General features: G+C 40.1%; 2 protein-coding genes across 6 annotated transcripts; one reads left to right on the forward strand and one right to left on the reverse strand.

The window, feature by feature from the left end:
- The first annotated feature begins 25,735 nt into the window (after positions 1 to 25,735).
- On the forward strand, positions 25,736 to 46,694 carry LOC148877988 (uncharacterized). 4 transcript variants are annotated; one of them, XM_088947531.1, is made up of 6 exons: positions 25,736 to 26,071; positions 27,352 to 28,244; positions 28,356 to 30,354; positions 32,447 to 32,548; positions 32,638 to 32,815; positions 46,178 to 46,694. In XM_088947531.1, exons 2-6 carry the CDS (start codon positions 27,455 to 27,457, stop codon positions 46,382 to 46,384), a joined length of 3,276 nt encoding a protein of 1,091 aa, XP_088803657.1. In that variant the 5' UTR covers positions 25,736 to 26,071; positions 27,352 to 27,454; the 3' UTR covers positions 46,385 to 46,694. The 4 variants fall into 4 exon arrangements, with proteins under 4 accessions (XP_088803657.1, XP_088803647.1, XP_088803651.1 ...); XM_088947538.1 differs by lacking the exon at positions 25,736 to 26,071 and adding an exon at positions 26,107 to 26,359; XM_088947521.1 differs by having other exon boundaries at positions 27,352 to 30,354.
- A 5,768-nt stretch (positions 46,695 to 52,462) lies between these two features.
- Positions 52,463 to 55,328, reverse strand: LOC148877989 (G-type lectin S-receptor-like serine/threonine-protein kinase At2g19130). 2 transcript variants are annotated; one of them, XM_088951859.1, is made up of 2 exons: positions 55,000 to 55,137; positions 52,463 to 54,886 (listed from the first exon to the last, which is right to left on the reverse strand). In XM_088951859.1, exon 2 carries the CDS (start codon positions 54,725 to 54,727, stop codon positions 52,694 to 52,696), a length of 2,034 nt encoding a protein of 677 aa, XP_088807985.1. In that variant the 5' UTR covers positions 54,728 to 54,886; positions 55,000 to 55,137; the 3' UTR covers positions 52,463 to 52,693. The 2 variants fall into 2 exon arrangements, with proteins under 2 accessions (XP_088807985.1, XP_088807977.1); XM_088951851.1 differs by having other exon boundaries at positions 52,463 to 55,328.
- Between the last annotated feature and the right edge of the window lie 16,761 nt (positions 55,329 to 72,089).

Consider the following 72,089-nt stretch of genomic DNA (forward strand, 5'->3'; position numbering starts at 1 on the left):
CCAGAGTTTTGCAGAGAAGTTTATGATGAGCCGAGTAAATATTTTTGCTAAAAAGAATGTTAGATTTGGCAAAATTTATTTTTTGACCAAAGAGATCCTTGAAGCCTTAAGGCCAAATGCAAGACTTTAAATCCATTTAGATTTGCCTTGTAGAAGATTAGACAATCATTAGCGAAGAGAAAATGGGTGAGAGGACTAGTATCCTTTGCAATTTTACTCCTTAAATATGTGAAGGGCTTTTACTTTATCCAAAACTGACATCAGCAACTACATTCTAATAATAGAAAGATACGAGGAGAGAGGGTCCCCTTGCTTATGCCCTTTTTTTACATTAAAATGATTGTAGGGTGTGTCATTAAGTTTAATAGAGTAGAATGTTGTTGTAATACACTAGTGGATGAGAGTAAACCACTATTATGGAAAGCCCTTGTACTTCAAAGCAAAAGTATAAAGGACCAGTTCATTCTATCAAAAGCTTTTGCCATATCAATTTTTAAAGTAACTCATCTTTCTTTACCTTTTTTATTTTTTTTTTCAGTTTGTAAATGACCTCTTTTGCAATAATAACATTATCAGTTATATGCCCACCTTTAACATAGGCTACTTGATTCGGAGAAATTAATTTTGGAAGGAGAGGCCTCAGTCTATTTGCAAGGACTTTAGTTATAATTTTGTATAAAACATTTGAGAGGCTTATGGGTCTATAATGCTCTACAAGCTCGGTCCTTCCTTTTTTGGGTATGAAGACTAAAGTTAGAATGCTTTAATTCTTTTAGGATATACTGGTTGTGGTAGAAATTTTGCACTATCAAGGTAATTTCTACCTCTAGCACATGCTAATATTTTTTATAAAAGAAATTGTAAAATAGTCTGGCCTTAGGGCTTTATGAGGATTCATTTCAAAGAGAGCTTGTTTAATTTTATGTTCTAAGGGAGAAAATGAGAGCTAACTACTCTTTTGTTTAAAGAGTTGGCTAAAGAAGGTCTTCAAGTATAGTGAGATCAAGGTCCTCATCCTCTCTAGTGATATTTAAAATCATCTTTTTGAAACTTTCTAGTATAGTATTTCATTTGTTTCATTCACCCAACTACCTCCCTTTTCCAACCATTCTATGCTACACCATCTCCTTTTGAATTTGACTGATAATGGAAAATTTTGATATTCTTGTAACCTCTTTAACCCATAGCTCCCTAAATTTCAAGCGCCAAAGTTGTTCTTCATATAAAGTCCACATATTGTATTCCTTCTTGAGTTCCTTCAATTTGTAATTGAGTTCTTCTATGCCTTCCAACCTCTACAGTGAAGCAATATTTTCCTCTAATTTTTTTAACTTCATATTGATATTTCCAAAAGTAGATTTGTTCCATTGTGATGATCCACCTCTAATATCCTTTAGTTTGTAGACAATTTTGGAAGATATAGATCCTCTCTTGTCTCTGTCCCAACCTTATCTAATAAGACCTTCACAATCTTAGTGGCTTGACCACATTGGGAGAAAGTGAAAAGATTTCTTTCTTTATTCCATTGATGGATTTGCATCTAGAAGAGTTTTGCATAAGGGAAGAGTTTTAACCATTCAACTCTAGCAAGAGCTTTATCTAGCCATTCTTTGACACCATTAGAATCAAGTTAATTGTTGGTTAAGGTGAAGAAAGGGCCAGGAATTCCTAGATCCACTAGTGAGAAAGAATTAATAACAAATCATAAAGGTCACGAAATGTAAACATATTTTTGTGAGCCAACATAGTCAAAAGAGTTAGTAATATCATTGAAATCACCAATTATAACCTAAGCCTTGGACTAGAGATAGTGTTTGTCTAAGAGGTATTGTTCCCAATAAACAATTTTGTCTCCTCTACTTGGGTAACTATGGAGAAAAATAATAGTCTAATTGTGGTTCTCTAGGTAGGACTCTACTGAAAGTTCTGTGTCTCTAGATAGTGAGTAGCATTAACTCTTAACCCATCTTTCCAACAGCATAACAGTCCCCCCCCCCCTTAAGCAAAAGGCTTCAACGATTGAGAAGTTAAAGTAACCCATTTTCTTAGCAAGTTGTAAAGATTGTTCAAAATTTAGTTTGGCTTTAGAGCTAAATAAAATATCTAGGTTTAAGGATTTTGAGTGTTTAATCAAAGATCATTGTGTTTCCCAACCCTTCCCCTGCTAATGTTCCAAGTAATATTCTCATTTGTAAAAAAAGTATGTGACAACAACCCAAATAAAAGAAAAACAAATTATTTAAGAATGTGACAACTATAGAAAACAACAATGTGTAGAAATAATAGAATACCTTAACAAGGAGAGTGGCAAGAGTTGTTAGTTGTTGTTGCTGGTCTAGGAGTGGCTCCCAGTTGTTTCACCAAATTGAATCCTCTAGTTGAGTGAACAAGTCAAGGTTTGCCAAGTTATAAGGGTCTGTCGAAATGGAGTGCTTAAATGATATTAGCTAATTGACAGAAGCATTAATGGGGGTGCTGACAATTTTCTCAGCATCTAAGTTCGCAACTTCAAACCTTATTGAGGATATCCAATCTCTAATGAGCCCAACTTTGGTTTTTTTGAGTTTCTTGGATATTTGGGCTTCACCGATTTATTTGATAATCTCTGCTTCTCTAAGTTAGCTAATTAACATGGTTTTTCCTTTCAAAAGATCCTTTAAAGAGACCTCACATTTAAAAGGTCTACCCCATCTCTCTTAACTCTTCTAATTGGATTTATCATGCCCAACCCCCGGACATAGTGGTACAAGCTTCAAGCTGCTCACCTGGAATCTCCATTGTACACCTTTTAGCATTGGAATTTGAGCCAAAGGCTAAAGATTTTCTCCATTTTTCCTTGAATCTCCACTCGATGAGTTGACCTATTCCTAACTCTCCAATAGCAATCTCGTACATTTTGAGGACGAGTCACCTTGAGACCCTACTTCAGTCTTTAGTTTTAACAAGTGAAGCTTTTCTTTACCTTTGGATATTACTTAAAGAATAGTGGATTTAGTGGTTTGTTTATGCTTTACTAGTTTACTTTCATCCTCTTCATTAGAGCTTTAGCCATGTTTCACCAACTACAAATGATTGCATGGAGTAACATTCTTCTTGAAAACTGGATAACGTAGTGGTTGCTCATATTTGTATTCTACCCAGAGCCAATCACTTTTAAACATGTTGCAATGGTGATTAGAAATGAAACACCTAGGTATATAGTGCATTTGGACCCACAAATTTTGATACCAAGGTTTTAACTTTTTCACTAACCTTTGCATCCCTCCATTTTTCAACTTAACATCTAGTTGGTTTGAATAAATCAAGGACCACCATTAAGCAATTTCTCCATATTGTCAACACTGGAGAAAATAAACTCCCATCCCCCACTATCATCATGCCCTACATGAGACTCATCCACTAGGGACCATGCTTGCTTAACAAAGGATTTGGCATTTTCTCCATTGACTTGTATGTATAGAAAGATGCATCCCCTAAGGGTCCTATTGACGACCTCAATAGCCTCAACAACTAGTTGAACTTTTGCTTCATAAAAAGCTCCCGACAAGGTGGTGTACTGCGGGAGATTGTTGGTAGAAGGGACGTCCTAATTCAAAGGGTAGTATCAGCAGAGAATGTAGTAGACCCATTGACTAAGCCACTGACACAGAAAGTGTTTGAGAAACACATGGAAAGTATGGGACTCCAACTTATACCAGATTGGACCTAAGTGCAAGTGGGAGCTATTAGACAGTTGTATGCCCTTAGTTACTATCAGATTAATGTACTTATGACATTTATTGTAAATGAATAAAGTGCATATTTGATTCATGTTCTTGTGGTGTATTTCTATGTAATACCCTTAAATTGGACACTTAATGAGACTCGTGTTAGTTTAGAATGTTCACAGTTGTTGGATAAGTCTGGGGAGATTTATCCTGCTAAGGCGACACTGGTGTGCTGCCAAGTGTTGGGGTGGCATGTCTCAGCTACCAGAGTGAGACCCAAAGCACATGTAGTGTAGGTTTATTTGAAACCCTGAATCGGACCAGATTTTCAGCATTTCCCTAGACCTTGGAGATTAGTGGGCAAAACTGAAAAGTTACACCTGACCCCTAGATTCGATTATGACACTGCACTAGGTGTTGGATTGGGCTATCTTTGATATGCCAATTAGTGAGATCCTTAGACGGGGTCAAAACCTGGGTATGTTGAGACAATATGAGAATTCATCTGAGTGGGTGATCATAGTGACAAGATTAGCCCATTTGTCAGACAAAGGTAATGATCGGGGATGCACTCTCTCTGATGGAAACCAAGATTGTCGGTAGCCAATTTCAATCGTTGAGATTTGTTTTGCAAAATATACTTTATATACGGATATAAATAAATAAATAAATATATATATATATATATATATATATATATTACGATTTCAAAATGTTTGCAAAAGAGTTTTAATTCCCGGGGTCCATGTGAGTAGAGAGTGCAATACTGTTCCTTGCAACCGAGGGAGAGGTCCTCTCTTGTCAGGCAATGTTTGATCATTATGGGCTGAGAGGTTGAGTGTAAAACCATTGAGGTTAATACCTGATGGGCTAATCTTGCATTTGCCCATAGTCCTTAGGTGTTATAAGGTGGCTTGGCCCAGGGACAACTTAGTGTAAGTGTTGGGCCCATAGAGTCCATATGATGGGCTCAGGGGGTTCATTGGGCTTTCCAGTGAATTCAGCTAGGCCTTGTAACAAAGGCTGGGCCGAACCCTTGTGACTGATGTATAGATCAATACTTGAGTCTCACGTCATACAAGGAAGCCCAACTGGGCAACAATTTGGAGGGCTAAGTGAGCATATACTCTTATTGGGCCTAAAGTCCATTTTGAACTGGGCTAATTTGATCAGTTAAATAAAGGGGCAAATTTGAGATTAGATTAGCATATAAGATAGGGTCTTACCCTATCCACTCAGAGAGTCTAAATCTGAATACAGATTCAGATCTGGAAACCTCCTAATAAGATTAGGAGAGGGGTGATCTAATCTGCAGATAAGGTAAGGGTCTATCCTTATCACTTAAAGGGAATTCAAATCAAAATATGATTTGGATCAGCAACTCCTAATGGGATTAGGAGTTGATCCCTTTAAGGTTATAAAAGGAGAAAGGGGGCGGTAGCTTTAGAAGATCATCACATTCAAATCAGAGAGAACATAGCACCCAGTAAGACTGAGCTATTTTCTCCTTGCCGCCTCCTTCCTATTGTCGCCATTACTGCCAGTTCGATCTCCTCTTTTAAGCAGGAACAATCAAGATTTGATCTTGATATCAGCCTTTCTCAAAGGCTGATTTGAAGTTGTACTCACAGCCTCCAACAAATTCTTGTGAAGGATTCAGTTCATTGGAAGAACATTGATGATTCTGCTCCATCCTACACTGTGTCATCTTCAATGGGAGCAATTTTTGGTTCCTTCCTTGGGCGTGAACACTTCCATTGGGAGATACTATTTCTCCGTACCAGGTATATCCCTCTCCTGCTTCTGGTTTCAGATTTGGTTCGGTTTATGGTTCAAGATTGATCATTGAAAATGCAGATTTTCTAAAACAGGGAATGTGATTCCCAAATGAGGGGAGAGGAAATTTTTGAAATTTTGCCCAACCTACCTGCAGGATTCGACCATCCATATGATGGATCTCTAATCCCTTCAGTAGGCTACCTTCATGCAACTTTGCTCAATATAAGGCAGGATCTTGCCAGAGACGGGAAACCATGGATAGAGAAAAGCATTGATACTCCACCCATTCCCCACATTCCATCAACTTCCTTTGAATAAAAACTACCTACATTTCATCATGCCTGTCTAGATTGCCGAGACTATCTTCTTGGAATTCCAGGTCCACTTATTTATTCACCTAAACAAATAGTAGTCTACAACTTCCCATAATGTGTAATCAAACCATATGTATGATAGGTTTGACACATCACACATTCATTTGATCCATACTAAGATGGATGGAGAGGGGGATATTACCCTCACAATCCATGTAAACTAATATTTTGGAAGCTTTAATTTGAGCAAAAAACTTTTCTCTAGATTTATTGTTGTTGTCTCTTTCTCCAAATTTGAACATTGTCCAAGAAAAAACACACGTTGGGTAGGAGCAATGATGAATTTTATTATAGAAAATTAAGATTTAAGGGAGTATATCTTAATAATTTAATTTCAATTTTTTTACTATATTCTAAAATGCAATTGTGTATGTCAGCCTTCTCTCTCTCTCTATTCTTTTCTCCCTTAGAAATTGGTGTTTTTTATTTAAAAAATAAATAACATAAAATATGAATTACTAACAATCAATTCAATTTCCTCACTATATAGAAGCCTATAATTACTCTAAAATATAGTCATCTTTTAACATGGGCCCTTACATTACAAGGGGGCTCTTCTAATAAATAAGTAAATGTATGAAAAATGAGAGAAAGATGTCGATGCAAGAATTGAAGTGAGGGGATACTTGGCCCCCCTCTTTCCTTTATTTAATATTGATATAGATGCTAAGTGATGACAGGAAGGGAATTACTACATTTCGATTTCTAAATAATTGAACCCCCTTTTACATTTTCATTGATAAAATGATGACATCTAATCAAGTACGATCTTTTATTAAAATAAATATGATTGCATTGAAGCCTTTTACATCAACCTCATATCCCACATTAGACTGAATACTCCTTCAAGCAATTCTAGCCATTCATATTTTCAAACTTTTGATTAAGATAAGGATACCTACAAGTGTTTGTAGTGTAGACATGGCAGTCCCTTTTCCGCTACAACACAACTCGATAAACAAAGGAATAGATGAAGGCCCATAGATGGGTTCCTTGACATTGATCATTTTTTTTGCCTTAAAATTTCCTTTTATCTCTTAAATCATTTCATCTGTCTTTGTAGAATTATAAAACAAGTGAAACAGGTCCTCATTCACTCTTTCATGTAAGCATTCTTTATATCCTTTGACTAAAGAAAACGAAAAGGATTATGTGGTAAATTATAGGGGGCTGCCCTTATTTTTCAAGAGTACAATATTTAGCCCCCATATTATTTTATTTTATATTTTCATATGATTATCAGATTAGCCATGTGGCTTATCTGCAGAGCTTTATTATTAGACAAGCCTAAGCATACTCAGATTACATGCTATGCAAAAGTGAATTTGGTTGGGATGGGATCAACCTCTAAATTGTATGAAGAAACTCGAGATTAATATACCATCAAAACAAACGTTGAAGGAGCTATAGGGAGGGAGCTTTGAATGGTGTTGACATCATCTTCCATGATCATCATCGCTACCATCTCTTCCTCAAAGTTGTCCTAATACCTACATGGGCATTCTATAGCATGAATGTTTTTGTTTTCATTTGCTTTTGAAATTACCACATTATCAGAAAAATAAAATCATGTTCTTGAATTCTGTTTTCCTTTTTAAAGGGAAAAACAAGTTGATTCTGTTTTAGAACACAATGCAAAACAAAAAATACATAGACATCCAAGAACATTTTTATGTATTTTTGTTTCAAGAAACAATCTATTTTCAAACTAGATGATTTTTTAAACTAATAATAAGAAAAAATCATATAGAACACCATCTAAATGTTCATCTCTAGAAGTGGAAGTATTGGCGTTTTATCATGGAACTAATTTTGCTCACAAGGTTGCACAATGTGGTTATTGAAAGCGATGCACAACATTCCTCGGACATTGGAAAACCTAAACCTTATAGATAGTTCAGGTTGTCGGTTCCCTAGATTAGTTCTTGTTTAAATATAAAAAAAAAGGCAATGCGGCTACTTTTGGTGGATTTTATTGATTCACAATGGAGCATTAACACTATTATTGCTAAATTGCAGAAGTATGTTATCTCGCCTGAATGAAATTTGACATGTGACTAAAATGGCAATACATAGGTTAGCTAATTTTGCTTTATATTGTTTTCAACCAACTGGTCTTCTCCAGATTTTCTAGAATCCACATTGTATGTACTAATTTTTTAAGCAAAGCTTTTTTTTGGTAATTATTTTTTAAGCCAAGTTGATGATGATGTAGAGCTTTTTTGCATAAACAAAAACAATTAGGTGACCCTCTTGGTTTCCATTAGATGGTATACGTCCATATATGCACATTATGTGAATGCTATCATCAAATTTTGTGTAATATTGTTTCATGTTTTGTCCATTTAATAGCATTAAGGCCCTGATAGTTTGTCAGTATTCTATAGGGGATAAGGTGGTCAATTGGGTAATTGATCACGATCCCTACATTCATATGCCACTATAATGGATTCCACGGTAAGCAAATTTTTTGAAGAGTATCAGTTACTTGGCTAACCGATACCCTCCTTGAGGGGGGGTAAGTTGCTTACCCACCCCACCAATAATGCTATCCCCCTCTTGCCTCTCTCCTTATTTGGATAAGTTACACCACACAAGAATGCTTGAATCAAACTTACTTGGGAAACTTTTTTCTAGAAAGCACTTGCCCGAATAAACTCATTTACCCAAATAAATTAAAACAAGTGGGGACCTAAGAGAGATAATTTTGACCATGATCTTTTTAACCACGTATCTAGTTGATATAGATCATGGAAGTATGTAAATGTTTTAGCTGATAAGCTAGTTGATAAGCTAATTAATATAGGATGTAAATGTTTTAGCTAATTAATATAGATCATGGAAGTGAAATAGGAGTGCCAATTGGATCGGATTGGGTCCAATTTGATTCAACTCAACATGAGTCCATTTACAAATGAACGGGACCCAATTTAATCTAAATCCATACAAATTAATCCAAATGGGTTCAATTGAAGTGAAAAAAAAAAAAAGTTGATCCATTGACACCCTTATCTTGAATATCACACCAGTAATTTAAAAAAAAAAAATCTAGTTCCAGTTTATATAAAGTAATGTACCAAATAAAACTCAAGACTTAAACGATAAAAATGACATCCTAAGATTAATTGATTGGTCTTAACCATACAAATGATGTATCGATATTTAATCTAATGTAGTATGTTCAACTGGTGCACAAAATCTTTTCTTTTTTTTTTTTTTGTAAGAAGACATTCCATTAACACAACTGATGTAGAGCAATCCGGTTGCTCCCTATAGGAGATGATTTGGCTACCAGCAACAATGGGCTCGATGAACCTACAAGAGATGAATCAAACAACTCGGGGTTGTTTACCCGACGGGATCGCTCTGATGCTTAAGTTAGCACTTGGTTGCAAACTGAAAATGATATTAGATTGTGAAAGAACTAGAGAGCAGAGATTATGCCTCCTCTTCACCCCTAAGCGGTGAAACCTTTATATACTAGAGTCTTTGCGGGTTCGGTGGAGTAGTTCCGGAATTCTCGCTGCGACAGGATCCGTTTCCATGTTAGTTGGGGATAATGCTACCAACCGGTGAGGCTGACCGTTCCGCCTGAATCGGGGAGTGGGGATATGATATTTAGCTATTACAAGGTACGATCCCGTAAGACGCAGAGTACAGTGACGAGATTTATGGGGTTTCCATGCAGTGGTCGGTCAACATTGCCTGAGCTCATGCTCTTTATATCCATCCTGATATGAATGCTGAAATGCCTTGGGACCGAGGTAGTCCTAATGTGACCGTGCGCCGAGGTAGACTTGTCCTGAGGTGGTCTGGTTATCCGAGCTCGTTCGTTGCGGACTTGGCGTGTCAGGCTGAGCTGTTGTCCTGCTAATTAGGTCGTTAGTTCAACATAAAGGTTGGTCGTCAGGTCGGCGTCAGTGCCAGGTCGCTAGATCAGCGCCTGTACCAGGTCGCCAATTCGGAACACCGTCAACTTGACAAGTTATTGCCTAAGTGGTTCCGGGTATCACCTAATGTTCTGAGATGCCATGTGTCACAATGTCATTGAAGGGCCAAATCCGCACTCATTAACAACCAAGAAGAAACATAGACAAAACAACCAAATAACACCATAGAGAAAAAGGAAACAATAGCAAAACAAGAAAAAAAAGAAAACAAAAACCCAACTCACCAACTTAAAACACTAACAGATTCCAAATCTTCTTTGATCTCAACGGAACAACAAAGAGGAGCAACAACAAACCACCAGAGATTTTTCTTCAAACCAAATTTAGCTACCATATGGGCAACCTTGTTAGCTTCCTTAGGACACCATAGCATAGGCCCCAATTGTTCTTCGCATGCTTACGCGCTGACGTGCTCAAGCTGTTGCTTATTGTCCTGTAGTTTTCTTCGCAGTTTTAGGATATAGCATAGATTTGGGGGGTGCTCATCGTCTTGATAATCAATGATCCATTTAGTCATTAAACTCAAATCAACATAGTTGATTTGATGACTGCCCCTTCTTTGACTACATTCTCAATCCGTTGGATTAGGTCCAGTTTTGATTCTTCAATTCTCGCTCCTATTGGGTAGAGTACTCAAAATATCTTCCATGATATCCGGAGTACTGCCCCTAATTTGCCCTATCTCCAATAGTAGCCTCGGCGGCCCAAAGTCACGCCAAGGCGGCTCGGGATTGGCCCCCAGCGGGAAGTGGGTGAGTGGTATGAGCCGCCCTGGCTGGAGCCGGTTCCTGAGCCGCCAGGGGTAACCATTACTACATCCCAACATCTTCTAGACTGATCCATAAGATCAACAACTTTAAGATTTAGAGAAGAGGCTAGACTCAGACCATGAGGTTTGAAATCTTCAACTCTAGGAATCCAAGGATCATTCTTCACACTGATTCTAGTTCCCTTATTTACTTTCCAAAGGATTCCTTTACTAAGAACCATTTTTCTCTCCATTACACTCCTTCAACCCCAAGAATCTCTACCATTTGGATTTGCTTTTAGAAAATGATGTTGGGAAAATATTTTGCTTTGATTACTTTTGCCAAAGATTAAAGTCATTAAGGCTTAGTTTGGAAGGAGTGCAAATACAAATATGTACAATGCAAATATATACAAAATACAAGGTTTTGCATTCTATACATTTGCATTTGTACTCCTTCCAATCTGAGTCCAAAGCACAATCTCCAAGCAACATTTTCCAACAAAGCAAAAGGGTCTCTGAATCTTAGCACTCTATACACTTTCTTTGTCGCCCCACCAAAAGGATTTTTGTGACTTTGACATGGAACCACAAATTTTTTTAGGGGATTAGGAAACAAGACATAGCATAAGCTGGAATGATTGTGATTACTGATTTTAGGAGGACTTCTTTGCCTACTTGATATAATAGAGATCCTCTTGCTCTCTCAGCTAAATACTAAAAAAATTGAGTTTTCTTCCTAATCCAAATAATGTATTAATTCAACAAAAAATCTAGGCTATTTGATTGAGTAGTAGTTAATCTCACATCCAAGTGATATACCATGGATTTCAACTAATTAATTTAATGGATTGATGTAATACATTTATATCAAATCAATGATTTAGTCCGTTAAAGAAGTGCCAAATCTTTTCTAGAAGAAGAGACCTGACATCAAATTCCACTACCATTGGAGGTTTAAGGGGATGAGGTATTCGATGAAGTAGAGAAAAAGAAAATAGTAGATAAAGGAAATAGGTGTCAAATCAATGGGATCTTATGCTAAATGATGAAGTATAGCTTCATGTGATAGACTTTACAAATTCTTTCGATTCATTAAACAAAACCAAACATCATCACTACTTTCAAATTTTCTATGTGGAATATCATTTTCACCATTTGGTAGTAGGCTTCATCTTTTCCTTTAAATTTTAGCCATCAAAATATTCTCCTCAGACCTATTAATTACTATTAGCCATCTAGATGATCTATTAATTAATATTAGATAGGAACTCCAAATCATTTGTTTATTTTGCTAACCCTTCCTATCTTACTAATCTCTTATCTTGTTGTAAGTGGGGTGTGATTGCGTATCTTTGACGTTTCTTCAATGGTTCTTTTAAAAATAATCAACCACCACCACCACCATCTTTCTTATTGCTATTGTTTCCCATGCTAATTCTACACACGCCTCCCACTATGGGGTGGATTTGCTACAAGAAAGATGTATATAATGGGATATATCAAAGGTTCTAAAAATGTTATTTACCTGGGTGGTCAAACTGTTTAATCCAAAAATTGGCCCAATTACTTGACCAGTCTAAATGACTAATTGTCAAACCACTCAATCTGGACAACGATTCATGATTGATATAAAACAAAAATAACAAATATTTTAAAAAGACATTCATGTCCTAAGTTACCTATTCAACATTCCAACCTAAGGTTTCATTTTTTTCTTTTGTGTTTCCCTCTTTTTCTCTTACAGTTTGCAACACTTCTCTAACTCTTCTTTTTCTTTCCAATCTTCATTTAATGTGTCTTTGAGATGGAATGAATATAACCTTGGACGACAGCGAACAAAACTGGTGACTAGTGGCAATTTGTTGCAAAAGCATCAACATTCTTGCATTGTGAATGAAACCGACAAGGCAGCAACCAAAGTCACAAAAAAGAAAAAAAATTCAGGTATTTCTCACTATTTTTTTCGTGCCTTTTTTTTCTGCCATTTGAAAATGAGAATGTTTTGTTTTTTTGGGGGGGGTAAAATATAAAAACCTCCCTTGTAGTTTTGAAAAATCCGGAAGTTACCTCCCTTCCATCATTGTCCCAGCTAGAAAATGTTGGCCTAATGCATTAATTTTTTAAAATACCCATTTTACCCTTATGTCTATCAATTTAGATGGAGATTACTAAAATACTGCAAAAATCTTTTAATTTTGAACTAAAAAAAAAAATTCCTGGGTCAAATTAAAGAGTAAAATAATTCAATTTTGAAAACTCATTATGATTGAGTGAAGTCTAAAAGGGAAAATCTGGCATTTTGATTATATTAAAAGATTTCCTAATAAATATTAAGCATAATTTTGTAATTTCAAAGTCTTTATTATGGAGACAATAATATTTTTTTTCCTGATAATGAATTGAGACAATGATAGAAGGGAGATAACTGTAGGATTTTTCAAAACTATTTGTTAAAATGAAACTTTAGGGAAGGTCTTTATATTTTACCCTTTTATGTTAAGAAACTTCTCGGAATAAAAGTGCCTCTTGCATCCCACCACAAATTTCTTCGATTTAATATATTCTTTTGCCAAGGCTACCAATTAAAATTAAAACCTCCCTTTATATAAGTTAAGAATCAAGCCTACACATGACCCAGGCCAATACCCAAATTGATGTCATAACTCAAATTTGTCAATCCAAACCTAATCAAATTTCTATTTAATCTATGCATTGCGTAGTGTATTCACTATTCACTTTTGTTACGTTATATAGCCTTTTGTACATGTTTTATTTTGTAGCAAAGCTAGAATGCTCTACTATTGCTCATATAATACTTATTTAATCTTCCCCTTTATAACTAACTCTACTCCATTATTATTATCATCACCTTCTCCACAATAATCAAAGTACTTAGTTCTACCTACCTCCACTTATATTGTCTATATTCTTTTTTCTCTAGATTAGATAACTATTATTGTTTTTACATCATTTTCATTAATTCATTTGTCTTACTACCTCTTTTAACTATACCCATCAAAATAAGCTCTTGGGACAATCTCAACCATCAAAATGATATATTCAAATTTCAACCACAAAAGGTTCAAAATATCTGATACACCCAATACACGCACTTTGTATGTATATGCGCTTTGGGTGACTGATACACTTTTTTGGGTCTATAACTATGGTGCCTGATGCTGCACAATCTAGGCACTCTTAGCTGGCTGAGAGTTGGCTCCTAGTTGTGATGGACGGCACCTGAGAAGAAGAAGGTGAAAGGTTCTCGGGGAGCTCTCCCGAAGGAAATACTCCGATGGCTAAGTTAGAACTCTGGGAAAACTCAAAAAAGATGTAGAGAGTTAAGAGTGCTAAAAATGCTAGCTTCAATACCTTTGCCTCGTGAGGGTTGGGGTTCTTTTATACCGGAGTTTGGCCATATCTGGCATAACCGCCACTGCCCTAGCCGTTACTGCCAGGGCAGGTGTGGCAGGTGCAGGTTGCTGCCACAGGCTGCTGTTGCCAGGTACGGACTCGACAGGCGCGCCACGCTTTTCAAAGACGACAAACAGAACACTGCCTACCAAGTGGAACGCCGCCTAGCAAGGGATCTGAGCCCTGCCACCGGATCCAGTAGGTATGGATGTCAAGTAGATCTCCCTGCAGCCTGCCGAGCTATTGTACGCCGAGGTGCCCGCACTGGAGACGGGCCTTTACCAAGTTCGAACAGGAGTCTCGACGGTGCTGCCCCGAGGTATTTCTCCCTCGGGACACTTAGCCAAAAATTGGGGTGCTCCCTTCTTAGGAAGGGAGAGCTCGGGGCCCCTTAGGAGGAGCTTGGGTCTCAAGGGGAGCTCGAGCCCTGAGAGGAGTTCAGGATCTCCCACATTTGGTGGGAGTCAAGGTTAGCCGGGCGCTAGTCCCCGGCGAGTCACTTAACCCGTCGAGTGACCAATGTTGGACTCGACGGGTCCCTCCCATCGAGTTACAGTTGTGTTGTTAGGCTGAGCTGTTTGTCCAGCCAGGTCACGCACACGTGTCCCTGTGCTACGAGGTCGAGCCAAATCACCCTCCATCAATTGCCCCCTACTACCCGTGCTGGGGGTGTTGACCCAGCGCGGGGAGTTCATGATGACCCGGGTGGATTTGGCTCGGCACTTATGCCACCCTGTCAGGTAACCCGTTGGGCAGGCCGGTCTGGCGCTCGGTTCACTCGGAAGGAAAAAACTCGGGCCACGTACAACTCACACGCGGATGTTACGCAATTTGGACTTCGCAGACGCCAAAAAATGCGGTAAACTGATTTCACCTCAAGAGCCTCACAACCGGTTTTCTCGAGAACCATCAGATTGCTTTGATCTTGACCGTTGGCGCCTGGGCCTAGCGGCTATAAATAGTGGGGAACCCTGGTTTTTCTTCTGCCACTAAGTATCCTTTGTCTAGCTTGAGCTCGCGTCTGGAGTCTTTAGCTCGGGTCTTCTAACTCGTCCAATTCTAGTTCTATTGCACTTTTCCTTGGTGAGTCCCCAAGCCTCCCTTTCTCTCTTTTCAGTTCATTTCATTCAATGTCTAGTGGGGATAGTCTCTTAGACGAGCCCAAGGTGGGTACCTCGGGTCAAGGTGACCCCACTGTTGCCCAGCCTTCCCAAGAGGCACGGGTGACCTCGGGCAGGCTGGCATCCACCTCCCATCGAGGTCGGGTGCCAGATCAGTTCGGTCCATCCACTATAACGCTGGAGAGACTTCAGCACACCATCTAGCACTTCAACCTACCTCAGGAATACACATATAGTCTTCCTACTGGCAACTTCCCTTGGGAGCACGGTCTAGATGAGATCGTGGTCTTTAGGGAGCAACTCGTTGGCAGGCTTCATTTCCCTCTTCACCCCCTTATCTCCGAGGTGTTGAGATGCTTTAACGTCACGCTGGACCAGCTCCACCCAAACTCTATCCAAAACGTGGTCGGGACTATCTCCCTTTGTTTCGAATACAACGTTCCCCTAGATATAGATATCCTTTGCTCCATTTTGCCAATAAAGAAGAGCGCCTCAGGTGTTCTCCCCGATCACAGGCGGACTTACTATCTGTCCCCTCGCCCGGGCTTCAAATTCTTACATAAACTCCCAAGCAAGGTCCTGGCCTAGAAGCAGGACTACTTTGTAGTCCGGAGCAACACGGGGTGGCCCTTCCTTACTAGCTGGAGAGTGGCTACCCAAGACCCCAGCATTATTCTCGATCGGAAGACGAGGGAAACACTCCACTCATGGGCTCAAGTCGGGTTCAATCACAAAGAGTACATTGCTGAAGAGAAGCTCATTTAGGCCGATTTGAGCCCAGGTAGGTCTATTTTTACCTTGGCGTCTTGCTTAATCAGCTAAGTGTTTTCAAGTTTACTGACGCCGAGCTCTATTGCAGGTCCAATGGAAGAAGAGAGGATTACCGGCCAGAGGCTCCTTCGCCAAATGAAGAAAAGGAAGAAGTGATCCGCCAAGAAGCCGCGCATAGAGCCTCCAAGTACACCCCCCCCGGAACCCAACCTCCCACAAGGTCCTTCTTCGGGGCTCGAGCTCCCACAGGCTCCCGTCTCGGAGCCCGAGCTCCTACAGGCTCCCATCTCGGAACCCAAGCTCCCTAATGCCCCTCCAGTGATAGATTTGGAAGGGGACTTGCCATCTCAAGAGCCTAAGGTGGCGGTAGAGCCGATCACTGAGCCAGTTGGGGTTGCTGCCAAGGCTTTCGAAGAATCGGCTCATCGTGTTGCTGAGATGATGGTGTCTAGCTCGGGGAGCCAGGAGGAGGAGGAGAGCATCCTGATCCCCTAGTGTAGCCTTGAAAAAAGTAAAGGGGATGTCTACCCCGCAGAGGTTACAGACTGGGCCAATCTCACCCCTGGTCAGCTAGGGGCCCGTGCTGCAATCCACACTATGGTCGTGAGTTCATACTCTAAGAATCATCATTTTCCCATTCTTTCATTCTTCTCTTTGGTACTGACCAACCTCATTTTTTTAGGTGAACACCGTCGTGCACTCATTGACCCTTTAGTATGACAGACATATGCAATGGGCTTTGGCTGCTAAGGAGTCATCTCACGCAGCTCATACTGATATGAGGGCAGATCAGTGTAAGAACCATCAATTGGAAGGTGACGCTGCAGCTCAGAAAAGCTTCATTGAAGCTCTACTGTCAGAGAAAGAGGAGCTAGCCGACGAGAGGGACAGGCTGAAGGCTGAGGTGAACGGGCTCAGAGCAGGCCAGGAGGCCTTAAAGCTCGATGTGGAGAGCCTCAAGGTGGGTCAGAAGGCTTCGCAGCTCGAGGTGCAGGAGCTTAAGGAAGCAAAGGGGGCCCTGGAAAATGAGGTAGAGTACCTCAAAGCTGATATTAAGGAGAAGACCAAGATCTTCGATCAAGCTCTCCGGGAGACGAAGGTCCAGGCCGTCATCGACTATGTCAAATCATCTAGGTTTGACGATGTGATGTTGTAGGTCTACCATAGGGGGTTTAAGCTCAACAGGTGGTTGATAAGGCATACATACCCCGACCTCGACACAAGTGCCATCACCACCTGGAGGATCACAGACGACATGGCCCGCTAGGCCATGGACGACCCAGACTCCGAAGAGGAGGGCGGCGATGAGGAGGTTGGTGCTACCGACCTGGCTGACACCCCCGAAGAGGCTCTGAGTGAAGTCGACAAGCTTTCAAAGTAGTTGTGTGCTCCTTGTACCCTGGGCCTGCGAGCTCAATTTTACTTTCTCCTTTTCTTGATCCTTTGTACTGAGGTTTTTGTAATGGAAGCATATATTATGTAATGAAAGTACATATTCTATTAAGTGTTTGTGTGATTCTCTTCTGCCGAAGTGTTTGTCTTACCCCGAGCTATCGAGCTAGCGAGTTTAGTTCTTGAGGTGGGCGTCCCATTACCGTTGTCACCCCGAACTGTTTCCCTGTACTTGGTAAGAGTGACCATAAGATTTCACTGCATATGCCGAGGGGGACATAGTAGGGCATGTGCCCGACCTGTATACTTGGCTACTTAGGTTGGTTTTTACCCCTATCAGCGTATATCGAGGTAGGCTAAGCGTTAGGGAGTTTGTACCCAAGATGCCTTTGTCCTTGGCATACTAAGCCTATGCTGGCGAGACGGTTAAGTCATGCATAGCACCGAGGTCTTCAGTTAGCTCGACGTGCTGGCCTTTAGGCTCTAGGAGCGACTCGTGAACTACTCAATTCGATGATTTATGGGTAATATCATCATAGTAAGGCACAGTAAGGCAAGGTAAAGCATAGTAAGGCATATGCCCGAATTGTCTTCTAGTTGTCTGCCGAGGTGAGCTAAGCGTCGCGGAATTTGCCGGTCTGCTTGTGCCCTCGATACGTCATGTACTGTGGTGGCCCCTTAAAATTTGTTTGTGTCATAAAGGTGGCTAGGTTATTATGCCGGAGTCTGTTAGTTCAGCATTTTGACCCTTGAGCCCTAAGAGACTCGTGGCCTGCTCTCGGAGTTTTATTGCGTCGAGGTCTTTGTTAGCTCGACATTTTGGCCCTTAAGCCCTAAGAGTGACTCGTGGTCTACTCAGTTATTTATAGGTAATACAGCCTTAGGTTGACAATATTCCATGCCCGAGGTACTTGTTCCCCTTCCAAGGTTTTGATCTCATACGTTCCTTCCTCGAGTACTCGCTTTACTCGATAGGGTCCTTCCCAGTTTGGGTCGAGCTTGCCAACACCGGACTCAGGCACCATAACCTTACGGAGAACCAGGTCGCCAACACGGAGAGTCCGCTTTTTGACCCTGGCGTTATAGTACCGAGCTACCCTTTGCTGGTAGGTCACGGTCCTGATGTATGCGAGGTCTCGTACTTCTTCAAGCAAGTCGAGGTTGGTTCGTAGCTCGTCTTCATTCGCCCTGTCATCATGCGCTTCTACTCTCAGCGAGGGAACTTCGATCTTAGCTAGAATGACTACTTCGGTTCCATAGGTAAGGTTAAAGGGGGTTTCTCCTGTAGCAGTCTTTTCTGTGGGACGATAGGCCCATAATACACTGGGCAGCTTGTCTGCCCATAGTCCCTTAGCTCGGTCCAGTCACGCCTTTAGTCCGCGGAGAATAGCTCTGTTCGTGACTTTTGTCTGACCATTTGCCTAAAGGTGCGCCACTGAGGTGGAGTTCTGTTGAATCCCCATGTCTCGGCACCAGTTTTGGAATTTAATGTCTTCGAACTGCTTACCATTGTCTGAGATCAATACTCGAGGTAATCCAAAATGACACACTATGTTCTTCCAAAAGAAGTTCTACACATTCCGAGCTGTGATTGTTGCGAGGGGTTCAGCTTCGACCCACTTTGTGAAATAGTCAACTGCCACCACTAGGAACCTCCTTTGTCCTATAGCCAGTGGGAATGGTCCAAGTAAGTCAATCCCCCATTGTGCAAATGGCCACGGGCTAGTGAGGTACTTTAGGTCAACGGCAGGTCTGTGGTGGATGTTGGCATGCTTCTAACACTTGTCGCATTTTTTGACGAGCTCGGTCGCATCTGCCTTCATCATTGGCCAGTAATACCCCTGCCATAGTGCTTTCTGAGAGAGGGCTCTGCTCCCCAGGTGTCCACCACACAAGCCCTCATGAGTATCGCGGAGGACGAGCTCAGCTTCAAAGGGTCACAGGCAACGCAGGTAGGGGAGCGTGTAAGATCTTTGATACAGGCGTCCATTTATTATGACGTATTTGGCTGCCTGACGCTCTACCCTCTTGGCGGCATTACGATCTGCAGGGAGGGTCGGGCCTTGATAGCAGTCCGCGGTTTATACTGGAATTTGTACTCGCTGAGCTCGATGGCCCACTTTGTCAACCTTCCCGAGACCTCAGGCTTGAGCAAAACTTGCCTTAGAGGTTTGTTCAAGGACAATGATGGTGTGAGCTTGGAAGTATGGGCGAAGCTTTCGGGCTACTATAACCAGTGCGTAGGCTAACTTCTCTATCTCTGGGTACCTTGTCTCTGCTCCCTGCAACACTTTACTAACATAATAGATGGGTCGTTGGTCCCGATCTACTTCTCTTATTAGTACCGAGCTGACCACCTCGTCACTTGCCGAGAGGTATAGCTCTAGAACATCACCCACTTCGGGTCGGGTTAAGACTGGAATGCTGGCGAAGTGTCTTTTGAGCTTGTCGAATGCGAGCTGATACTTTGGTCCATTCAAAGCCTTTGCCTTTTATGGCCTTAAATAAAAGCAGGCAACGATCTGCTGACTTGAACAAAAAGTGACTCAAGGCGGCTAATCGGCCGTTCAGCTTTTGAACCTCCTTTAACTTCTGGGGTGGTCTCATTTCTAGGATGGCCTTGATTTTGTCCGGGTTGGCCTCAATGCCTTGCCGGTTAACGATGTATCTTAGGAATTTACCCGAGGTGACACCGAAGACACACTTGTTTGGATTTAACTTCATATTAAATTTACGCAGAATTTCAAAAACTGAATGTAAATCTTGTATTAAATCGTGTGAAAACTGGGTCTTGATGACCATGTCGTCTACATAACACTACTTTTTTGTCAATCATTGGCTCAAACAGTTTGTTTACAAGTTTCGAAAAGTGGCCCCAATGTTTTTCTACCCGAAGGGCATGACCTTGTAACAGTACAGGCCGAACTCGGTTATGAAAGCAGTTTTCTCTTCATCAGTTGGGTCCATCCTGATCTGATTATAGCCCGAATAGGCATCCAGAAAGCTCAGCAACTCGTGCCCCGAGGTCACATCCACTACACAGTCGATTCTGGGGAGTGGGAAGCAGTCCTTTGGGTAAGCTCGGTTCAGGTCGGTGTAGTTGACACACATGCGCCATTTATTGTTGGCCTTTTTCACCAGAATGGGGTTGGCCACCCAACTCGGGTAATGAACCTCCTTGATAAAATCAGCAGCAAGGAGCTTCCCGACCTTTTCGCCGACTGCTCTCCACCGCTCCGGGGCTAAGTTGCATTTCCTTTGTCTAATGGGTCTAACTACAGGATCAGTGTTGAGTCTATGAGTTATAATGCTAGGGTCTATGCCGGGCATTTCTGTCGCTGACCATGCAAAAACATCTAAACTTTCGAGTAAGAAACTTACCAATTGAGACTGTAGGGGCTCCTCAATAGAAGCGCCGATCTGAAGTACCTGAGCTGGATTCTCTGCCGAAGCCGGGACGGGAATGGTCTCTTTGGTAGGTGTGGCTCGCTCCGCGAACTACTCCACATGTCGTTCTAGCTCAAGGTTGTCTGCTACCTTGGCCTTTCCTTTGAGGGCGGCTACGTATCCCTTGTGGGACTTGAGTTGATAACCTTGTGTCACTCCAACTCCGAAGTCTATAGAGAACTTCATCGCCAGATGGTAGGTGGAGACTATTGCTCATAGGGCGTGGGTGATGGGCCGACCTACTATTGCGTTGTACGGGGAGGGGGTCACGACCACTAGGAACTCGTGGTTGAGCCTTACCATGCTGGGCCAGGTGCCGACCTCCACAGGTACAGTGACTCTCTCTAAAGTCCTAACCTCCTCACCACTGAATCCCACGAGTGGAGTGTTTGCAGGCTTCAGGTCGCTTTCTTGGAGCTGAAGCTGATCGAAGGCTGCCTTGAAGAGGATACCTGTCGAGCTGCCCGAATCGAGTAGGACGCGCCTGACTTTGAAGTCATTGATCTTGATCTTTATGACGAGTGTGTCATCATGGGGGTAATGGACCTCTCGCGCATCATCTTCAGTGAAGAAGATTGGTTCCTCCATCCTTGGCCGCTTTGGGGGGTTAAGCTCTTCCCTGGTGGCCTTGTGGGTTGATGACCGAGCTGCTGCCGAAGTGCAGCCCGCGACAATTGATCCCCCGACAACGACATGGAGGGTCCCCCGAATTGGTCTCTTGTCGGGAGGTTGCCTCTACGACTGTTCTGCTTGTTTGTTGGACTCAGAAGCTTCCTTTCCCTACTCCTTGTGCCTACTTGCTTTATTATTAGTATTATTATGTTGTACAGAATTTCTTAGATACCCGTGACGGATAAACTCTTCTATCTCGTCGTAGAGGTTCCTACAGTTTTCGGTACTATGATTGTGATCTCTATGGAAACTACAATACAAGTTTTTATTCCTATCATTGGGATCGACCTTAAGCCGAGGTGGCCACTTCATGTATGGGGCGTCCTTGATTGCCATGAGGATCTTGGCCCGCCTTGTGTTGAGGGGCGTATAATCCCTTTCTGCTGTCGAAGCTCGAAAAGGCTGGATTGGATTTGCCCCCCGAGCTAGGTCCTTCTTCTTCTTGCTGTCACTTGGAGCTGGGGGCTCTGGTTCCCTTTTTCTTTTTTCAAGGGCCTACTCGCCCTTCAGGTTGATCTCCTCCTCTATCCTTGTGAACCGATCTGCCAATTCGAGGAACTCGATCACGGTCTTGGGTTGGTTGACCACCACATGCCATCTGAACTCCTTGTGGGTAATGGCCCGCTTGGCCGCAGTGAGCCGAACTGTAGGGTCTAGGTCGGGTATCTGCAGGCAAGTGTCATTAAACTGCTTGATGTAGTTCCGAATGGACTCTCCTCTCTGGACTATGCCGAGGAGGCTTTCTTGGGTCCTTGGGAACCTCTTACTGGTGACGAAGTGAGAGGTGAAGACCTGCACGAACTGTACCCAGCTCCTTATTAAGCCCGACACGAGGTTTCAGTACCAGGTGTGGGCTACTCCCTTGAAAGTAGTGGAGAAGGCCACACACATGCAAGACTCGCTCGCCTTGGCCAGATGCATCTGGGACTGGAACGCGTCGACATGGTCGTTGGGGTTAAAGGACCCATTGTACTTGTCCAGTGGGGGGAGCTTGAAGTCCCTTGGCTTGGGGACAGCAAGGAGCTCTAGGAACTGAAAGAAGTGGTGTAGCTTTTACCTCTTCCGAACTTATTTCTACTTTGCCTCTGAGCTCGGGGCAGGTTGTGGGTGGTGGCAGGTCGGCGAGCTCGGCGGCGTCTCCGCTGCGTCTTGGCCGGCTCAGCGTTGGTGCTGCTGGCCTTGATGTTATTGAGCTCGATGGGCCCAGGGAGAGGCAGAGACGACTGTCGGTAGCTGCGAACAGAGGGACCTTGTTCTAGGTCGTCAGCTAGCACTTGGAACATGTTCTCCACAAGCAGAGGTTCGAACTGCGAATGCTGAGGTGGCACCGGCCTGACCGGCTGGGAGGCCCCGTCCTGACTACAAGCCGTGAGGCGGGGGTAGGGAGCCTTTCCTTCCTTCCATGAGACGATGCCGAGGTCTCTCCTCAACGGGAAGGGAGTTCACTATTGTGGTGAGGCTTGGTCGGCTGCGCAGCCAGATGTCGGGGAAGGAATGAAGGAAATTGTTGCTGATATTGATACTGGGACACTTGGTGCAACACTTGCTGCTGGTGGAACTGAAGTTGCTAGAACTATTGCATTTTGGCCCTGCATGGCTCGCATGCATTGCATCAGCTTTTTGAACTGACTTTGGCTGGCCATCAGAGGGAGGATGGTGGGTTCAACAAAGGTTGTTCCAATGGTAGAGGGTAATGGAATGGTCACGGGAGCCACCGTCAGGGGCACATTTATACTAGGTACCCCATCCACGGAGAGAGGGACAGTGAACTGCCCGATGGTGACGGTGGGTACTTGGAGTTGTTCCTCTGGGGTGTTCCGGCGTCCGGAGTTGCTGGAGGAAGCCATGGTGATGGTGAGTTCTTTGAGGGAAGTTTCACAGAAGTTAGAGGAAGGCCTTTTGAAGCGTTCCCACAGATAGCGCCAAATGATGCTGCACAATCTGGGCACTCCTAGCTGGCTGAGAGTTGGCTCCTAGCTGTGATGGACGACACCTGAGAGGAAGAAGAAGGTGAAGGGTTCTTGGGGAGCTCTCCTGGAGGGAACACTTCGATGTCTAAGTTATAACTCTGGGGAAAACTCGAAGAAGATGTAGAGAGTTAAGAGTCCTGAAAATGCTAGCTTCAATACCTTTGCCTCGTGAGGGTTGGGGTTCTTTTATACCGGAGCTCAGCCATATCTGGCATAACCGCCACTGCCCTAGCCGTTACTGCCAGGGCCGGTGTGGCAGGTGCAGGTTGCTTCCATAGGCTACTGTTGCTAGGTACGGACTCGACAAGCGCACCATGATTTTCAAAGACGGCAAACAGAACACCGCCTGGCAAGCAGAACGCCGCCTGGCAAGGGATCCGAGCCCTGCCACTAGATCCGGTAGGTACGGATGTCAGGCAGGCACGAATGTCAGGCAGATCTCCTTGCAGCCTGCCGAGCTATTGTACGCCGAGGTGCCCGCACTGGAGGCGGGCCTTAAACAAGTTTGAACAGGAGTCTCGACGGTGCTGCCTCGAGGTATTTCTCCCTCGAGACACTTAGTAAAAAACTGGGGTGCTCCCTTCTTGGGAAGGGAGAGCTCGGGGCCCCTTAGGAGGAGCTCGGGCCCTAAGAGGAGTTCGGGATCTTCCACACTTGGTGGGAGTCAAGGTTGGCCGGGCGCTAGTCCCCGGCGAGTCGCTTAACTCGCTGAGTGACCAATGTTGGACTCGGTGGGTCCCTCCCATCGAGTTACGGTTGTGCTGTTAGGTTGAGCTATTCGTCGAGCCAAGTCACGCACACATGTCCCTATGCTACGAGGTTGGGCCAAATCACCCTCCATCAGTGCTATTTGGCAAGTCTTTTTATAAAGATTTTCTAGCATCCTATATGGCCAAAAGATATATTGAACTTTTGGGGCATTATCTTTAAAGACAAAGACCATTTGATAAGCAACTCAATCTATTGGGTTTTTAAAAACGCGTTTCAAAGCTATATACTAGAAAGCTCCACTTGAAGCTCTTGATTTTTGGTATTCCGAGCTTGATGAAGCACAGAAGATCACGTGGAAAGACTTGTAAAATGCCACCTATAATTGTTCTATTTAAAGTTTAAAATCATCAAATTTTAACTCCTAATATTAAAAATTTCAGCGAACCTTGAAATGATATACCTATTGATTCTTTGACTCTTGGCCACAAATCAATCATCATTCACTTAATGTCTTTTCCTACCTTCAGTTTCCCTTGCATTATGACCACCCTCCTATCCTCGGCATCAATTATTATCCACAAATCACTACCCCCAATTTATATTCAATTCCCACTTTTTTGTTGCCACGAAGAAACAAAAACATGAAGGGAAATTTTAGCAATGCATAAAAAAAATATGGAAAATTATCTAAAATTCATCATGAGATTTCAACATTTCTCATAAATTCATCCCAACTTTTCAAAATATCTAAAACTTACCATGTCAGTAACTTGATATTAAATAGACTAATAGGTGTTAATATATTACCATTTTAACCTTCATAGAAAAATATAAAATATATACAAATGAATTAGTGGGTGTTAATATATTATAGTTTTAATATTTAGACATGAAAAAACGAAAATGTTCAAAAAATATTTTTCAATATAAAATACATAAAAACATAGAAATTACATAAAATATAAAAAATTATCAAGATTGAAAACAAAATAAAAAATTATTTCGAATTATAGAAACAATAGAAATTGAAAAACAAAATCAAAAAAATAAAAATTATAGAAAAAACTTAAAAAATTATAAAAAAACACAGAAAATGTAAATAAATAACAAAAGTACTGGAAAATTTATAGATTGTAGAAAATAGAAAAATGTAACAAAACAGAAATTATAACAAAACTCTAAAAATGCAAAAAAACAAAAAAAATTGAAAAGTAAAAAAGACCATTTTTTATTTAACATACTTGATCATGAAAATTGTTATTTATGCCCGTATTAAGAAATAGGGTTTTAGAAAATAAAAGCTTAGTGATACGGTGAGTTTTAAATAATTTAAAAAGTTTTATTGTATTTAAGAGAAATGTTAAAAATTTATGATGACTTTTTAGTCTTTTAAGACAGTTTCCCAAAAAAATATTTATAGGCATCTAAGGGTGAAAAGATGTCGCTGTCACACGTGACACGTCAAAAATATACAGGGCACCCGACAATCTATCCAATCCAAAGCTTAGAAAAAGCGCAAAAAGCACAAAAAGCACAAAAAAGCGAAAACCGTAAAAAAAAAGTGAGGGGGAGAGAGAAAGCTGTGGGCGGATTGCGACTTTTTTGAAATTTGGTTTTTTAACGTTTAAACTCCGAAAATGGAAAATAAAAAATTGACTGTGAGTTGAGCACATCTCATTTTGGGCACACCCTTATTCATTCCATTGGTTTTTTGTCAGTGTAACCGTACAAGTTTTTAATAGACGAAACTATCCCAATTAATTGATGTTTCTGAGAAGAGAATGTGTGCTGATTATCCAAGGTTGGAATGTGCCCATATCAGTACCAAACAGAAAGACCCGAAGCTCACCCAAAAAAAAAAAAAAAAAACCCAGAAAAACCCAAAATTAATTTCTCTCTCGTCCTCCTCGTTTCACCGCGCGCTCCAACTCTCTCGTCCAAGACAACCTCAACCTGTGCTTTCTGTCTCTCCCTTTCTTTCTCTATCCGATTCGCTCAACGGAAACTATCAGGTTTTTCCTTTTTCCCTTCCACATTTTTACTTTCTGTTCTTTCTCCTCTTTTTTCTTCCTTGGATTTTCACCATTCATATCTGCCTGCCTTGTTTTTAATTCTTTTCGGAGCTTCGTATCAAAGGACAAAAATCGTTAGATTTCTTAAAGAAAGGAAGGATTTTTGCAGAAGTTCTTAAATTCTTGTTAGCTTCACTTATCCTTGTTGTAGTTGATCATTCTGGTCTCTGCATACGCTGAATTCTTATTTCGATTTCTTTTTCTTTTCGTTCTTGAAGTGGAAATTAGGTCTGTACAATTCTATTCTTGAAGAATTTTAGAAATTTCTTTTGCTTTTTTTTTTTTGACTATTGGCAATTTGGTCTTCTCTATTGTTCTTAATTTTCTTTTCTTTTAATATTTCTAGTGAACTTACAGCTCTTTAGGCTTCTGGTTGGAATTAGGTCACAAAGTATGCATGTGGTCGTTGATGATAGATTCTTTCGTCTCGCCATATAGAAAATCGTTTTTCTGGAGGTTAATAATGAATGCAAACTTTCTAATCTTGTTGTGCACTCGGTCACAAGGCTTTCACTCTAAAGTTGCTCTCAGACCTGATCAGACTGCTATTCGGTGCAAGGAAAACAAAAAATTCTTGTCTGTAGTCTGAATTATCAGAAATCCTGAAACATCTATCTTACAACAGATTATTATTTTAAAAGATGTCACTGACAATTTTGATACCTACTTAATGGCGAGACTTTAGTCTTCGGTAAGGTGAATTCATTATCATATGCCTGAATAGTACTTGGTTTGGGAGAAATCACGTAAAGTTCACATGTTATAAAAACCATCACAGATCTTGTATTCCTAGAAATAATTTATTGTTTTGAAAAGTTTAACTGTCGACTTCCTAGGATCCTGGACAGTAGGAAAATATCACATCCAGGATATCGTAGCAGAGTCTTTACCGCAATTAGTATGTAGTCCTAACCAAACCTTGGTCTGTACAGTCGTTATCAACATCCTAGATTTCAAGAGGGAAAGAATTCATCTTCTTCAGACAGCTAGGGAATTAGGGTAGGAATTCATCCCGTTTAGCACATGGTTATAGAATTATGCTATTCCTGCAAACAATTCCTGATACCTTTTCATGTTACTTGTGTTGCGTAAGTAGTAACTCTTGGAGTTACGTTTTTGTCCATACTGCAATGGTGGACGAACATAGTATTTTGGCTTGCAATTTTTTTAAGGTAGCTATGGCCTTTAATTTTGTTTTCTCCAATGCATTTTTATTTCAGGAGAATTATTGGGGCATTGGTTACTACCTCATCACATGCACACTGTAAGGCATTGCATCTTCTTCACCTTTCTAAACTTGAATTTTTTCCAAGAGCATATGAGATGGATGTCCTAGATCCGGTCTTCCCAGGGGCATTGTTAGAACAAATTGACCAGCATCAAAATTTGGTAAACAATGTTTTTGGACCCAAGTGTTCTTCAAAATGTGCTTCAATTTCTGATATATCTGTGTCCAAGCTTCTTGAAAAGCCAGTGCATAAAGTTTCACCAGGTTTCAAGGATAAGAAGAGTTTAAAACAAAGTGGTTCCTGCCAGGAGGCTCCTGATGATATTCATGTCCTTTCTAGGCCTTTCGGTTTGCATGCTTCTGGTGTAAGTACAGCCAGTTCACTTGCTGATTCTGCAAACATTGATAAGCCTGTTACAAAGATTACCAAGAAGAAGAACAAGAAGAAACGGAAGTCATACAAAAAATTATTGGCAGATGTTGTTGTTGAGACTGAACCAAGTGAATACGGTCATGATATTGCCGTAGCACCTTACCACTCATCCAAGGAGGAGATGGAGGATGTCAAAGGTTACAAAATACAAACAAGCAATTATACAGAGCTTGATTGGGAAAAAAGCAAAAATATGTCTCTCTCTTCTGCAGTTACTGCATCCGGCTGTGCCTCTGAACATGGAGATACATTTTTGAAGGATGCTAGTGATTGTGACAGCAAGCTACTTTCTGAATGTTCCTCTAGTGGATCCTCTGATTTTCCAGGAAATAATATGTTTTCTGATGTTTGGAATAGTGACTGTGTTATTGATATCTGTGAACGGGTATCAAATGGGATCCTGCAATCAGCAGAAGATCTAAACACAATGGAGAATAAATCCATTTCAGAGTGTAATAGTTCTTCTGTAGCAAATCTTAAGAAGATTAATTCTTTTGAATGCCTTTCTCAATTTGAATCCTCTGAAACAAGACAACAGTTTAATTTCAGCAATGTTCATGCAGGTACACTAAATAAGGAATGCAAACATGATAAGATGACATCTCACAGTGATATCATAAACAAACGTGGTCATCACCCTAATCTCCAGACTGGGAAGGAGAATAGCCAGCTAATATGGCAGAAGATCCACAAGAATAATAGGAATGCATGCACCCATGGGATAAAGAGATCAAATCATGTGTATGTGCAGAAAGATGTTAGACTGCCAGAAGAGATTTTGCTTCTGAAGCATAATCCATGTCCAAGTGATGAATTGCTACAGCCTTCTGTATATTCTTCAGCTGGACATAATGGTGATACTCATAGAGTCAAGAATTTCGCCCAAAATGCACAAGGAATGTATGGTGGAACGCATGGTAATGTTCTTGTTGGATCTTCTCAATGTGTTGCAAAGCAGAGAATTCAAGGTGATCTGAGTCAACATGTCTCATTGTCATGGCAGGCAGATACATTGGGAAACAAGGAGTCTGCTAGGTTGAAAGAAAAGATGAACCAGTCCTTTAAAAATGAGAATGCCAACAACAGCAAGAAGGGACCAAGGGGTCATAAAGAAAGTAGGCTTAGAAGTAAGACTGTTTTTTGCCGGAAGGAGGCACTAGAAGTTCAAGGGAAGTTGCATCATTATAATAAGAGTGCTGCTTCAAAGAGAAGTATCCACAATAACCAGTGTTATGGAATCAACAAGTTAGCATCTATGCATCCATATCCTGCTTCTGCTTATGTAGAGGTAAATGTGCCTTGCACAATGATATCTGGTGCATCAGAGCGAGCTCTGCTGGATGGGGTCCACCCATGTGCCAGTGTGAGGATTCCAGGTATGGGAAATGTTTTTGTTGGAACTGATCCTGCTTCCTCAAATAGAGAAGAAGCTAACTCTGCATGTGTAGAAAATGAACTTTCTTGTGAAGATGGTATCAAACATGACATTATTTCTCGAGTGAGTTTACAGAAGTGGATTCCTGTTGGTAGAAAGGATTCCGGGGCACTAAATATTGGGCCTTTTAGTGCTTCTGAGGATCTTAAGGTGACACAAAGTGTATGCCAGGAGAATGCAAATATACACCCAGAAGAGTATAACATTTCTCCATATGAGCCTGTTTCTCCACTTGGTCCTAGCAAAACATGTTTAGCATCCAGTCATGAAACAACAAAATTGATGGCAACTGAAGATGAAACACCACCAATTGAAAACCTATCTAAGAATATGAATGAAAAGCACGGAGAGGAAGGTTCTAAGGACTGTGCTACACCTAATACTAAACCAAAGGACAGCACTCCATTATACATTTCAGAGATGGCAGTAGAAGCACTTAATGATGCATACAGATTACAAATGGCATCTGAAAATTTTGAGCTTGCAACAGGGAGTCCCCTTGCTGAGTTTGAGAGACTTCTCTCCTCTGCTACACCCGTTATAGCTTCTTCATTTGTGCCACAACATTGTGATGTTTGCTCGATGAACCAGCTCTCTGGAAGCTCTCTCTGCAAACATCAGATACCAAATATTCCACTAGGTGCTGTTTGGAGTTGGTATGAGAAGCCAGGAAATTATGGACTGGAAGTAAAGGCGGAAGATTCCCAAAAGCAAAAGGGATCGGATAGTGATACAGTCTTATTTCATGCTCATTTTGTTCCTTTTCTCTCAGCCATTCAATTATTTGGCCACCTAAATCTCTCCACAAGTAGTAGGGGTTGCAGTACAGCACACCTCACCTCTGATATCTCATGCAGTGGGCAAGCTCAAAGTAATCCATCCCTTTCCAAGATGGATACGGATTTACCTTGTCAAGAAGCAGTTAATCCTTATTCTTTTTGTTTAGAGGAAACAATAATTTCCAAACTTCTAAACCCATTAGACGATTCCGAAGATTCATACTTTTCTCAGTCTGGTGGAAGTGACACTTCAGGCTCTTCTGAACCTGCCGACACCAATAATATAGAACTGATATTTGAGTTTTTTGAGTATGAGCAGCCCCAACAGCGAAAACCCCTATATGATAAGTAATTACCCTTTACTTTCTGTCACTTTCTTTTCTATTTCTGAGTTACACATCTTAGTTCTTTATCCTGAAGGAAGCTGACAGGTTGCTTAATACTGATTCAGTTAATTGGTATTGAGTGGTGTGGTACTGGAGACTGTTTATTCTTCCTATGTAATAAAGTGGTTGTCCAATATGGGAAGTTATCTGTTTGCAGACGTTTTATAATATATAACTGACCTGGACACTTCTGACAAGAGAGAGCATGATTTATAATCATAATAGTCTATTATTATTGGCTTACTAGTTATATTTGCTGAAGATGATCTCCTTTCTTCAGTTGTATCTATTAAACCATTACCTGAATGGTGTGTACTGTGAGCAGTTTGCACTCTTAAGACTTCTTTGTCCTTCCAGTCTGTGTATCTTTTTTTTTTTAAGGAAAGGTAAAGTATAGTATGTTGTATTGATATCAAAAGTCTTGTGCTCTGTACAATGAGAAGCTGTACATGACATCCAATTAGGGACCCCCAAAAATATCCATCCTCAAAAAAGTAGAAGAAAAAGTATCGTTTCTAAATACATTATGGACAGACAACCCTTTAAACACCCTATTGCTGCATTAATCACCACTGCTTCTGAAGCTGACTTTTGCTAAATGATCTTAAAGTAAAGAAATATGTTTTAGTTTGTCAGAGAAATGTTACCGCATCGTAATGAGGTTTGGCTATCTTTATCTTTTCTCATCTTGGGTTTGCTACTTATTGGAGGGAGGGATTCTCCATTTTCACTAAAGAATAAGGGGGAAGACATTAAAAAGTCATATATTAAGAGAAGAGTTTTTCTTATATTGCACTTTTATCCAGGCGATGGGGAAAAGTATCTCTGTCAGAAAAGAGTTTTTCTTATATTGTAATTTGGATTACTTCCTGAGGAGGCATCACTGACAAAACATATTCCAAGGGGTGGTAAAAGGTTTAGAGCTTGATTGTCTTTGTTCAATATTTCAACCATTTGCACTTGATTTAATTTAGGAGAGTAACTAATAGACAAAAATTGAATTGGCCAGGGAGAGACAGGCAGAGAAGCTTGTAGTTAGAGCCTTAGAGGTGCACAATTTTCTGTCTGAAGGACTTGATAAGGAGTCCTAGGGGCCATTACCCAATGTTTGTGCTGGTTATCTGGGGTTTGGGAGGGGTGGACGGGATATGGACCTAACCTTCACCATTTTTGCTACACCAAATAGAGGTTTTCTACTTGTGAGACTGTAGAACTTAAAGTAATATGAAAGCTATATTTTGCTGAAAGAGGGGTATGGTGGTGGCATAGCTCTCTGAGATAAATGTTAGATCCTTTATCAAAATGCTTGACAGTTCTGTTTACTTAAATATTGTCTAGTATTATCCATCTTGAACTCTTCTTAGGCAGCGATGACAGAGTAAGATTGAAGATTCATGGCACCAATACCAAGGATTAGTTTCTTTATTCATTTTTGGTGGGGAGTTCAGTAGGCACTTAATTAGAAGCTGAGATCAGGTTTTAAACCCAGGCTAGTAGGGGTGAGCAAAAAATACCAAAAAACCGAACCGAAAAATCGGTTAACCAAACCGGTCGGTTTGGTGTTTTTAAAAACCGAAGGTACCGGTTCGGTTTCGGTTAACCAATATAGAAAACCGGCGGTTAACCAAACCGACCATTATACATATATTTCTATATATTTTATATATATTTATGTATATTATATATTATATATTTTATATATATTATAAATTAATAAATATGCATTTATATATAAAATATATATTTATAATATATAATATTATTTATTATTTAAAAGATAAATATTATATTTTATAATTTTTATTATATATTTTATAATAATATATTGTAAAAATTTAAAAACTGAAAAACTGACGAACCGAACGGTCAACGTTACCGAGTTCGGTTCCGGTTACCGGTTTTCCAAAAACCGGTAGTACCGGTTCGGTTCCAAAATATGCCCCACGGTTCGGTTAACCAAAACGTGAGCACCCCTACCCAATATTTCAGTCTTCCATTGTTTCTGTAGAAATTGCATATTGTGAACTCTAAGCATTTGATAATCTGTACTGCAGAATAATGGAACTAATCAAAGCTGGTACTTCCAATAATAAAGTGTTTGGTGATCCATCCAAACTAGAATGCATGAACCTGCAAGATTTACATCCTGCATCATGGTAAGAGAGTGGTACATTGTTGTTAGGCATGTGACATTTTTGTAATACATTCCATTATATCGACAAAACCTGGATTTCTTGATTTTCAGGTATTCTGTTGCTTGGTATCCAATATACCGAATACCAGCAGGGAACTTCCGTGCATCGTTCCTCACTTACCACTCCCTAGGGCATCTGGTTCAAAGATGTAGCTCAAAAGATTCTCTTGATGATAAGACGTTTTGTGTTGCCTCTCCTGTTCTGGGATTGCAGAGCTACAATGCACAGGTAACTATCGGAAGTGTCAACATCCACGCTGAAATCATTAAATTATCATCCTTTGGAATTTGAAATTTTAAATGATTAGGTAAAACCCAACCTATATACTTAAATTGTAGTTGTCTACGTCAAATTATTCTAAAAAGGGCAGCCCAGTGCATGAGGCTCCCGCCGATGCAGGGTCTATATCAGCTTATTCTCTCTCATATTGTTTCTCAACCCCTTAGGATTTTGTGGTTATTTCTAATTAAAAAAACCAAACATAGCACTATTTAAACTCACTCGCAACCAATTCAGTTTCATTTTTATTAGTAAACTGAATCACTCCCCTATAGAACATGGGGCATCTTTAAGCACCAGCCCATGTATTACACATGTCTCTCCTAGCTAACAGTATAAAGGAGAATGATGGACATGAATTGATTTCAACTTCTGTTCTTTTTCTAAATTGTGATCATGTGATGTAGTAGGTGAAAAGAATTGCTTTAGATATTAATGGAACTTTAAAAGATAAGGTGAAAAGAATTGCTTTAGATATAATGGAACTTAAAAAGATTAGGTGAAAAGAATTGCTTTAGATATTAATGAAACTTAAAAAGATAACATGGAATCATGAATAACTATAAGAGCATGTATACATATGCTTTAACATTTAAAAAATCTATTGAAATGTCAACCAAGAACATAGTCCCCATAATAAACCAATAGAAGTGGCAAATACTTGATTTGTTCTGCTTATTACACCTTGTGGTAAATGTCATTGGCATATAGTGTACATGAAAGGCTAGGCTTATGGAGAGACGGGATCTCTTGTAAGCAAAAACTCAGCAATCACTTCGAAAGCATGGGCTTCCAGTTGTACATTTGGATATCTTCCCATGAATTTAACATACATGTATGGGAGATATTCTCAATGTGCAGTTGGATGCCGTGTGCATAGAGTTTTTTCTTTCAGGATATCCTGGCTTGCTTTCAGGAGATATTCTCAATGGCAAATACTTGCTTTCAGGATATCCTAGCAAGGTTCAAAATTTCGATACGTATTGTATTGAGGGCTTCCCTATACGCCCCTATAAGGGGTGTTTCGGGGTTTAACCCGGTTCAGGGGATAGATAGGTCTTAAACTGACTCCTTTGAACCATGTTAAAAAAAACTAAAAAAAAAGGAGAAATCAGCTTCGATTGCTTTGGAGAGACATGCATTACACATGCCTCTCCTAGCCAACAGTATAAAGGAGAATGATGGACATGAATTGATTTCAACTTCTGTTCTTTTTCTAAATTGTGATCATGTGATGTAGTAGTAGGTGAAAAGAATTGCTTTAGATATTAATGGATTTTTAAAAGATAAGGTGAAAAGAATTGCTTTAGATATAATGGAACTTAAAAAGATTAGGTGAAAATAATTGCTTTAGATATTAATGAAACTTAAAAAGATAATATGGAATCATGAATACTATAAGAGCATGTATACATATGCTTTAACATTTCAAAAATCTATTGGAATGTCAACCAAGAACATAGACCCCATAATAAACCAATAGAAGTGGCAAATACTTGATTTGTTCTGCTTATTGCACCTTGTGGTAAATGTCATTGGCATATAGTGTACATGAAAGGCTAGGCTTATGGAGAGACGGGATCTCTTGTAAGCAAAAACTCAACAATCACTTCGAAAGCATGGGCTTCCAGTTGTACATTTGGATATCTTCCCATGAATTTAACGTACATGTATGGGAGATATTCTCAATGTGCAGTTGGATGCCGTGTGCATAGAGTTTTTGCTTTCAGGATATCCTGGCTTGCTTTCAGGAGATATTCTCAATGGAAAAAACTTACTTTTAAGATATCCTAGCAAGGTTCAAAATTTCGATACGTATCGTATTGAGAGCTTCCCTATATGCCCCTATAAGGGGTGTTTCGGGGTTTAACCCGGTTTAGGGGATAGACAGGTCTTAAACTGACTCCTTTGAACCAGGTTAAAAAAAACTAAAAAAAAGGAGAAATCAGCTTCGATATTGGCCAATACGCCCCTATCGGCGTATTGGCCGTATCGATATTTTGAACCTTGGCAGCTAGTCATCCGCATGAAAATGAAAGCACTATTTTGCTAAAAGCACGAAGTATAAAAAGCTGACTTCGTGCTTTTAGGGTTTTTCATACTTTTATAAGTATGAAAGAAAAAAGTATAAAGTATAATTACAAACACTATATTGTGTTTTTTGTACTTTTGTACTTTCAAAAGTATGAAAATACTTTATAAAAGTCTATCCAAACAGGGTCGAATTTACAATTGTGAGGAGTTTTGTGAATCCTACATGAAGTTCGATGCATGATAGTCATACTATGCACTGGGATATTTTTTGAGGAAAAAAATTACTTTCATTGCAAAAAGAAGAGGGACAAGTTTAAATATTAAAAGATATTATTTTATTGATAAAAACGTTAAAAAATTAATATTTAAATAAACAAAAAACAGTGGAGAAGGAGCATTGCCGGGCTTGTGCTAGAATTAAAATTAAAAAATATTATTGTATTGATAAAATATTAAAAAAATAAAATTACAAAGTTATTATTTTAAAATATAAAAATTAAAAAGAAAGAAAAGTATGTAGAAGCGATGTATTGTATTAAAATAATGTGGAAATGCTGTGAATTGGCCACATCCATGAGATATATGTGTGGCCAAGATTTTGGGCTGTGGACGAGGACAGTCCACGATATAGTGTGGACTGGTCCCGTCCACGACCAACTGAACGGGGAGTTCATCCCATGGCATGGACCGAAATGGTCCATCCATGAGATGAACACGTTACTGAACGACACCTTCATCTCTGAATTGCACTTTTAGATGGATCCCTAGAGAGCTGGGGTGGGATTCATTGTACAGTGATAATCTATGCCTTTATAAATGTTAGAGGGGTTCTTTTTGGCTTTTTGGGACGAGTTGGTTTTGATTGTATACATCTTCTCATGTACTATTGTTTACTATCATTTTTATTATAAATGTTATAATTTTTTTTGGTTTTAATTGTATAAATGCTATATATATTTATATTTTAATTATTTTACTATTGTTTCTAGTAAAATTAATATTATTAGTTAATATTAATTTATCAATGTTTTTTTCAATATATTTATCATATAAAATGCAAAAAATAGACATTTATGATCGACTACATTGAATCAAAAAGTATGGTGTGGACTGGTCCACACCACGCCTACAGAACGACACTGTGGGTGTGGACTGGTCCAGTCCGCATAGTTTGTCCACAATTCAGAACAGCTGTGGGTTGTGGTGTGGTGTGAATTGGTCCCTGCCACAAGGTGTGGTGTGGACCAGTCCACACCTTGTGGACTTGTACCGGGGTAGATGTAAGGTTTTAGGGTTTGATCTTTGAATGGTGCTTGCAAATGAAAGGCTGGATTTGTACCAGGATAGCAAAGATAAATAGGGCTTTAAGCAATGTAGCTGAATATGAGGATTGCTAGTTGGGGTTTAGTTGGGTGGGTTTGTGGGCAGGGGTAAGAAACTAAGGTACAAACTGCTGGCATGGGTGGTGGCTTAGGCATTTAATTGTTGTATACCAATCCAAGGTACAAACTGAAGAGCTTGTCTTAATAAACCTGAGTTGGTAGACTAAGAAACTAAGTCAGAAAAAAATACATACCTAATGCCTTACCACTTACATGGAAGTCTATGTGCAAAGGTTCATTAATATGTAGTTTGTACAATTTCAAAGAGGATGCAGTTTCCCTACCAACTTGAGAATTATATCTTCTAAATAGAAGTTATTATCATATCGTACATGTAGCTGCTTCTGTTAGAAACCAAACCTTTTTATTGGTATAGGAAATTATATTAATTTATGGTAAAGAATGATGCATAATGCAACAATGCCATGTATTCCTCTTTGTAATTCAGGCTAGCAACTGCTACATAACCCCTTTCACAAGCATTTATCTTATGGCGCTCTGCAGAAATGACTCCCCAAAGCAGTATACATCTGTTAACTGTTGCTTGGATAATGCATGTACTGATGTATCCTCCACTGACCTGCCTGCACGAACTCCATCCCCTCCATTTTCGCAACAGAAGCAGCTACATGTACGATATGATAATAACTTCTATTTAGAAGATATAATTCTCAAGTTGGTAGGGAAACTGCATCCTCTTTGAAATTATATTAATTTATGGTAAAGAATGATGCATAATGCAACAATGCCATGTATTCCTCTTTGTAATTCAGGCTAGCAACTGCTACATAACCCCTTTCACAAGCATTTATCTTATGGCGCTCTACTGAAATGACTCCCCAAAGCAGTATACATCTGTTAACTGTTGCTTGGATAATGCATGTACTGATGTATTAGCTGAACTTTGAGCCCGTGCAAAGATGAGGTAAAAAAGCAAGGCAAGTTGAACAGGAAGGTAAGCATGAAGGTAAGGGAAGCAAAAAAGGTTAAAGGGAAAAACAAGAGGGTGAGATGGTGGAAAGATTGGAGCAATTGTTAGAAGAGGCAGTCATATGGCAGCTGTTGTGAAGGTTAAAGGGAAAAACAAGAGTCTCCCTCTTATTGGTGATGGAGAAAAAACTGAAGAGTCTCCCTCTCAAACAAGAGGGTGAGAGGGCGAGGAACTAAGATGGGAGCGAGAATGGAGGGGATGGAGTTCGTGCAGGCAGGTCAGTGGAGGATACCCTTGAAGATAGAAGCAAAAAATCTCCTGTTCGAAGAGATGAGAATTAAGGGGAAGGTAAGCCTGAAGGTAAGGGAAGCGAAAAAGGGTACAATACTGCTGGAAGGATTAGAAGTGATCGAGTGGCTAAGTAGATAAACTGGCAGGATTTTAGTACATTAGAAGGGAGAAGATATGTTGTTGAATGTAAGGGGAATAGAAAGGGGTTCTTCATAGCTTTGGCTGAATTCTTTGGTAAGGGACAAAGGCAACTGGTGTGTCTACCAGCAGGAAAACAGAACCAAGGTTGGGGGGAAGTTGATTGGTTGCTCAAAGAATTCTTAGCTCAAAGAGTAGCAAATGAGAAAAAAACTTCCATAAGGGAGGAGAAGGTATATCTCAGAAACAACAGGGTAGAACAAGGGCCAGTGGTCATGGCAAAAACAAAAGGCCATTGCAGAATGGTGGGAGGTCTAGAAAGAGAGGAGTGGGATAGTAAGCTTGTGATACAAGCCAAGGAAAAGGTTAATGATTGGAGGAGTGTAGCTGACTTACTGGCAACCAGGTTGAAGCTGAAGAGTGTCTTCATAGTAACCCCCTTCGATAACTGTAAAGCCATCCTAGATCCATTAAAGAATGATTTGGAAATATCAGCTATCAATGTTCAGGCTGAGTTCGGATCATTCACAGTCTTCAAATGGAATCCAACATCTAACTCCAAGGATTTTTTTGTCAAAGATGGTGTGGTGGTGCGTGTAATAGGCTTGCCATTCCATCTATGGAAGCAAGAAATAGCAGAATCTATAGCTGTGTTGTGTGGAGGAATCTTGAAAGGTGCTTTCTGGGGAGATCTTTACTTAGTAGCAATCTTGCTAAGTGGTGTGAAGCCAGAAGACATTCCACGAAAGGTAGAGGTACGAACAGAGGGGAGCTTCGTCTCTGTATGGTTAGCTTCCTCCATTGAAGTAGTGCTGTGGAAGGAGGCTCGTATGGTTGGAGGGGAGAAGAAGGAAGAAGAAGCACTACGTGGACTTGTGAGAGTGGTTAATTCAAATGGGAAGGGATGTTTCACTAAAAAGGGCCAACAAATTCTGGGAAGCCAAAAAGTTATGGGGTAGTTGGAAGGTCAAACCTGGAGAAAGCAAGAAAAAATTATGACAAATGGTTGATCATTTGCGTAGGTGGTGTCAGGGGAAACAAACAAAAATTCACTAGTTTCGAAAGGGAGAGGGCTGAACAAGCAACCTCAAACAGGGAAGGTTGCTGGTTCGACCATTAAATCAGGGGGCTGTGACCTTTTAAGTGGTCACGTGGGACGAAATGAAGGGCCCAATCGAGTGGATCCACTTGATGAAGGGCCGGAGAAGGCATCTCAAATAAAGGCTGTAAAGGTGGTCTCCCATAGGCTTCAGCCCAAGGCCCATTACAAGATAGATGGGCCGAGGGGTACTTTAAGTAAGCACGTGATTGGGAGGAGGGATGAGCTGATAGACGAAATTAAGCGTCTATCTTCTTCTACCCTGAACCCCTCCTCTCGTTTGAACAGTTCAGGTGCAAAAAATCTCTAGATTCGCAGTCGCGAGGCTCTCTACAGTGGGTCCCATCCAACCTGGCGAGCCGTCTCTCACCAGATAGGCGCAACCCGAGATACCTCAAGCCTAGTGATGAGAACAAAACAGGGATTGAAGACTGGTCGAGTGAACAAAACAACAACGACGATTCTGGTAGAGACGAAATGCTAAGTCTGGGAAGTCTGTCTCTGAAAAGCAACAATGATTTTTTTGAAACAGAAAGTTTGCATACAGAGCTGTTGTTTCTAGAGGAAGAGACTAAAGAGGCAGGTGGCGAGAAGGCTAGAAATGGTGAAGAAAATGGTTCTAAAGCTATGAAAACTCCTCCCTTCGTCGAGGGAGCTGACCCCGAGTCTAATGACTGCAGGATGTTGGTGGAGAGGGACAAAAATCGACTGTGAGGATTCCAGTGTCGGAAACACAGAGAAAGGTCTTCCAAGTGGGTAGGTCGTCAGGAAGTGATTCTTTCACCATGTCTACTTCACAACCTTGTCCAAAAAGGGGAAAGACTTTAAAACCAGTTGCTGCCTGCCAACAAGTCATTTCCAGTGATTCTAGTCCTACCCCCGTTATATCAGGTATGGGTGTCAATTCTGTTTTAGGTACTAACTTGTTTGCTCTGCTTGTAACAGATATCCCAGCTTCCCATCCTGGAGGTTCTGATGTAAGAAAGAGGGTGATAGTGGAAGGAGGAGAGAGGGTGTTGGAAGGAAGTAGTAAGGGGGAGGCGGACAAAATTTGGGAGTTGATCTGTACAATGATGGAGGAACAAAATAAAAAGGAAGGACTTGGAGAAAGATGTTATAGCCAAAATAAGTGTGAGCAGGGTAAAATTCTTCCTCAGACATTGGCTGGAAAGGATGGAGAAAAGATAGAGGATGATTGCTGTATTAGGATGGGGGCGAAAAAAAGGAACAAATAAAAAAAAAAGATCTGAAGTGGAAAATCTAATTTCAGACATTGAGGGGGATTTAGAATTCAATGGTAGAGGGGATAGGAGGAAGGGCCTAAAATAAGGAGAATATGGCCTCTTATTGGGTTCTTTTGCTACTTTGTCTCCTATAGAGAGGAATGAGATGTGGGAGGAACTATATGCAATCAAGGGGCTATGGGATGGTCCTTGGTGCCTGGGCGGGGATTTTAACGTCATTAGATTCTCTGATGAAACCAGTAATCCCCAATAGGTAATCTCAACAAGCATGAGGAAATTTAATGGTTTTATTGAGGATTGTGATCTGAAGGAAATACCTCTGCTGCAAGCCAATTACACTTGGTCCAACCTTCAGGAAACCCCTTTGTGCTCGAAGTTGGATAGATTCCTACTTAACCTTGCCTGGGAGAATAGTTTGCAAAACTTGGATGCTAGGGCGTTACCCAGGGTCACCTTTGATCACTATCCTATCCAAATAGGTACCGAGTCTTTTTCTATAGGACCCAAACCTTTTTAGATTTGAAAATATGTGGCTTACCCATCCAGATTTTGTGAAAAAAGTGAAGGAGTGGTGGGGTGAGGAGGAGAGGGGGTAAGATGGAAGGGGATCAAGTTCCACAAGAAATTAAAAAGGTTGAGAGCTAAAATAAAAGAGTGGAATAGAGATCAGTTTGGTAGAATTGAGGAGCAAAAATTGGGCCTAATCTCTCGAATAGAGAACTTGGATGTAAAGGAATCTCACAATGGGCTGACCGAGGAGGACAGAGTGTTAAGGAGATAATTAAAAAAGGATTTGGAAGAGGTGTTATTGAGGGAAGAAATCAGTTGGAGACAAAAATCTAGACACAAGTGGATTAAGGAAGGCGATGGGAATACTAGATTCTTCCATGATTTGGCAAATGGGAGACGAAGAAAGAATTTTGTGACCAAGCTATAGAGATAGGAGAGGAGGTGTTTACCAACCAGGATGACATAGCCAGAAAATTTGTGGACCACTTCAAATCGATTTATAGAAGGCCTTTGAGAGAGAGGACAATCATGGAAATGGTGGATTGGCCAAGAATTGATGAAGGACTGGCAAGGTGGCTGGAAAGGGATTTCGAGGAAGAAGAGATTAAGAAAGCTGTCTTTATAATGGATAGATCCAAGGCTCTAGGTCCAGATGCTTTACAATGGGTTTTTATCAAGACTGTTGGGAGGTGTTGAAAGAGGATCTAGCTGAAGTCTTTAAGGAATTTGCAGACAATCACACTATAAGCCCTAGAATTAATGCCACCTTTTTGGCCTTGATACCTAAGAAGAATGATGCCAACCACCCAAAAGATTATAGGCCTTTTAGTTTGGTGACAAGCATCTATAAAATTCTGGCTAAAGTGCTCTCATTGAGAATCAAAACAGTCCTCCCTACCATCATTAGTGAAACCCAGGGGGCTTTCATTCAAGGGTGACAAATAACAGATCAGATCTTAATTGCGAATGAGTGTGTGGAGGAAATGAAAAGGTCTAGTAAGAGATGATTCATTTGTAAATTGGATCTTGAAAAGGCCTATGATTTGGTGGACGGGAAGTTTCTATTGGAGGTTATGCAAAACTGTGGACTTGGGGACAAGTGGTGTAGTTGGATCTTTGGGTGTATCAGTACTTGTCACTACTCTATTCTGGTAAATGGTACGGTGAGAGACTTTTTTCCAGCTTGCAGGGGTGTCAGGCAAGGGGATCCACTTTCACCCTTCCTTTTTACCTTAGTAGCTGATGTGATTAGTAGGATCATTACTAAGGCTGACAGCGAAGATGCCATTAGGGGTTGGAGAATAGGGAGACACCAAGTCCCCGTCACCCACCTTCAGTTTGCAGATGACCTAATGATTTTTTGTGGAGGTATTAGTGAAAAGGTAGCAAACCTAAAGGAGATAATAAAAGGATTTGAAAGTGTCTCTAATTTGAGAATTAATGTGGAAAAGAGCTGCATAGCGGGTATAAATTTGGAGGTAGGGGAGGTCGAGGCTATTGTGGAGTGTCTTGAGTGTTCCACCTCTGCTTGGCCTATGTCATATTTAGGGCTTCCTTTAGGGGCAAATCCTAGGGAGAGTAGATTTTGGACCCCAGTGATAGAAAAGTTTGAGAAGAGATTAGCCTCATGGAAGAGGAACTATATCTCTTTAGGAGGGAGAATTACCCTAATAAGAGCTACCTTGGCTAACTTACCTACCTATTATTTGTCTGTCTTTAGGATACCAGTTAGGGAAGCCAGGAAACTGGAGAAGTTGATGAGAGACTTCTTATGGGAGCCGGGACAAGAAAAAAAGGACCACTTGGTTAATTGGGAAATTGTGTGTAGAAGTAAAGAAGAGGGGGGCTTGGGAATTGGGAGGGTAATTAGAAAGAATCAAGCTTTGTTAAGGAAATGGTTGTGGAGATGGCCTTTGGAAAGAGAGAGATTGTGGCATGAGGTGGTGGGAAGCATTCATGGGAGGTTAGAGAACGGATGGGATGCTGGTGTATTGAGGCAAGCTAACCTAGCAGCACCGTGGAAGGCTATTCACAACACCTTTCCTCAATTCCTCAATGTTATCAGGTATGAAGTTTGTTCTAGCAACTCTGTTCTTTTTTGGGAGGATATTTGGGTAGGAGACTCACCGTTAAAGGACTTGTTCCTTTCGCTTTTTTCTATTTCTTTGTACAAAAAAGAGGTGGTCTCAAAATTTGTTTCACCTTTGGGAACACCCTTAGATCCTACATGGGATTTTGGGTTTCGTAGAGGACTTAGGGATGCTGAAATTGAGTCTCTTTCTATTTTGCTTGGTTGTCTTAATCAGGTTTGTTTGGATCCCTCCAAGTCAGATAAGAGAGTTTGGACTCCTAGACCCATTGGAACCTTCTCTTGTGCTTCTTTTTTCAAGTCCATCTCTCAACTTTCCTCTCACCAACCCTTTCCGTCTAAAGAAATTTGGTGCAAGCCAGTCCTCCTAAAAATTATGGCTTTTTGTTGGGAAGTATTCTATGGGAAAGTAAACACTTTAGACAACCTACAAAAGAAAAGACATTTTCTCTGTATTTCTCCTAATTGGTGTATCCTCTATAGAGCTCACGGTGAGGTACCATCTACTAGTATCTTGTCCTTTTTCTACAGACCTTTGGGCTTTGCTACTTTCGTTGTTTGGGGGTAGTTGGAGTCTACTAGCAGAAGTTCACATGCTCTTCAACCATTCTACCTTTTATTGGCCTACAAAAATAGGGAGAATTATGTGGAGATGTGCTCGTGCTGCTTTGACTTGGACTCTTTGGGAAGAAAGGAATCTCAGAATTTTTCAAGACAAGGAAAGGAACAACCAAGATTTGAAAGACTGTGTGTTAAACAGGGCAATACATTGGCTGAAGACCTTGGAAATCTTCCATCAATTCTCCTTTAATGACCTTTGGAGAAATTGGTCAGCAGTAGCAAGGTGCTCATCTTTAAAGGACAAATCAATTACAAGCTGGTCTCCTCCACCCGAAGGCTCAATAAAGTTGAACTTTGATAGAAGTAGCATGGGTAATCCAGGATTATCCAGAGTGGGGGGGGGGGTGCTTTGAGAAATGAGAAGGGAGAGATTTTGTTGCTCTACTCAGGTCCCTTGGGAATTGGGAACTCCATCAGGGCAGAACTCTTAGCTGCTGTACAAGGGGTGCAATTTGCAAAGTAGCTGGGGGTACAACACCTAATAATCGAAGGGGATTCCAAAGTGGTGGTGGAATGGTTAAAAAATTCTGAAGAGGCTATGTGGCGATACAAGAATGAAATGAAGAAATTTAGTTGGTTGACAAGGAATATGTTGGTCACTGTACAGTGGGTGGGGAGATCAGCAAATACTTTGTCAGATGTGTTAGCTAAGCAAGGGGTAAATAGGGAAGAATTGTTTTGGGCTCAGTTGTGATTCTTGTTTTTCTTTCCTAGTTTACTTGTAAGACTCAAAGAGGGGCTGCAGCTCGTGCCTCTCGTTGGGATGATGTATGAACTCACTCTAAAGTTGCTTTTGAATCAATAAACTTGTTATTATTCATCAAAAAAAAAAAATCAACAAAGATTTTATCCTATTCTTATTACCTGAGTCCTTGTCTTCTGTGGCCTTCCCCTTGCTCTTTTAGAGCCTTCTACTTGGACCAAGTTACTCCTCACTAGCATAGTTGTTGGGTGTTTATGGACATGTACAAAACTATCTCAACCAACTTTCCCTAATTGTATCACCTATTGAGGCTACTCCTAAGCCAGTCATAATGCACTTGTTTCTAGTTCTATCTTTCCTAGTCTTGCCATTCATCCGTGTTAGTATCCTCATCTCTGCCATGCTATTATACAACAGCCATGGGGAAGAAAAAGGACATGATGCTATTCATTCCTTTTAATAAAGTGAGTGGGGGTATTTATAGAATATGGGATGACAGCCATTAAAGCTATTGCTCTTGTCCCCAATCTCTAACTAATGTTGTAAATGGAATTATTGTAGTTTCCCTGGACAACAATGGGATGCTATCCTAAAAGCATGAAATAGAATTAGAAGTATTTTCTTTAGAAATTCTGTACCTGTGTGCTACAAATAAGATAGCTAGTTTGCTCCTACGATCTAATCATTTCTAAATCATTTATCACTGGTTTATTTTATAGTTGTACAATAGAATTTATAACCACACAAATCATAGGTTTTAGTGAAATAGGTTGTCTTCTGGTGTTTGGGTGTGCTATTTTTTAGAAGGTTATAAGCAGTGCTTCTCCAAATAAGCTAGGACAAAGAGTTGTAGGAACTATACGAGATTTCCTCACATGTCCACTTACAAAGAGGAAAGGATACTCGTGTTAGGGACATTATTAATGTTGAGAAGACATTTTGGCACCTCTGCCATGCATCTGTACTGTATCAGGTGTTACATGCCTCTTCCAAATGTGTTCTAAGAAGTAGATATTTTAAGAACCAACCTTGTTAGATTTTCGCTTGAACCTGATTTATAATTTTTTCTCCCCTTATCCCCTTTATACACTTTCTTTATTATTATAATAAATCAGTTACTGTTATTAATAAAAAAAATTATTTCTTCCATTTGTTTGTCATAAACATTAAGACTATACAAAAGAATATGATGATTCAACCTGTCAGTTATCCTATTGGGGGCAATTTCATGATGAGCTCTCCTGGCCCTAATTTCCTAGGTGCATGTTGCACAAGGACTTCCCAACAGAGTAACCATGCTTGCACTCTGTAATTTTTTTTTGACCAAAACCAAAACTTTATTCATAGATAATATCTTGCATCTCATTGATAAAAAAAAAAGATAATATCTTGCATCTTCTTACATGCTTCCACTCTGTAAATATTATATATACCCAGAGCCAACCATCAAATGGCCAATGAACTGGCTACATCTGCATGCTTTGGTCAAAAGGACATTGATGTATCCTGTATCCTTCTAAAGTTGGTTTCATGTGCTTTTTTTTTAATTTAATTATACCATAACTTATTTTCACTAAAGGTTGGGGTGTGTTTTAAAAGCGCAAGGTGCAAAAAAAGTGCAAGGGGCAATTTGCGCCTGAGGCGCAAGGCGAGGCATGTGCCTTTTCAAAGCAAGGTGCAAAAATACAAAAAATATTAAAAATGAAAAAAAATTAAGCATAACATTAATAAAGATATAAACTTAAATTTTAAAGTAAGTGTTTTAAGAAACCTATTAACTAAAATTAAAATACATAAACATAACATATAAAGTGTATTCAAATTAAAATTTAAAAATAAAATCAAACATATAAAACATTTTCAAGCATGTAAAACCCCCAGTTTCTCTCTCTCTTTTTCAATTGCATTACTTAAAATAGTTAATCTGATGTAAAACATTAGCTTTACATCTGAGCTGAAGCGCAAGGTGCATAAGACGCTCACCTTTTGAAAGTGCTACACTTGGGGCCTAGGTGGGGGTCCATACCTTAAAATGCACTCGCCTGAGTGCCTAGGCACACCTTTTAAATCACTGAGGTTGGGTACCTCTAAATAAGTTTGCTGCCTTTTCTCTTGTTTTGGTATCTTCAACCAAAGGATTTTGTTGGAAGCTGGCCTCCACAAAATGTTGGTCCATGTTCCTGTAGGCTACAAAGCTTTTGTGATCTTTGTTTTTGCATCTAGGTGCAGGTAAAATACTAACACACCTCACTTTTCATTTTACCTGCAGGGGGAGTGCTGGTTCTACCCCAAAAAGCATGTTGAATCTTCTTTCAAAGAATTTAAGCCTTTCAACGGTTCTGAAATCCTCAAAGAACGACTGAGAACCCTAGAGAAAACTGCATTCCTATTTGCTAGAGGTTGTGTCTTTAAGGATAATGTTGAAGTTACCAACCGGCAGCCAGATTATGAGTTCTTTCTATCTCGGAAACGGTAATATCTCTATCCCAAGTGAAAGTACTTGATCTCTCTTCACAGCTTCCAGATATATGGAAGATGTTCCCAAATTTGGCCCCTTACACTGTAAATATGTACAGAGCAAAACCCATGAAACAGGAAGTAGTTTGTAGGAATAGGCAAAACCCAGTTCAGTTCTTTAATTCGTGTCCGTGGGACTGCTAACATCATCAGGAAGCAGTTGATTTATAGATCGTAGCAAATGTAATCTGAGAATATACTCATCAAGCGTGGATACATTTTTCTCATTACAACTTAATTGTAACATCTCTGTAAGTTGTTTGTGTGTATACTGTAGTTTCCAACTTAGTATAATTCACTGTTCTGGCCACGTGAAGCTCCCACGGAAATGTATTTGAACGGTATGATTAGTGTGGAGGATGCTGACTGATCGTTATAGAATATATAGGTTACCATGGTTGTTGAATCACTGTTGACCCGGACGGTCAGACCGTTTGGCTCGGGAACTGTTCAGGCAATTTTACCCCAAATCCGGTTAAAAACCGTTGAATCAGTTAATGATACATTAACTCAGGTGATTGAACCATTGACCTGTTCAACGGTTTTGATTGTTTTTTATTTTTAATTATTTTTTAATTTTTTGTTAGAATGGGCCTTCTATTTGAACCGGATGGTTGAACTGAAAACTGATGGCCAAAAAAGTTCCGTTTCCGGGTTATTTTTTAAAACCATATTATAGTTTATCACTATTCATTAATGGTTAATGCCATTCAATATCTCACAATGTACTTTTGCTCTTCCCGATCATAGAATATAAACAATCGTTGGCTTAATTCAATTCTATTGGTATAATACCATCAACTTTCATCAGGAGTTCCAATTTATTGGCTGGCCAAGATTAGTTTGATAAATGTTACGAGGACCCAGCCCGAACCACTAATCCTGCGGAGTAGCAGATAGGACTTGGTCTCGCGAAGCTGCCTAGTGCCAAGTTTAAATGAATGCATCTCGATCGAGTTTACAAGAAATTCGTAGACCCGGTCCGTAACCTGGTCAGATTCGGATCCCATATAGCGAATAGTGAAATAAAATTTCAGAATATCTCTCGTTAAAAAAGGTTTAGTGAATTGGTTGCAGGGTGGGGACGGAAATACTAAGGTTTTCCACTCACTAGCAAAGGGAAGGATAGTTAGAAACAGAATTTTGTAGTAAAGGGAAGGATAGTTAGAAACAAAATATTGTCTTACAAGTGCCAATGGGGATTGGTTGGATTTTGAGGAGGTATTGACGGAATTAGAAGGCTACTTCAAAATCATTTTTCAAACCTCTCACCCAAGAATCCACGACGATTTGCTAAGCTGTGTACATCAAAACTCGATGATATGGACAAAGAACAGTTAGAAAAAGAGATAACTGAGGAAGAGATAAATGAAGCCCTTTTTCAAATGGCCCCAAGAAGGGCACTAGGGCCAGATGCATACCCAAATTTGTTTTATCAAAAGTATTGGGGAGAAGTTGGTACCAAGGTTCAAAATATTGATACGCCCGATACATCGGTATAGGCGTATCAGCGAATCGATACTGTTTTTTTTTAGTTTTTTATTTTTATTTTCTGAAACCGGTTCAGGGGGGCCAGTTTAGGTCTCCACCCCCTGAACCGGCAGACCCCCGATACACCCACTATAGGGGCGTATCGAAGGGGTCCCGGAATGATACGTATCGGCTGATACGGGCCGATACTTTGAACCTTGGTTGGTACTGATGTGGTTAGGGGCAGCCAAGCACATTTTTTTGCTATTGGTAAAATGCTCAAAGAATTTAATGGAACCCACATTGCTTTAATCCCTAAAATAAAAACTTAGGAAGAACCTCCCAATATAAATCAATTAGTTTTGAAGTTGGTTAGTGAGAAATAGCGCTTTCACTTCAGGGAGATATATTCAAGATAATTTTTGTAGCTCATGAAATCATTGATTTTATGAGGAAATCTAAAGGTAAAGTTTCATGAATCATGGATGGCCCTCAAGTTAGATATGAGCAAGGCTTATGATAGGGTATAATGGACTTTTCTAGAGAGGGTTCTTTTGAAGCTAGGGGCTGGTGCTAAGTGGGTTAATTGGGTTTTATAGTGTGTAATCACAGTTTCTTATAGAGTGTTGATAAATAGATGTCCAAGTAACAAATTCCACCTGAAAAGGGGTTTAAGGCAAGGAGACCCACATCCCCTTACCTGTTTTTGTTTTGTTCAGAAGTCTTGTTGCTAAATTTATAGATTTGGTGACTCAAAATAAGATAACTGGCATTTCAATCAGTAGGAACTGTCCAACTGTCTTCCATTTATTTTTTGCAGATGACTGTTATATTTTCACTAAACTAGACCTTAGGGAGGGGTAGACTCTTCTGGATACTCTCAAGCTTTATGAAGAAGCCTCTGATCAACAGGTAAATTTCTCAAAATCTGAGTTTTTTTTTTTTCTAAGATCCAACGAATTCTGGCCAGATTTCTTAAAATGAAAAAAAAAAGTGGCTACTCGCTCTATATATTTGGGGTTGCCTACAAGTATTGATAGATGCAAAAAAACCTTATTTAATTTCCTAATTGAAAGAATCGGAAAAATGTTGTCTAAGTGGCATGAATATTTACTCTCTCTAGTAGAAAAAGAAATTCTGTTAAAGGCAGTGGTTTGTGCTATTCCAAATTATACCATGTCCTATTTTTTGCTTTCTAAGGATGTTTGTAATAAATTGAGGAGGACACAAACCAAGTTTTGGTGGGGGAGCACAAAAGATGCCAGAAAGACTCGTTGGGTGAGTTGGGAAGCTCTTACTAAAAACAAATTGGCAGGGGGTTTGGGATTCGAGATCTTTACAAATTTAACTTTTTCCTTACTAGTAAAGCAGGCTTGGAGGATTTTCATAGATGAGGAAAACCTTTGGGTCAAATTAATTAAGGCCAACCTTAGGGGAAAAGATTTCTTAACTTCAAATCTCCATAATCAAGGATCTTGGGAGTGGCAAAGCCTCCTAACTGCAAGAGAATTACTCCAAAGGGGTTATTGTTGGGCTATAAATTCTGGGACCAAAGTCAAAATTTGGGAGGATTCTTAGCTCCAACAGATTCAGTCTTTTAGAATAAGGGGTCCTAGGCCAAATAATCCAACACTCAAATGGGTGAAGAATCTCATGGTTGAAGGGGATAGACGGTGGAATATCAGTTTAATTGAAGAGAACTTTGGGGTTCCTATAGCGAGAAACATTTTAAGTATAAACTTAACTTTGGGAATCTGGGAAACAAACTTAGATGGACCCTTCACCCAAGTGGACGTTATACTATTAAATCAGGATATTTTGCAATAAACGGCAATAGCATTAATAATGATGCAACCATGTTGGGTCTGAGAAAATCTCAATCGTCTGATATTTGGAAAGCAAAAATAGACCCAAAAGTTAAAAATTTAATCTGGAAATGTTCAAATGCTATTGTAGTCAAAGAAAACCTTTATAAAATAAAGCTTACCACAGATGATATTTGCTCAATTTGTCATCGGGAGATTGAGTCGCTAATGCATTGTTTTTTTTTGAGTGTGATTATGCACAAGTAGTGTGGTTTAGCTGTCATCTCAGTGCTAAGGTTATTAGAGGAACCCACGTTTCTTCTTTCAAGCAATGGATTTCAACATGGCTAGACTTCAGTGTGCAAGAGAAAGATAAAAATGATCAGTTGATTGTGTTTTCGTTTATAATTATATGGAATATTTGGAAATGTAGAAACTTAAAAATTTCTGAAAATATTAATCCAAATCCAAGATCTACTCTTGTTGTGACTTACAGGATGTGGAAGGAGAGAATGAAGATTTTCTAATTAGAATTGCAAAGCTCTTCTCAACCGTCTCAAAATCCTAGAATGCCATTTGCATCTTTTTGGGTAGCTCTAGAGCCAGGTCAGCTAAAAGTAAGCGTGGATCAAAATTTTTTGAGCCCTAATTGCTCGGGGTACGGTGGTGTGTTGAGAGACTCTACAGGAACTGTAGTAGCTACATTTTTGGTAAAACTAAAGCTTCCTCTCGCATCCAATCAGAAGCGATGGCTTTGCTCACTGGTATGAAGATTCTGAAAGATTTTGACAAAGTACATATAAAGGTGGAATTGGATTGTCTTCCTCTAGTTCAAGCACTGAACTCTAACAACTTTGATTTGGCCTCGGATGCTTTGTTTTTTAGCAAGGATATTGAAGTTGTTGCTGCTAGTCTTTCTATTTCTTTTGTATATGTAAACAGACTTTCTAACAGGATTGCCCATCTGTTGGCTTAGTAAGGTCTAAAAGAATCTGGGTGGTTTGCCAATGGACCACCCAAGTGGATCCAAGAATTGGCCAACCAAGACTTGAATAAACCTTAGGTTGATCTGTATCGTTTGATTTGTTATATTTTATCGCCTTGCTGTTTTAAACAAAAAAAACAACCTATATATCTTATATATATAACCTAAAAGCAAGAGGGTGTATGGATGACCCCTATATCAGTTCACGAAATGGAATATTTTCCTCACGAATTAGGTAATGGCATGAGTGAGTGTGCAAAATGGTGTGCAAAGGGACGCCTCTGGCATATGCTCGGGCTCCCACTCGTGTGACGTCTTTCAAAGCTGACGCCATTGAATAATTACTGGTCTTGATTGCACTGCAGTGGATATCTTCGACGGTTGGGATGTTGTCAGTAGGGCATTGATTGTTGAGGATGGTGGTGGTTTCCGGCATCAGTCTTCTTATTGTTTTTTGTTTATTTTCTTTTCCCTCCTTTTTATGTGTTCTTGCTTTTTGAAAAATACAGATGAAACAAATACCTTTGTTTGAAAAATGAATACCCTTTGTTTTCTTGACTCCTACCAACAACTCTTCCAAGATGAAGAGAGACGATAAACCAGATAAGCTTGAGATGCCATTAAGGCAATGGAGAGGAGTTAAATTTGCTGGAGAACGTGAGAGATACTCATGAGCGATAAATGGGTTGGGTTTCTCAAGGAACTTTTCACAATTGGTACTCGCTCTGTTTTCTAGGCATGTTTCTCCACCTAAGATCATCAGAATAATTGAGATTTGAGAGGAAGGAAATGAAGCCTGGGCGCGAACGTTATCAATCGTTCGTTAAGTTGCTTGCACATACAAATCTTTCACTCATGTGACGCTGACATGGCAGAACCCAAGAGGTTGTGCAGGAATATGTGTAGAATGAAATGTGCAGGAACAAATCTTTCATTTGTTCATGTTTTAGAATTATCTATGATGTGCCTCTTTATCACTGTTTAACCTTTTCCCTTTTTTTTTTCAATGCTTCATGATACAGTTTCTGGGTAGATTTTGCTATATGTTAATTATACTTCTGATATTCACTGTTCTAGGATATGATGTATCAATTTCTATTTATACTTACATGCCTTAAATTCTAGTACAGTAGTTAATTCATCTATTGATATGATGATATACAAGCGCCTTATCAAAAACATTTCATCTTCTTTAAGAAATTCCTCCCATATTGTTTAATGTAATAACTTATGCTATCAATCAACTGCCTTGGGTCCGGATTGATGCTAGAAAACAAGAACTGAAAATACAGAATTTATTGGGAGTCAATTAACCCAACCAAACTCTTAAAGGTCCTTTCCCTAAAAATAGAAGTGAGCTGTTTACTCTGTTTCCTGGTTCTAAGAGCAGAGCGCTTTTTCAAATGTTCTGTTTGCTTTCTATGATTTCCTTGAGACGGTTCTTTTTGTGAGCGAATGCATACGTACTCGTATTTGGCAGGCTGCTTTTGTTCTTTTTCTGTTACGTTTGTCTATTTATTTGTTTTCTTTTGTGCTTTTTCAAATGTTCTGCATACTAAATATTATTGCTTTGGATGGGGGTGGATCCATCATCCATGTTCAATTCAATTATTAATGGACGGAATTTAGATCATCCATCCTTAACTAGATCAGATAATTAAATGTCAAAATCTAATTTGGATGTATAGATAGATAGATAGATACCTTTTGCAGCCCTACTAGTTTAGAGCCCATAAAATCCCAAGCAACCAAGCCCCAGATATCCTGCATGAGGCCCTTCATCCTAATTACAGATCTCAACTGCTTAATCTTTGAGATAAAAAACAATATTCAAATATATCAATGACAGTGAGAACTAAGAAGCATATATCTTCCTTACAAAGCATGCAAGCAGGAGGTGTGAATGAAGACACTTTGTAATTTATGTAAAACTGCAGAATATGGTTTTATTAGCTTATGAATGGTAGAAGATTTTGACAACAATCCCCAAATCCCAACTTGATGAACTTCATGATTGGGAACTTGTTGATGAAGTGCTCTTCGACTGTGTCTGTGAGGAAGACTTGGCCATGCTACTCCGTGCCTGTTGACTGTGGTTGGAAGAAGACTCAGAGAAGAAAATGATGTGGTCACCATTCTCCACAAGAACCTGGAGAGATCTTGGGACTGGAGGTGGGTTTACCTCCAAAACCCCTTCAAATATCTGAACTACTTGGCCCATTGATGGCCTGTGAACTTCGTCATCTTGGATGCACCAACAAGCAACTCTACAAGCTCTAGTTAGTTCTTCCACATTGGCATTACCCTCTAGCCTGTAGTCGAATATACCAAGCACATCCTCACCTTTGTTTATTTGGCTTGCGGCCCAAGTTGGGAAGAATGAAACCTTCCCATCTTCCGATTGCTCAGAGTTTCTCCTTCCTGATATAATTTCAAAAAGCATCATACCATAGCTATACACATCAGCTTTAGCTGTGATAGCCATACCCGAAATCCATTCTGGTGCAAGGTATCCTCTGGTACCTCTCATGGTTGTCAGAACCCGGCTGAAATCCCGCCCCACAAGCTTTGCCAAACCAAAATCTGCTACTTTTGGACAGAATTCGGCATCCAAAAGTATGTTCTCCGGTTTGATATCGCAGTGTATGATGCAATCTCTGCACTTCTCATGGAGATAAGCCAATCCCTTGGCAATCCCAAGTGCAATCTGATATCTCGTCTTCCAGTCTATAATATTAGAATACTTATTTCCATGAAATAAATGAAAATCTAAAGATCCCTTTGGCATGTAATCATACACAAGCAATCTTTTAGTTCCTTCAGAGCAGAAGCCCCGAAGGCGAACGAGATTAACATGCTGAATGGTCCCGATTGTACTAACCTCTGTCCGGAATTGTTTCTCTCCTTGTCTGAGGCCTTCAAGCTTCTTCACAGCTATGACAGTTGAATCAGTCAAAGTTCCTTTAAAAACAGAACCGAAAGCTCCTCCCCCCAATTTTTCTGAGAAGTTCTTGGTAGCAATCTGTAAGTCTCTGTAACCAAAAGGAATCAAAGAACCCTCAACTGCATCTGACAACCTAAGTGATCCCCCACTCTTCCTTGTCCATATTAGCACCAAAATAAAGCCAAAGAGGATTACAGACCCTGCAATGACACCTATGATAGCGCCAGCAGGTGTTCCCTTCTTGCTACCAGAACTTGGAGTTGGAATATCAGAAGCGGCAAGTTTGAGATAGAGATTAACTCCACTGTCATCACCTTCTGAGATTTCTTGCAGATTCAACAAGTCTCCCCCCAAAATGGAACACTGACAATTGGCATAGGCATATGCGTAGCAAGAACAGTTGTTCAAGCAAGCTGATTTACAGGCATCGGGACTCCCGGTTGCCAAATTTGAGGTGTCTGTGGGCAATTTCATATTGGGCATGGTTAAGAACCCATCATTATTGTTACAGTTCAATGGGGTTCTCCTCCGGCAACCAGCAGACCAGTCGCTGAGGTTCCAATCTCTTACAGAGCTTGGTTCATAACCAGGCAAGCATTCACAGAAGGGCATGGCTCGGTCGTTGCAGGTGCTAAAAGTCCCACAAAAGTTATAGACCTCACACTGCCGTCTAGGTTGACTCCAAAACAAGTTCCACTCGTTGGAGCCTTCGAGCCACGAAAGTTGCTTAACTTGCCCCGAAATATCCATGACAAATCTAGAAATAATAGAACTATTATAGACAGTATAGGTGAAGTAGCTCTCGTTCTTATTGTTGATGTAGCTGAAATTGTAGATATAATTCAATCTCATTTCAGGAACTAAGCTGAAAATTTGCCCATTCCAGGTCCCACTGCTCCAGTATCTTACAGACCCGTTCCACAGTATGAAGTATTGACTGGTTCCAGCTGGATCTAGCTCGAGAGAAAAAATACCCGGAGCAGGATCTTCCTTACTTCTCCATGAAGTAAGGCGCTGGGTCGTGTTGGTTTGTTTATTCCTTGCAAGCCTTCCACCAGGTAACCAAGTGTGAGTTGGGTGATCAAAGCTCTCCCACATGTAAGCAGAGGAATTCGGGCCATCCCTCAAAACAAGATTTCCATTGTCAAGAAGCACTGCCTCGATAGAATTCGAGGTTGTAGAGGTCAAATTTGTCGTCCAAACCTGGATGTTAGACTGGTTGAGCAGGACCAGATTACCATCCTCTAAGAGTTTAAGCTGTGAAGAATAAATGTCAGAGACGGGATTTTCTCTGTTTGCTACCCAAACTATCGTCTTGACCGAGATTTTTTTGTACCAGACGCCTATATAGTAGTTCTGAGTCGAATTACCTGGTTTGAAGAAGCCCAGTTCAAAGTTGCCTTGGGAAGAGACTATGGTCTGATTCCCGGAAAGAGACTCGCTTAAAGAAATGGTGTCAGCTCCATAGGAGAGATGGATCTCGAAAGAGAAGCAAAGAAGCAAAAGAGATAGCAGGAACCACAGGTTGTTTAGGGGAACCATGACTGCACGTACTCCTCTCTTAATTTCTTGTTTTCCTTTCAGGAGGTGAGATGAGAAGGGTAGGGAGTCTCCTATACCACAAGAGCATCTGGCTTATCTGTGCAGCACATATCCAGGAGGAAGCCCAGATATTTATAGGACTGATTCTGAAGAGGTGGAAGCGATGAGGGCGAGAAAATAGAAGAAGAAGAAGAGTCTCGTGTCCAAGGTCCAACTTTTGAAGTCTTGCGAGAAAACCAACCGCTAGATTTTTTGTCTTTTGCATCTTTAACCTGGTTGCTATGACTATAATACCCTCTTGGTATTGTTGTTCGGGTTGTGAATCGCAAACTTGGAAGAGTTCGCATCGTCTGTCCCGACCAATCTAATTGTAACACGTCGCCTTTACCACCCCAATTTGAATTGACGGAAGAAAACCCTCTAACCGCGAGATTGACGCCAAAAATTATAAAAAACAATTAGGTGAAGTCAAATATCCTCTTCACTGCGAATTGCTCTCTTCCCTCCCTCCTATTCTCTTCCCCTCCCTCCCTTCCCTCTTTACTGCGAGCTGCTCTCTTTCCACTGCCATCTTTCCGTTGAAACCCTGCAACTTGAGTCGCATGTCATAGTTAAAGACGACCCTGCAACCAAGCTCCACCGCCGCTGCCATCATGCGGTTGAAACCCTGCAACTGAACTGCATGCCGTAGTTAAAGACGACTCTACAAACTGAGCTACACTGCCGCTGCCATCTTGCCGTCCAACAACCCTCAACCACTTCAGGTTTAATTTACACGCCCTATATAATTAGTTAGTTTGTTTTCCCTTTGTTTTTTTTTTTTTTTTTTGGATTGAATGGAAGTATTTTGTTCATGGTCGCATACTATAGCAATCTATCGATTAGTATTGTAGTTATTAGTTAGTGTTTTTGGATTAAGAATTTCCATCTATTAAGCATATATATTAGTTATTTTGTTTTCCACATACTCTATGGTGATTATCTTTATTCATAATGTGCTCTTGAATTGGCATGGCTGTCTAGTGAACCGATTGATCAGTGAGAAATTAAACCTGAAAAGTCGTATCAATACAAAATTAGAATCCCATCATGTGTTTCTAATTGATGAAGGATGATCCTCAGAATCCGAAGAGGGCAAGATAGCATGAAAGTAAATGAGGCCTAGGGGGCCCTCCTATTTATAGCCACTACGCATCCGAATCAATGACCCAGATTGAGGCAGATTCGATGGATCGCAATCAACCTGAACGCACGCCTTCTGAAACCGAAATGTGACTGGCTGCACGTCTTCCATGATTGAGGTAATGGCGGCTGCACGACATTCGGAGTTAAGAGCTGCTTCAGCACGTTTTCGATATCTGAAATGTCAAAAATCCCCTGATTCCCGCGCACACATTTAATATGAACAGTCAATCAAGTTTGAATTTCGGTTAAATCAGTCCATCGCATTTCATAAATTCCTCACGTTAAGGCGGTACTCTTAGCTTGAGGAGTGGGGGGCAATTGATGAAGGATGATTTGACCCAACCTGTGAAGCGGTGACACGTAGACACTGACTTAGCATAAAGCGATAACTCACATTAAGGCCCAGTATGACCAAGTAATGGGCTCATAAAGCAGATCGTTACAACGTAACGTGCAAAGGGAGGAGCTTGCCACAACGCGAGCTCCGGGTCCCCCGAGCTACATCTAAAGGGATATTCCAAGGCAACTTTACCTTGCGAGCTAAGAAAACTAGCTTGCCCGAGCTTCCAAGCAGACAAGTCATTCTGAGGACCAATTGTACTTAGGGTACACCTGAAGTATTCCGAGCTTGCTACAAAGTAGCTCGCGAATGGGCCGCATGAGCACTCCTTAGGAAGCTTCTATCTAACAGGCCATACCGATCAGACTGTGCCACGTCCCTTACTAACGGAGTGGTCCCTGTTCTTTCGACAGTCTGCACTCACGTCTCTTAGCAGGTGGAGGCATGCCTGTCATCTTGGAGACATGTCACTCACCCGGGCGAGGAGTACATCACAACGGCCACCTGCGCAGCCTTGGTAGGTAACGGTTGTGGCAGGGGCCCAGTGGCGGTTATACCCGATCTGACAAGAGCGCCCCTATAAAATCCCTCAGGGCAGAAGAGAAGCTTCTTCTTGAGACATCAAATTTCTCTGAGTATAGTGATAAAGCGCGGCCTACACTCTTAGCTACCGACTCTTCTTTTCCTTCTTTCTTGCATTCTAAGTTAAGCATCAGAGTATTCCCACCGGGTAGCATCCCCAAGAATCCTTCATTTCATCTTTTTAGATGCCGTCTGTTACCAACAAGGAGCCAGTCTGCAACCAAATAGGAATGCCAAGATCGTGCCGCATCACTAATGTATACTTTTCTGTTAAGAAAATCAAAACAAAATGTTCATCATCTTTGTTCTTGGTTAAATCTGAATTGGATATTTACAAAAATGAGAACCACTGAAGAAAATTATTTGGCCCAAATGGTTAAATCTGAATTGGATGGTTATATTTAACTATATTTTATTTATTGTAGAGATCTACTATGAATTCGGCACAATTGTTTTTTGGTGCAAAGAAGAACCCAGCTTGCAATCCAATGCCTGAAGCTAGTGGAGGTGTTATATTTGACTTATATTATTTGTCGAAATTAGGTTCCATTATCACTATTTAATAATGATGCCTTAATTGTGCAGGCTTTCTTCCACAAGATGGGGAGCTTTTCCAAATTATTCATCACAGAATGACCGGAGTTTCATATGAATCTTTGGTGTTGTGTGGTGCAGTTCAACAAGAAAGTTTATTTAACCATTTATTTTGGTTTGGTGTATATGGGGTGGACTTAGTTTTGTCTTCATCCTCTAGAGGTTTTATTCATACTAATAGTTTATTTAGGTCTTATTTTGATTTGATTATATTGAAACAAGAAAATTGGATAATCAACAAAATCATTCAGTTCGAAACTTGGTTTTGACTTTCATTTGTCCATCATGAAACATGTTGCTTGCAGCACCCAGAGGAATGAACAATGAACATGTTGCTTGCAACACCCGAAGGAATGGACAATGAACATGATTTATTGCCTTGGATAATTGGATTGGTCAATTGTCTTGGGTATTTGAGTACAGTAATTTTAGATCAGTTAGAAGCCTGATATGTGGGAAATTTGACGGATAGAAATTTTGGATCATTCAATCGTTCAATGAGCTTGTGGAGTATCCAATCGTTCAATCTTACTCAAGTAGTAGTAATTCAGCAACCCATTATATAGTAACAGTAACAGGAAAAAAAAATGAAGAGAATTGTAAAAGGGAGTTGTTCAAAGTGAGGATAGCGCTCATGGTTTTTTGCTCTAAATGATGTGCTTCATCATCATCATGACCAAGATGCACCAGATAAATTAGAGCTGATGAAATTTGCAAAATTTTTGAAGGAATCCAACAGTCCCAGTCATGAAAATAAAGTCTCAAAAAAGAGTGAAATAAGAAGAGAACACAGCCCGAACCAATCATAAATCTTTGTAACTGAATTATATAATGATGCAAGAAAAGAACGATTTCTCCAAATTCAAGTAACTGAACCATTAGTAGTTTTCAAAATAATGGTTAAGTTAATTGAATTTTTAAGATTTTGAAATAAACACTACGCCATGGCCTCATGTTCTAAATCTTGTAAAAAAAGTGGCTGCTTTCGTAGGCATTAACAATGGAGATTTAGTTAGATAGTTTAAAAATCGAATCAATTGAGTTTCAAATCACAGATATATCAGTTCAAATTTTAACTTTAATATATTAGAAATAATGGAGTGCCCCAAATCAGATTAACTGAAACATTCCATAATTAATCAAAATATGTCCACTTTGTAAGTCAAAATATAAAATTAGTATAAAATATACCCAACACTTTACAAACGAAAGAGAAACATAATAATTAAAACTAATAAAACAACTAATGCCACTAAATGCATGGTTAGAACGTTTATAATCTTGATCATTTCCAACTGTATCTCATATTTAAAAAGTGACTGCTCCATTATTATTTCATTTAATAAATCCCTTTTGGTACTTCTTTAAGATGTTGATCACACCATTTGAATAAGGAACAATCAGGGTCTTTCTGCAATTACAAGTGACAATATAGTTGTTAAACAATGTTAATAATATCTAATTATAATTTTGAATCTATATAGATTAAGGTGTAACTTATACATCTATAGAAAAGCCTGCCTGGATTCCTTGGGGTATTAGACTTTAATATGGCACAATTCTTTGATGTATTTCACATTTTAATGGTGGCACACTATCAGGTCTATTTGTTGACGCACGAGAAACCATTTTACAGACATTTTAATCCTTTTTTACTTCAAAACTAACTAGATCTTTTAAAACAACCATAGAAGTTTGACAGACATTTTTAAGAACAAATTGAGGGCATGTTGGGTAGTTGGTTAGATTCTGTCTCATAAAGTCTAGCCTATGGGATGTCTTAAATAGCAACTTACATACCAATTATCATAAGGTGTTTTGACCAAATTGAAAACCTGAGAAAGTTTACATTGCTATTTTCTTTGTAAGAAGAGGTAAAAACCATGTTATATGCAATTTTTGCTGATTTGGCCCCTTCGGTGCTATTGCCAAATACTACCTAAGTGGCCAGAGTGAGGTTTGAAAGTCAGAGGTGAACTATAACAGTGTGAATCTAGTGCTGCAGACCGTCTCTGAATCTAGTGCCAAGCTTCTGAATGGCATGATGGAAGCGACGATGGAAATTGAACCTAAAGTGGTTCTTGTTGGGTTCTTGTTATTATGATTGATTCCTTTTCTTTGCAGAATCTATGAGTTGTGCATGTGTGGTACTGCTTCTTTGTTCTTAGGAATGGAACAATTGCCACAGTTTCCACATTTACAACAATGGCTTGGCCTTACAATTGCTGGTGCTATAGAGCTTGGGCATATAGTAGAATCCCCTGTTATAAGGACTGCCACATCAATTGTTCCTCTTGGATGGAGTGGTGTTCCTGGTGAAAAGAATGACCATATGGTAGAATCTCCTGATATAACTGGTTATGGGTTACAGTTGTGCACTCTGGTGCAGGTTCAAGTGAATGGCAACTGGTATTGCATTTTCGTCATCACATGTTTTGTTTCCTTGTCATCACTTTTATGGCTCTAGACTTGTTTATGATCTTTTATCAGTAACAGAAATTTATTAATTATAAAATCTTTTACAGGAAGCATGCCCAAAAGGAAAAAAGAAAATGAAAGAAAAGAAAATAAGAATGAAAGAGGGGGTATGAAACCTACCCAAGAAACAAAAAGGAAAAAATGGCAAAATCCTCCTTAGACGTTCACAACCCAACAAGAACCAGCTACAGCTTAGAAAGCCTTCCACTCAATCCAAAAAAAAAAAGGAAAAATAACTAACTAATAATAGAGGGCGTGCAAATTGAACCTGAAGTGGTTGATGGTTGCAGGGTTGTGTTTCACTATGGGAACATGCTCAGTTGCAGTTCAACAGAAAGATTGGCAGCGGTGATGGAGCTCAGTTTGCAGGGTCGCCTTTAACTACGACATGCGGCTCAGTTGCAGGGTTTCAAGGGCAAGATGGCAGTGGCGGTGGTGAAGGGATGGGATATTCATCATATGGACGCCCAAATCTTGAGGAATGGATTGGGTGAATTTCAAAAAATTTTCCCATCTTTGTAGGGAATCGAATTCGCTATTTTAGAAAAACATATTTTTCAAGGATCAATCTTGAACCATTACCAAACCAGATCTGAACCAAAAGAAGTAAGAGGGAGGATGTACCTGATACAGAGAAACAATATCTCTCAATGGAGGAATTCACACCAAAGGAAGTATCCAAAATCTGCTCCCACTGAAGATGGCGTAGTGCAGGATGGAGCAAAATCAACAGTGTTCTTCTAAAAAAACTTGACCATTCGCAAGAATCAACAAGATGGCTTGTGAATACAGCTCCAATCAATCTTTTCCCCAAAAGATTGGTATAAAGATCAAATCTTGATTACTCCTATAGAGAGTAGGAGATCGAACTGCTGGAAGTGGCGGCGGCAGGAAGGAGGTAGCAAGAGAGATTTCGCAGAGTGCAGAATTCTCTTTTATTGTGATTTCAGCTCTAAAGACAAATCTTGATTACTCCTGAGCAATTTCAGGATGAGTGCACAGCATGGCATATATGATGCTTCCTACGATAGAGGCATAGGGAACGTCTTTCATGCCATCAATCTCCTCAGAAGTCTTGGGAGACATCTTCTTGGAGAGAGTGACTCCGTGCCTGAAAGGAACAGTTCCTTTCTTGGAGTTCTCCATGCTATATCTTTTGACTATTTTGTCAATGTAAGCAGATTGGGATAATCCTATTATCCACTTCGATCTATCTCTGTAGAGTCGAAGACCCAGTATATAGGAGGCTTCTCCAAGATCTTTCATGGAGAATTGCTGTAAAAGCCATACTTTCATCGTAGTTAACATTCCTACATCATTCCCAATGAGTAGAATGTCATCTACATACTGAACCAAGAAGGTAACCTTATCTCCACTGTACTTCCTGTAGATACAGGGTTCATCCAGATTCTGCTCGAAGTCAAACGATTTGAGCTTGCTTGGATGTTCCAACTTCTAGAAACTTGCTTAAGTCCATAAATGGATCTATTAAGTTTACATACCATGTTTTCCTGACCTGCAGCAATGAAGCCTTGCGGCTGCTACATATAGATATCTTCAGTAAGATCTCCATTCAAGAATGCAGTTTTGACATCCATTTGCCAAATCTCATAATCATGATACGCTGCTACAGCTAGTAGGATCCTAATGGATTTAAGCATGGCCATAGGCGAAAAGGTTTCCTCATAATCGATGCCCTCTTTCTGAGTGTACCCTTTCGCCACCAGACGAGCTTTGAAGGTCTCAACCCTACCATCGGGGCCCTTCTTCCTCTTGTAAATCCATTTGCAACCGATTGCTTTTACCCCGAAGGGTGAATCTACTAGAGTCCAAACTCTATTGGTCTCCATTGAGTCCATCTCTGCTCTCATGGCCTCCACCCACTTTTGGGAATCTATGTCCAACATAGCTTCCGTGAAAGTTACGGGATCCTCCTCACTAGTCAAGGTTTCCACCAAGTAACTATCCTGGTCATAACCATAACGGGCTGGTGGCCTGGATACCCAAGTGGATCTTCTAGGTTGGTCACTACCTGGAACTTGTGGGACATCTCCCACTACTCTTGAGTTCTCCTCATCAAGAATAACTTCCTGACGATGGGTGTCTAAGATAAAATCGGTTTCCAAGAATTATGCATTTCGACTGTAGAACACTTTCTGCTCACTTGGGTTATAGAATAGGTAACCTACTGTGCCTTTTGGGTAGCCTACAAACAGGCAACTGCTGGTCTTGGATTCCAACTTGTTTGCACTCATTCTTTTAACGTGTGCTGAACAACCCCAAATCTTCAAGTGTTTGACACTTAGTTTCTTTCCGGTCCAAAGTTCATATGGAGTATTCGGAACCGATTTGGTTGGAATCCGATTCAACACGTAAATCGCAGCCTCTAATGCATAACCCCAAAAGGATGTGGGTAACTCGTTCTTTTAGTACACTTGTTCCTTCTCTAAACAGTAATTTCACGGTTCCTATGGCCACAGCTGCAACAATTGTAGTAGTCCCCAAGTAGAGTGTGACTTCTACTTCACTCAGCCTTCTGCTTACCTTGAACCCCTATAGTGAGTTACACGCATGAGTTGAAGCCCCGGAGTCAATACACCAGGACGTAGAAGATACCAATAAATTGGTTTCTATAACACAAGTTTCGAAATTACCTTTCTTGGATTCCATGTAGGTAGGACAGTTCCTTTTCCAATGGTCGGTCTTCTTGCAGAAGTGACAGGCATCTGATGCTTTGTCTTTCTTCTGCTTTAGTGGCTTTCTTCTGAGGCTTCTTTGCCTTCCTCTTTCTCTTGCCTGTCTTAATAGTTTCAACAAGCATAGCTATAGGCTCATCATTTCTAATCAGTTCTTCAGCTCTTTGCAACATATTGCTGAGCTCTTGCAAGCTGACATTCAGTTTGTTCATGTTATAGTTTATAATGAACGGATTAAAGGAAGGAGGCAAAGAATTAAGGATAGCATCTATTTGGGTCGCAAAGTCCAGCTCGGATTCAAGAGCCTCCAGTTCGTTGATGTATCCCATCATCCGAAGACAATGGTCGTGAATTTGTTGGCCCTTGGTCATTTGTGCGGTCATGAACTGTTTCAAGACCTTTTGTTGAGTAGAACGATTATGCTCTTCATACATCATCCATATGTCATTGACTAGTTCGATCTGATCGAACTGCCTCTGTATTGGGTTGTCCAAGGAGGCAATGATGTAACACCGGGCAAGGGAGTTTTTCTCCTCCCATTCCTGATAGTCTCTCCTTCGGGCCTCAGAAGCCCTATCGCCCAGACGCTCTGGGGCAGGTTTCTTTGCCACTTTGTCTAGCTTTTCAGAAGCTAGGACTAGCATAAGTTCTTGTACCAGTCGGCATAGTTTGGGCCCTTAAGCTTGTTGTCGTCAAGAAGCTTTCCATATGATCCGTTTGCCATTTTTTGATAAAAGAGCAAACATTAGTCCACAACCTAATTTGATTCATGTTCATTACATAGATATGGATTTTAATCTATAGTCTATTTCCATTTATTCATCTCTGAGATTTCCCTCATTTCTTAGTAACGGAGACTACGGGTTATCTCTGGAAATGTGAAAAAATCACATAGGGTGCATGGAGCCAACTGTTTCAGTTGCATAACCCTACCACTTTTCTGTGAAGGATCATATCCACTCATCAAATGAGTTTTCCCTTTGGTCTCTTTCAAACAAGGTTCAGAGCTGTTTTCAGGTAAACCTTTTTGTCCAGTGAATGCTTATCCATCATATTCGTGAACGCCAAGGTACCGTGAGAGAGTTTCCATTTTCTAGTGAAGCCCCTCCCACATTGGTCTATGACGCTCCTATCATCTTATGAGACACTTAGACAAGCCCAACAACAAATGAATAGCCCATTTTCTGGTGCGTTTCTTCATTACTGAAGGGCCCATCATCATGCTAATGATGGAAGGCCTTTAGAGAGTTTGTCATATGAATCTCCCTATCACATGCACTCATATTAGCTGGAGGGAACATTTATTACGCCCAAGGAAGGATCCAAAATCTGCTCCCATTGAAGATGGCGCAGTGCAGGATGGAGCAGAATCAACAGTGTTTTTCCAAAAGAACTTGACCCTTCGCAAGAATCAACATGATGGCTTGTGAATACAGCTCCAATCAATATTTTTCCCAAAAGATTGGTATCAAGATCAAATCTTGATTACTCCTATAGAGAGTAAGAGATCGAACTGTTGGAGGTGGCGGCTACAGGAAGGAGGCGGCAAGAGAGTATTCGCAGGGTGCAGAATTCTCTCTTTTTGTGACTTCAGTTTTGAAGACAAGAGTTTTGGATTGCATGTCTAAAGCCTGCCGCCCCCTCCTCCTTTTATTCTTAAAGGGATCAACTTCTAATCCCATTAGGAATTGCTGATCCAAATCATATTTGGATTAAAAGTCCCTTTAAGTGATAAGGGATAACTCTTATCTTATCTGCAAATCAGATCAGCCATCTCCTAATCTAATTAGAAGGTTTCCAAATCTAAATCTCATTTAGATCTTGGACTCTCTAAGTGGATAGGGTTTGAGCCCAATCCTATTAGTTGATCCATCTCAGAATTCGCCCATTTTAATTGACTGATCAAATCAGCTCAGTTTGAAATGGGCTTAAGGCCCATTTAAGGTTATGTACTCACTTAGCCTTCAAAACTGTTGTCCAGTTCGGCTTTTCTTGTATGGCGTGGGACCCAAACATTGATCTACACATCAGCCATATGGGTTCAGCCTAGCCTTTGTTACAAGGCCTAGCCGAATACACTGTTATGGACAGTGCACCCCCAAAACCCATCTTATGGGCTCTATGGGCCCAACACTTACCATAAGTAGTCCATGGGCCAAACCACCTTGTAACACCCAGGGACTGTGGGCAGATGCAAGATTAGCCCATCAGGTATTATCCTCAATGGTCTTACACTTAACCTCTCTGCCTATAATGATCATACACTGCCCGACAAGAGAGGACCTCTGCCTCGGCTGCCGGCAGTCTTGGTTTCCATCAGTGAGAGTGCATCCCTGATCATTACCTTTGCCCGACAAAGGGGCTGATCCTGTCACTATGATCACCCACTTAGATGAATTCTTAGACTGTCCCAACATACCCAGGTTTTGACCCCCGCTAAGGATCTCACTAAATGGTATATCAAAGACAACCCAATCCGACACCTAGTGCAGTATCATAATCGAGTCTAGGGGTTGGGTGTAACTTTCTAGTTTTGACCATCAATCTCCAAGGTCTAGGGCAATATTGAAAATCTGGTCCAATTCATAGATTCAATTAATCGTATACTGTATGTGCCTAGGGTCTCACCCTAGTAGCTGAGACAGGCCACCCCAACCGACTTGGTGGCACCACAGTGTCAGCCTTGTCAGGATAGGTCTCCCCAGACTGACCCATTGGCTATGAACATTTTAAACTAACACGAGTCTCATTAAGTGTCCAGTTTAAGGGTATTACACAGAAACATACCAAGGGAACATGAATCAAATATGCACTTTTATTCATTTACAATAAACTCATAAAGTACATCATTCTGATTGAAACTAAGAGCACACAAAACTGTCTAATAGGTGGAGCTTGGTTGCAGGGTCATCTTTAACTATGGCATGCGACTTAGTTGCAGGGTTTCAACGGCAAAATGGCAGCAGCGGTGGAGCTCAATTTGTAGGGTCGTCTTTTACTCTGGGACCTGGATCAATTGACAAGTTTCAACGACAAGATGGCAGCGGTAGTGGAGATCGGTTCATAGGGTCATCGTCTTTTTCTTTGAAACCCAACTCAATTTACAAGTTTCAATGGCAAGATGGCAGCGGCGGTAGAGCTCGGGTCACAGGGTCGTCTTTTTCTTTGAAACCAAGCTCAATTGACAAGTTTCAACGGGAAGACAGTAGATGGTTGGAAGGTTTTTACGGCAAGATGGCAGTGGAAAGAGAGCAGCTCGCACTAGGGAGGAGAAGAGAATAGGAGGGAGGGAAAGGGAGAAACTCGCAGTGGAGAGGATATTTGGCTTTACGTAATTGTTTTTCATAACTTTTGGCGTCTATCTCGCCGTTAGAGGGTTTTCTTCCGTCAATTAAAATTGGGGTGGTAAAGGCGACGTGTCCCAATTAGATTGGTCAGGACAGAAAAATTTTCTGTCCATAGGTGACAGACGATGCGAAATCAACTTGGAAGGATTTTGACATTTTGTAGGGTGCCGCCGCATCCATTGTAGTTGTAGAATGATCTATTAAAGCTGAGGCACATATTTGATTTTCAGAATCTGCTTATCCGTGAATCATTGACTGAAATCTCTTAAATGGGCGTTTTTGTAATTTTGTCATTTACTATACTGGTAGAGCAAACGTGCATTTGTGATGGAAATAAGGCTTAATAAATTAAACACTTGATGGCACCAACTATAGGGATTTTTGTGGGTGGACTGAGCAGTAAAAACCCCAATTCTTTTAAGGGTTAGCATTGCCGTGTAGACCCGGGGTCCGGGAGGAGTCATTTCTTTGCCACAGTGGTGTGACCTGTGAGGCTGAGAACACCACAAAGGCGACCTTCGGAGTGTTGATCAGATTCAGTCTGGTTCTCCAATGCAGAGACTAGATTTTTAGATTGCACTTCACCTCAGGATTCTAATTTGAATCGTGTACTTGAAACTTGAAATAAAGAGACTGCGGTCATGATGGACTGGATGCATCAAATGAGCAACCAGATGAATGGTCCATATACATTCAAATATAAGAATGGATACACCGTATAATCTAGTCTGTGCATTCGAGAACCAGAACTGAATCCTGTCAACACTCTAAAGGTCGCCTTTGTGGTGATCTTAGCCTCTCAGGTCTCACTCACCACTGTGGCAAAGAAATGTCTCTTCTCCGTCCCCGGGTCTACACGGCAATACTAACCCTTGAAAGAAATTTTTCTACCAAAATACATAAACCCTTATGCTATGTTTGGTTTTAAAGAAAAGGTACGAATTTCTTACCTTTTTCTTCTTTCCCCTACATCTTTCTTTGGAACCAAATACAGCCTTAAACAATTTTAATTTAATTCTGGGTCTTCTGTCCTCATAAAATATTAAATCAAATTAGTCCACGAAAATCCAACGTCAGGGTAAGTTGCTTAAACCTTTTCTCAGTAAAATTCAAATTATATAATTATATTTAATATTTATAAATATATAAATTTTAATAATTATATTTTTTATAGTTTTTTTGTACCTATGAGATTTATTGGATATAATATAAAATTAGATAAAGAACTTAATGAAGATATTAAGAGTAGAGAGAATTAATGGAGTGATAGACACAATAACCATATTAGCGCTCATACGGTGCGTGAGGTACAGGTGGAATGGAAAACAGTTTGGGCAATTCCACATCTGCCATGGTATCCTACAAACGAGTTAAACAAATCCTTCCCTCATCTCTGTTTTTCTTTCTTATTTTCAATAGAATAAAACATAGCCAAATTTCGTGGTTTGACTGTCTCGTGCAATTAGAATTTACCTAGCGGACTTTATTAAAAGTTTTGGGCATGGGTCAAGTTGACTGTAGACCCATCCCAAACCACTTGACCAAAAGTTGAAAATTTCTGTCTAGAAAACCAAATAAAACAAAACAAAAACAATTGACTTCTCCTGTATAACGCTTTAAACTTAGAATACAACTACCTACCATCCATCAATAAATATTTGTGACATCTTAAATCAAGATTTCAATCAATCATGTTAAATATATTATATAATCTAATTAGTTTTCATTGATTTTGCCTCACTCTACATGCACCATAGATTTTGCCTTAAACTTGACATACAAATTAGGTTATAATGTTTGGGTGTAATGACCCATCATGCTTTAGATTATTGTTCATACATCAGACCTCAGGCTGTGTAGTGTTCTTCACCTTTTATGGGTTCAAAAGGCAAAATAAATAAATAAATATTCTCTCATTTAGTATTACTAGTAAGCGTGTCCGTGCGATGCACATAGGAGATTGCCATGATAATGATTCAAGTAATATTTGAAACACTGGACGCAAAATAATAAAAATAAGAACATGGTAAGTAAAGCATTCATATTCATCATAATTCGTATAACAATTTCCATAAAATAATTACCACAAAACAATGGAAACATAAATAAATGATTTATGAATCACTCCGATGCAACTTAGGCATTTATGGTTCATAACACATGAGAAGCATATAAACAAATAATTTTAAGGGAAAAATAGCGCTGAGGTAAAAGGATAGCCAAGAAAGCATCTCAGAGTAAGAATGTTGAACTCTGAAATGCATTCATGTAGCTAACCATTATCATGCCCCTCCCTGCAAAATGCGTGCATATATGAGTCAATTCACTCTTACTATTCTAAGGATATGATGTCCAATGTCATTAATAAAATAGGCTACATGGTTGTTTGACACATTCAGAGCTAGACCAGAGCAAATGAACAGCTTTATAAGATCAGAGATTTTGGTGTTCCTATGTAGTGTCAAAGTAGGTTGTTATTGGATGTATAAAAAGTCAAGGTTGAGGGAGACTTTTATGTGATCATAGGGCAGATGCTCAGATCTTCTGATGGTTCATGGCGGTTCAGGAACTGGATAAGGGAGGATAGATCCTAGACCACACAGATGAAGAACTCATTCAGTTGGGTTTCTCAATGGACCAGTTCTCCTGTGGATAGCCTAGCTATAGGGGAGAAGGTCGAACCCTAACCTGTTCTGATACAAATGATCTGGATGATATTCCTAGCAAACAAAGGATTCCGAAAACAATGATAGCAAAACATAATAGACTTGACAATAAAAACCACAATTATAAATGAGTTTAAATGATGCTACAGACCGGGAAACAAAAAGGAAAGCATATTAAAACGATGGATAATCAGATTAAATAGCAATGACAAAAGAAGGTCGATGTAAAACCCTAAACTGTTCTTGTCGAGGTGGAAAAAAATCCACTTGTATCGGCCGGCGAAGGCCACATCGATTTCCTCGTTAAGCGCCGACTGAGAAAGCTAGGGAGGCAAGTGCCGCAGCACTACTTTGGTTCGATCAAACGGATCCTACCGTTAGACATATAAGAGAGACACAACCCGTATCAATGAGAGGGAGAGAGATGAAGAGGAAAATATAACGCAAAAATAATAATAAAGGGAGAAAAGGAAAATGGTGAATGTGAGAGATAGAATAGAGATTGAGTTTGTATATACGACTGCGCCTTTTTTTGCGTATTCAGTTTTCGGTTTGCCTCCAAAGTAACCTCTTTAGCCAGAGGATCAATAAAAACACTCTACACCACTGAGCCAGCCTTTTTATCACTGCCTTTTTTTGTTGTCATCTTCTAAAACATTCACTAAACTAAACCTTGCCGATCATCTTGGAAAACCCTCAAATATCTATTTGTTGACCTCAATCTCTGTATTTACCCTATTCGTATCAACTACCTTCTTCTCTCATCCTCCTTCTGGGGACTTCACTCCAAAAGTTACAGAACCACTTTCCCTCCTTACCCCCTTCCCCTTCTTTGCAGATTGCTTTGAACAGTCAATGCCCACCTTAGATTTTCCTACAACCTTCGTGAAACCCATTGGTCCAGGAGATTTTGTTTCTGTTTTATCAAAATTTCCTTTTTGGTTAACATCCAAATCAACCGCTTTACTTGGAAGATCAGTTAAAATAGACTGCACCAATGGGTGAGAACAGTTTCTCTTTGAATAAGAACGTGGAAGGTGTTTGTGAGAGATAAAACCGTGAAGTTGTACCATTGGTTTTTTTATTTCAATGTGAGTAAATTATATATATGCCCTCTATATGCATAGACATGTAAGGGTAGAACCTGTCCACTGAAAATTCCGGAAATGAGGCTGTTCACACTTATAGAAGTAGTATAGATTATTTTAGTGTTTCTTTTCCATAATGCATTTCCTATAATACCTCAAACTTGTAATCTAAATCGGGTCTTAGCTTGGGCAATTATGTATTCATATCTCCAATCATGTACCCCGCCTGATAATTAAAAAGTCAATCTTCACTTTTTCCCAACTTATAAATTTTTATTTATTTAATGCTCTTATTTTTCAAACCCTTTCTATTGTGATAGATTTCCTCATCTATTTAACACTACAAATAGAAAAAAAAAAAGATAATTATGAGGTGGAAGAATCTGAAAATTTCACCTTAAAGGCCTAATACCATGGGAGAAAGAGGAAGGTTGAAGTGGCAGGTTCTACTTGTCAAGTGAGGGGAGGATGAAATTGTTAGACAGTTGTATGCCTTTAGCTCCAATCAAAATGATGTACATTATGACATTTATTGTAAATGAATAAAATACATATTTGATTCATGTTCTTGTGGTGTGTTTCTGTGTAATACCTTTAAACTGGACACTTATCAGACTCATGTTAGTTTAGAATATTCACAGCCGTTAGATAAGTTTAGGGAGATTTATTCTGCCAAGGCTGACACTGGTGTGTTGTCAAATGTTGGGGTGGCCTGTCTCAGCCGCCAGGGTGACACCTGAGGCACATGCAGTGTAGGTTTACTTGAAACCCTGAATTGGACCAGATTTCCAGTATTTCCCTGGACCTTGGAGATTGATGGGAAAAACTGGAAAGTTACACCTGACCCCTAGACTCGACTATGATACTGCACTAGGTGTCGGATTGGGCTATATTTGATATACCAATCAGTGAGATCCTTAGAGGGGGTCAAAACCTGGGTATGTTGGACAGTTTGAGAATTCATCTGAGTGGGTGATCATAGTGACAGGATCAGCCCCTTTGTCGGACAAAGGTAATGATCGGGGATGCACTCTCTCTGATGGAAACCAAGATTACCGGTAGCCGATTTTAATCGTTGATCTCCTCTTTCAAGTAGGAATGATCAAGATTGGATCTTGATATCAGCCTTTGGAGAAAGGCTGATCTGATGTTGTGCTCACAACCTCCAACAAATTCTTGTGAAGGGTTCAGTTCTTTGGAAGAGCATTGTTGATTCTGCTCCATCCTGCACTGCGCCATCTTCAGTGGGTGCAGTTTTTGGTTCCTTCCTTGGGCGTGAACACCTCCATTGGATGACATTGTTTCTCCGAATCAGGTATATCCCTCTCATGCTTCTGGTTTCAGATCTGGTTCAGTTTATAGTTCAAGATTGATCATTGAAAATGCAGATTTTCTAAAACAGGGAATGTGATTCCTAGATGAGGGGAGAGGAAATTTTTGAAAATTTGCCCAACCTACCTGCAGGGTTTGGCCATCCATATGATGGATCTCTCATCCCTTCAGTGGTATCAAAGCCATGGTTCAAGTCTTGAACCAAATTAAACCAGATCTGACCCTACACAAATGGGCAGAAGGCGTTTTACCCGATTTGCGCAAATTATGGTTTTTTTTTTGGAAAATTGTTTCCCAGATAAAGGGGTGAATGATCTGAAATTAAATTTTATAAAATTGAATTTTATTTATAATTGTTCTTTATAATTTTCTTGATTTATTGGCTGTTCGTACAAGTGGAGATCGAAATCTTTTCTGGCTCGTGACAATTTGCGATTTGCAGATTCTTGATTTATTACATTTGGTCTATAAAATAATTTTTTTTTATTTTTTAGATTGGATGTATAGGATTCGGTCTGATGTAATATTAATAGAAATTTAAGGTTTCTATTTTATTATTTTTTGGATCGAAGATGGCGGCGCAGGAAGGAGATTTCACAGATGGGAATAT

Source organism: Nelumbo lutea, chromosome 1 (assembly GCF_056320005.1).
Source record: "Nelumbo lutea isolate HS-2025 chromosome 1, American lotus-T2T, whole genome shotgun sequence".
NCBI classification, from domain to species: domain Eukaryota; kingdom Viridiplantae; phylum Streptophyta; class Magnoliopsida; order Proteales; family Nelumbonaceae; genus Nelumbo; species Nelumbo lutea.

Coding starts and splice junctions, on each gene's coding strand:
- LOC148877989 (XM_088951851.1), bottom strand. CDS start 55,171: ATGGTTCCCCTAAACAACCTGTGGTTCCTGCTATCTCTTTTGCTTCTT.
- LOC148877988 (XM_088947521.1), top strand. CDS start 27,455: ATGGATGTCCTAGATCCGGTCTTCCCAGGGGCATTGTTAGAACAAATT. Junction 30,355..32,446: donor CGAAAACCCCTATATGATAA/GTAATTACCCTT, acceptor TCTGTACTGCAG/AATAATGGAACTAATCAAAG. Junction 32,816..46,177: donor TGCAGAGCTACAATGCACAG/GTAACTATCGGA, acceptor TTTTACCTGCAG/GGGGAGTGCTGGTTCTACCC.